The 72089-nt window shown below is 36.3% G+C and overlaps 1 protein-coding gene across 1 annotated transcript; it reads left to right on the forward strand.

Moving 5' to 3' along the window:
- The first annotated feature begins 13485 nt into the window (after positions 1-13485).
- LOC109101862 (bifunctional heparan sulfate N-deacetylase/N-sulfotransferase 3-like) lies at positions 13486-53592 on the forward strand. Its single transcript, XM_042716637.1, has 11 exons — positions 13486-13592; positions 16146-16300; positions 22232-22417; positions 30955-31083; positions 44760-44942; positions 45761-45857; positions 46469-46592; positions 47688-47862; positions 49217-49387; positions 49477-49586; positions 53522-53592. The coding sequence occupies exons 1-11, from the start codon at positions 13526-13528 to the stop codon at positions 53574-53576; spliced, it is 1452 nt and encodes a 483-aa protein (XP_042572571.1). The 5' UTR covers positions 13486-13525; the 3' UTR covers positions 53577-53592.
- The last annotated feature ends 18497 nt before the right edge of the window (positions 53593-72089 follow it).

Here is a 72089-nt window from a genome sequence, read left to right on the forward strand (position 1 = left end):
CCCCATAAAAGTAGTCTATACAACTTCTAAAAGTCTTCTCAAGCTATCTGATAGGCTTTTTGTGAGGAACAGTATTAAAATGCAAAGATTAAATGAATGAAATTTAATGAATATCCAGTTGGGGAAATTCAGTACAATGGCAGTTCCTTGTGTGACTCACTTTAACACGCTTAACAGAGCATTTAAAGAGTGTCACCAAAAAAAGTTTCTAGGTCTGAAAATGGCAAAGCTCAGAGCCCTAAACGCACACTAAATCTAAGCCTAAAGTGAGTCCATCATTTATGCTAAGGAACGTCACGCTTTGAAATAAAATTTTCCTTTTTGGGTGAAGCTTTGTTATCGCATTTGTTGTTAAGCAGTTTTAACACATTTAAATGGACCATGTTGGTAAGTACAATTGAGTATACGCATATTTCTGTGGCGCTCCCATAAATATTTAATAAGGGCAATTATAAATGAGGTACCTACCATTTACACATCTTTGTCACATTTTAAAATACTGAACACGCTGGACACAGGAATGACTACACAGTCCTTTATGCTTTCTTCTCCTTATCGGTCATTTCCTTGTTAACTGTCCCTCCGATTTCAAACAAAAAGACTCTATCAACATGTGATACCGTTATACCTAGCATGAGTACACATTTAATTTTCCAAATCTAATGGGTCCTCTGAGAACGGTTAGTGTCTAAACACGTTACACACCTCCCCAGATGTTGCTAGCTAAGAATGTGCACTGGTCAAATTCTTTACACCCCGATTGGTCTGAGCTAATTTAGACCTGGCAAATGAGCCAGTGGTAAGATGGAGGTTTTTCCTGGAGGGGGTGCTCCGGGCGAGAGAATTAGAGCTTAGTCGCTCTGGAGTACAACTGGAAATGTCAGCGCATAATTCCCGGAGGATTCTGAGGAAAAACAAGGCGTGTAGTGATGGGGAGAGAGAGTGTGGAAGGCTTTTGATCCACCAGCCATTGTTTTTTAGCCACTGTTTACTCGGACTGCGTGGCTATAGAGAAGCCTCTGACTGTTTATGGGCAGGCTGTTTCCAGAAATCCAGAACAGGTGCATGTGTTTTGTGCGTGTGTGAGTGAAAGGCCGATCCTAAGCCTGTGGAATGAATGGCAGATAACAGATAATCAATGGAAACCCATGGTTCAATAACTGGTGGGTCGGGAACCAAAAATGGGACACGAGTCTGTTCTGATAGGGTCAGGATGGAAAAAGCAATGCTAAATACCAAAAATATAATGCAACTAATCATATTATCACACACTGGTAGGGTAATGACCTTATAACGGGGAGGAGAAAACATTCCCTATTTTTGCTGTGTATTAGTAGAACTGCTTTTGGGAAAGTAGACAACATGTCTTCATCTCAAAACGCAGTAAAACAGCTTAAAACAAAACACACCCAGACCATGTCAAATATGTGTTCACTTAAAGCAAAACCAGTTGAGAACCACTGGTTTTGGTAAAATATCACAAAATACTTTTTTTTTTCTGTTAGACTACTGTAGCAATCATACGACAGATACTTCTCGACTTTTGTTGGAATAGGCTCATCTCATGTATTTTTAGAGAGTATAAAGATGAGATAGAGAAAACAAGAGCCAGAGTGTGAGAGTGAAAGTAACCCTGTGGTGCTCTAGATGTAGGTGTTGCAGATTAGAATGTCACGCTTTATGACTGGTTGCCATATCTCCCATCAGCCCATGGTGCAGGCTGAAAAACAGGGGACACCAGTGATAACTGACTTGATGCACACTTGCACACACTCCACAAACACAATGGGATTTACCCTCACTTTACAGTATGTGTGTGTGGATTCCCCAAGCAGAGATTCTGCTGCAAATTGCAGTTAAAACAGTGACCTTGGAATAGTTTGGTGAGTGTATAACCAAGGCATTTTCAGGGGTTGTGTGATGTAAGGCAGTTGTGTAAGTGACAGCATGTGTAGTACTGAAACTTAAACTATATGAGTATTTTATGAATTTTATTATGTACACTTGGGAAATATATAAATGCAATAATATTATTTTTAAATTCAAAATTACTGTTTTGTGGTTTAATATATTAAAATTTAATTCATTCCTGTGATGGCAAAGCCAAATTTTCAGCAGTCCTTACTTGAAATAGAAATCTTCTGTAACAATGCAAATGCGTAAATGCCTTTTAATGTGCCTTTAATTAACTTAATGCATCCTTGGTGAGAGGGATATTTGTCAAACGTCACCTGTTATGATACTCTTTGGTATCTACTTTAAAGGTATCTTGAGTAAAACAGCATTAAACAAAGCATACACAATGACCTGAACAGGAAGGGATGCAAGCTGTTTTACAGAATAAGGAAGTTTTTTGCGCATAACCCCTATAAAAGTATTACTTGCTTTAAAAAAAAAATAAATAAATATCTTGCTAGGCCCCCAAACATTTTAAAGATATTGTGAATTAGCCTACCACCTTATTTATGATTTTATTAGTTTCCAAAAACAGTTTGGAGAATGTCACTAACCATTATGGTTTTGGGATAGACAATTGTGTATGATTTAACATCAACATGGATATCTTGCATGAATTCCTAAATTGACGTAAAATGCTAGTTAAGGCGAAATACTGGTTTCTCTGAAACAAATCGCTCTTTTTCATTTCAAAGCAAATGTGCAGTAAATATCGAGACTGTTAGCTATATCTTGTGCCCTAGTACACCTTAAGCTGGTCATGTGTGTATGTGTGTTATGTGTGGGTGTCTGCATGGTATGATTCTTGGCTTTGAAGTAGCATATACTATAGATGAGGATTAAAGTCAAAGCTGCCACTAGACCTGGAACGGTTGAGTGATCTTCAGCTGCACACTGACTTCAAATCATGTACTGTAAGACAGAATCACAGCGACCAGAATCACAATATCAAAGCTAATACCTGCACACATTCAGACAAAGACAGAGAGCAGAATCAAAGTGACTCCTGAAGCCTTCCTTTCACACACCAGCTCAAACATACACACAAATATGGGTTAGAAAACAAGGGAATGAGAGAGAAGAACAGAACAGCCACTCATTTCCGTTACAGACACTTCTGAAGAGAGAAAAGTGATTTAAAGGGAGTTAAAGAAATGGTCCACCCAAAAATGAAAGAAAAAGAAAAAAAATCAAAAAAATATACTTACCCTCAGACCATTCATATATAGATGAATTTGTTTTTTTTTATATGGGGGCAGATTTGGAGAAATTTAGAAAAACATAATTTCCTCACCACCAATGGATCCTCTTCAGTGAATGGGAACCATCAGAATGGGAGTACAAAAAACTGATAAAACTTCACAATACTCCACATGCAATTCACACCACTCCAGTCCATATGTTAAGGTTGTGTGAAGTGAATAACTGTGTTTGCATAAGAAACAAATCCATCACAAAGGCATTTTAACTTTAAACCATTTAAAATTTTCAAATTCTATAATCCATAATAATGCTTCAGTTCCTTCAGTAAAAAAAGTAAATCCACTGTTGTCCTCTTCATACTAAAATCTACCAACATATTGTTTAGAACTGTTTTGGACTGTTTTCACTTCTATACAGTGTAAATCTATCTCCTGATTTAGATGAGATGACTTTTTCACTGGAGAATGCAATATAACAGATCGAGATGACTTTTTTTAGGATTATTGAGGAATAGTCTAGCCAGAACCATGGTGTGAAGTTTATACAGTTTATTGATGAATATGTTTATTACACACAGCTTTTTGCTTCACAAGATGTTAATTGATGGACTGAATGGAGTTGTGTGGATTTCTTGTGTACTTGGATTATTGTGATATTTTTATCAGCTGTTTGACTCTGCTTCTGATGGCACGCGTTCACTGCAGAGAAGCCATTGGTGAGCAAGAGATGTAATGCTACATTTCTACAAATCATCTACATCTTGGATGACGTAAGGGTGAGCAAATTGTCAGCAAACTTTCACTTTTGGTTTAACCATTCCTTCTGAGGCCCATAGGACTAGTAGAAATGGATTTCTAGAATGTTCCTTGTGGATTTATTCTGTTTTTGTGTTGTGAATAGCAACACCACTCATTGCATCACACCATCTCCTCCTGACTGCATTATTATTTGTAAAATAGGGGCTTTATGGAGTGTGTGTATACATGGTTATAAGTATAACAGTTTATATTTCATTAATTTAGGGAAATAAACAAGTTTCTTAGCCCTCAAGGGCCTATTTGGCTAACCAGCTTATTCCTGCTTGAAAAGCAAAATGTTATTGATTGTGTATAAAACATCAACTTTGAAGCATACAGTATGCTGATTGATGGACTAGCATTACTCAGCATTACTTACTACGTTCCAGCAAAACTACATTCAATGAAGGTAAAATAGTAAAAAAAAACATAATAGTTCATTTAAATGGAACCAGAATTGGAACCGGAAAATTTCTAACTATACCCAACCCTACTGAAGATCTGCATACTGTTATATATGTTGAACTTTGACTTTGCCAACCTTTAAATTAAGTTGATAGTAAGTAATAAACAGTATTGAGCATTGAGAAGTTGAGTATTGTGTATTTTTCCTTACCACTTTTTTTTTAATAGTTGTTTAATGATTTTAATGGAATCTGAACCGTTAGGCAGAACCGGAACCGGAACCATAACTGGAAAATTTCTAACGATCCCCAACCCTAATTGTGAATGCCAGATAAACATAGAACATTTACACTGAAATAAAAAAAAAAGTTTTTGTTAAAAAAAAAAAAAAAAAAAAAAAAAACCTTAGACTTATGAGGTCTAATCTATAGTACAGCAGCTGCATCTGACCAAGAATCGCCCACTTAGACTGGAAGAGACATTTTGTTCGACATGTAAAGCTATAAAGCTACCTTAACAAACTGCCATTTTAATGTTTTAACTTGCTGTTTAGCGCGACAGCTTTCTCTGATGTGCATCAGTCTCCACAAAAGTAGCGGAAAATATGTAGGATTTTTATATTCATCCCAAATTCTGCCCTGAAGTGCTTATTAGATCAACCAGTTCCTTGTTAACATGACTTCTCTTCCCTGTGGACTAATAAAAAAAAAAAAAAAAACTTACAAAAGAAGTGAGCCCTTACTCCCGGAAATTGTTGGATTAGAGTTTGCCAGATTGAGCGAGTGCTTTTCCAGTTTTCTTTCCACTGTGGGAGGTTCATGCCGTCTGTGACTGTAGAACAAACAGTTTTTAGTAATAGTTATGCTACAGATTTATTTGTATTTGTTCAGTGATTCATTCTGATATTTTGACACATTTCAAAATCCTAATGTTTGGTATTATTGGTGTAAAAACTTCTAGTGAGAAAAAATGTACAGAAATGTACTGTAGTAACAATGACCACAGCCAATGATGAGGCAGAAATTGAAGAATTGCTTTCTTTTTTCTAACAGAACGTGTGGCATATGTACTTTGAGTGACCTGGTTCGAGTACCAGATTATGTTTTTTTCCAGTCCCATCCCCCATTTTCCACTTTGCTTCCTGTCCAATCTAATTAGTCAAGTCTAAAGGCAAAAAAGGCAAAAATGAGTGCACACGCCAACTTGGACAGCCACCTGTTTCTAAGACTATATTTGTGGAAACGTCCCAATTTCAGTGGCAGTTTCTCATTTCTTTTGTATAAACAGACTCCGCTGAATGGGAAAACCTCTAGGTCAGAGATTTTGTAAATTGTGCTTGATTGTGTAGTGTGTGCTCCGTTATGCTAACAAGTCACAGACTGAATGTTGTAAAATGCGAACAGTGCAGTGATTTTGGTAGTTTGAAAGTCATGTGAACCTGACACTTTCAGATCAGATTGAAACTGAAGCATCAGTCTGATGTTAAATCTGAGCTTCAGGATTCAAATACAGACCAACCAGAGAAAAACTCACACACTAGACCTATTTTCAGAAATTATTGATCCAATGATATTTCTGCTTTGAGTAAGATGGAGCTGGTGTATGTGTGTTTCCGTTAAAGGGCTATGGAGGTTGCTAAGCAGCTGTCTTCATTTTCAGCCGCACACATTACGTCAGCAACACACTCACACATGTGTGTCCTCTCACACTTGACACATTATGAGCTGTGTTCGGGAAGCTATTTGCCACGCTACATAAAATTTAAAGTACAGAAAAGCTACCCTTTTTTACAAATAACAAAAATAGCTCCCTTTTCAAAGTAACTACATTGAAGATAGGGGATGTTATCTTTAAGTGATATATCATTCAGTTAAAAAAAAACAACAAGATCAATTAGGGCACCAACCTCAGTATATTAATACACATAGATTTACAATATAAAACTGAAAACAATGCAATATTGAAGAAAACATAATGATAAATAGCAGTTTAACAAAATGTATTTTTTTCATTTTACTATTTAAAAGAAGCCATACATTCCAATTGAATCAATGAATGTATTTCTGTACCAGTTCTTCAGAATGAACTCTCTGAAAGAAACTGTCTCACTAAAATGAATCATTTACATTTAGTCATTTAGCAGACGCTTTCATCCAAAGTGACTCAGAATCAGACTTCCAATTTATGTAATAAACAGATATTATAGTAGAGGGCATTGTGGGCTTTATATTCCATGACTATAAAAATCTTTCTTGCAGTTTCAGTCGGTTGACATATTTAATTCTGTAGAATTTGTAACAATGTTAAATTTATTGCAAAAAAAGAAAAAGAAAACATTTGAAGGCTCTGGACCAATATGGTAGGTTAGTTTTGTTAAATAAAGTTTTGCTAAGATAAGATGCCAGCATAAATATACATGGATGTATAAACAGAGATAGAAAGAGGGTGGTAAGAGGGAGGGGAAACAGAAAACTGTGTTGCTGAGAAAAGAGTGTTGCTGTGACAACAATATGTTTGGCATTTGTGTGGGATTATTTTCTTTTTGCCAGCCTTACTTCTCTTCCACCTTTATTTTTTGTCTTCTTATTCTTCATATCCCCATTTTTTATACTAATACAAATGTACAATTAAGCTTTAGCAATCGCCCCTGCTTAAAAAAAAGCATTGTTTATCTAGATGATACTCATCCTCTCTGCATCTGTATCAGGGTTCATGCCCCTTCTAATCCAGATCTTACCAAAAAGGAGCCTGGAAGTGCTTTGTACATTTAGAGCGGATGTGTTAAAGTCCTGTTGTAGAGATACCTCTGTCTAAGCAAGAAAAATATACATTATGCAAAGCTATCGTTTCCACTGCATCTCAGGTCAGATGGAGTGTATTCGGTTGCAGCTTTAACTCTCTAAAGGAAAGTTCTGTTAAAAACATTCAGCCACCTACATCTGTGAACACGATATAATCGTAACAGCATCAGAAGAATCATGTCCATTCAAACTGAGTGGGCACGTGCCTCCTCAGATTTCTGAGCCAAGTGAATTTTGAATGCAACTTCAGAGACAAAAAACAATATTTGGATCTTTGATAAGTAATTTGATTGTTTATTGGAGCTTGAAAAATGTTTGTCTAAAACATTGTAGTCAGTCCAGTTGAGTCCTTCTGCAGAGTATTTGATTCATCACCTAGCCACCCCATACTGTATGTCCCTAGTAAAAAAGTAATGTATTTACATTTATTTCATACTAAGTATGGTTCAAATCTATTAACATATTTACTGACATATCGCTCGAAACTTACTGTTAGAAAAATTATACTTAAACTTTATTTGAAGTACTACTAGTGCACAATGCACATTTCTTAATATTAAGCATACAATGTGTTTTAATGTTACTATTGATGAGGATTGTGTGATCGTTGAATAATATCTGTCTTTAAATGCAAGATATTTAAAGTATACCTGAAGAACATATAAGAACTGTACATATAACATTTAAAAAAAAAAGAAGAAGAATAAATAAATAAATATTTCTAATAACCGTTTATAAAATGATTGTCATCTTATGGTCGTGTTTATATATATATACTGTATATGTGTGTGTGTTTGTGTTTGTGTGTGTGTGTGTGTATGTGTGTGTGTATGTGTGTGTGTGTGTGTGTGTGTGTGTGTGTGTGTGTATTGGTACCAGTAATTGAAATTTAAATGCTTATACCTTTTAGTGTGCAGGGAAAAACCTGCAACTTACAAAACTATTCAGCTTTCTTGAGGAAGACCACTTTTGGTCCTACAGGAAGCACTCCAAAGTCACACACAACCCTACATCAATCAGATGGCTTCATCTTCCCACTGTATTCTTCTGCCCCTCATGACATCAGTAGGATTTAACATGCTTTGTATATATGCATAACGATAAAGAATGCACACATACACACACAGTCAAGCAGACATAAAGACAGACAGACATAAAAGTAGCAATTTTTCCTCCAGTAATCTGAGAATGAGGTTTCACTGAGGTAGATTAATAGGCATGTACTATACATGCGCATGCTCCTTTTTTCTCAAGGCCTCAGGAATAAGCAATGATTTCATGTCCATTAAATATTATATGTGGAGCCTTTCCCGGATCCCCTGGTGCATACACACACATGTATACATATGCACAAAGTCTGCCTTTGAAAAGCATATTTGATCCACAACAGACCATGCTGAGCTTTATGGCTTTAGAAAGTCATTAAACACAGACCTAACATGAACTGGCTGAGGTAAACTAGATATACTGTATAGATTGGATGGATGGATGGATGGATGGATGGATGGATGGATGGATGGATGGATAGATGGATGGATGGATGCATGGATGGATGGATGGATAGATAGATAGATATATAGATAGATAGATAGATAGATAGATAGATAGATAGATAAAGTTGGTTTGTCAGATTAGTATTTAAGAAACATGTTGTTAGCAAAACTCTAGAAATGGCTCTCTCTCTCTTTCTTTTTCCCTCTCTCTCTGTCATTCTCTGGGGGCATGTTCGTCTTCTTGCCTGCCCAGATGTCTTCAGCTATTTATCAGCATTTCAACAGGTCCCCTCCTCCTTCCCTTCACCACTTTTCACTCTTTTCTCCCTCCTTCCCTCTCCCTCTATCTCTCCCTTGTGAGGAATCGATCAGTGCTTTCAGGTCCTTAACATGCATCTCTGTCACGCTATCTTCTCCCTGATCAGGCCTCAATGTCAGCAGAGAGACGCGAGAAGAGAAGAGAGAAAAAAAAACGTTCAGATGAAAGAGTGAAGGATGAGATGAGACATTTGTGTGTGTCTACATATGTGTGTGAAATGAAATGAAGCACCGCTGTGTTAGCAATCTTTAAATATAATTTGCTCACTCTGCAGTCTAATAAAAGCCAGTCAATCTGATTAACTCTGGTTATCAGTTCCTTTGATGTGGGGGAAGCCGTGGCCTAACGGTTAAATATACAGACCCATAACCCAAATTTAATACCAAAGAGCCACCAACTACTCACCTTTAATACCACAGAACCCCCAACTGCTCCCCCGGTGCCGCAGCAAAAAATGGCTGCCCACTGCTTCATGTGTGTGTTCACTGCTGTGTGTGCACTTTGGATGGGATAAATGCAGAGCACTAATTCCGAGTACGGGTCGCCATACTTGGCCACATGTCACATCACTTTCACTTTCACTTTCTCCCCTCACTGTTCTTTTATGAGGATCTAAACACTATGAACTTACTGATAAACTTACACTGGTTTATATTTGATTGTAGTTTTGGGGAAATGTTTGGAATAATTTTATGCACTCAAAAGGAGCCTGTGAAATTTGTAAAAAAGCTCTCACATATCACTTTGACACACTGACTGTCTCTATTAACCTTCTGTTGAACAATATGTAACAAAAACTTCACAAAAAATCCACATCTCTTTAAAAAAAAAAAATTACAAAATACTCAACAAAAACTGTTTTTATGAAACACTCCAGCATTATATTAATGAAGTCTATTTTATGCAAGAATATTGAACTTTTATTTCAACATTGCCTTCAGTTAAAGACAATTCTGCAAAAAAAAAGTCTTATGAAACCTACATTGAGCAAGTGAATTATACATCTCTCCATTACGTCTTAAGGGCACTGATTAAATTTCTGTGGAGAAAAAAGTCAGTAGAATGCACTTTCCTTAAAGAAACCATATCATTGTATGCTCTGATTACTTTGTCTGATTACTAGCTCAGTGGATCGGAGCGTATCCAGTTACTTATTAGGCTGAGTCTGATTAATGAATTCAAATTAGTGATTCCACCACTTCAGTTCATCCAAGGCATTTTAGGTCAACCAAAGACAATAAGTTTACAAATGAGCTCAATTATGTGTGATCTCTGTTTGAAGCTGGCAAAGACAGCTTGTGAGTGTGGAAATTAGGCTTTTGTGTATGTGTGTTTTTCTGAAAGGATCTGGATTAGTGCAGGCCATATGTAGAAGTGATATCTTGTCGTAATCTTGGCAGAAACACCCATTCCTAGTGGCTGATGTTGGTATTTACAAGTTACAAATATTTGTTGATGTATATTTTATATATTTCACTTATTCAAGAAAACTGCCAATAAAAACATTAGTTTGAAACATTAGAGAGAATTTTTTTTTTTTTTAATTATATGTTTTTCTGATGTTTATAGAGCTTATCCAGAGTGTTGTGGAATAACAAACTATAAATATGTTAACCCTTTTATTTATTGAAGCAGTATATTTTAAAATGAATTATGCTAATAACGTTGCAAATATTTACTGTTTAGTTGTAGTTTAAATAAAATAAATTTTCAGGACACAGTCTGTGGAGGTTAGTCTTGTTCTTCTCAAGGTTTGAAACTTTTGTGGTTACTTTTTTAAACTAAATATGCCGCTTCAATAGATGATAGTATTTGCATATTTAAAAAAAAAAAAAAGAGTTTTAAATATTTTTAACAATACTTTTGGTAACCTTCATGGCCACATGTGCCAAATGCATTTTAAGAAACAATTCTACTCATTCAAATTTCATTGAGTGGTTTATTATCTAGATTTTTCCATGACATTTTGGTCTATGCATTTATGTATTAGACAGCTCAGGCAATGTCAATAGTATGACTCATAGGGGTGGATGAAATTATATTGTATTGTTATAATATATATTAATTATATTAAGCTGTTTAAACTTAATATGTCAAATTCAGGCTGCTAAGCATATATGTTTTTCAAATCATTCATTTTGACATCAATTGCATAAGGTTTCCTGTTTAATTAGATGATCTAGATCCCTCTAGTCCTCCCTAAACCTCCTTGTAATTCACACCCAGTGCAAAACTGTTGTGATAAATCCTGTACATGTGAACCATTTGCACAATGTGTTAAGTAGGTTCACAGACTTAACATTGTTTGTTTGTCCTGGAAGAACCTTCTCAACAAATAACCATAGGCTGAACCACATAAACACCCTTAACCATAAACTGTGCCTAGAGTGAGACCTAAAAGACTGGTTTATAAAAATGTAGTCCAAAATTTACAGTAACCCTCAAACCTCAAAACCAGAAATAATATCTGGGGTAAAGCATGTGAAGGTTTCGGTTATTATAAATGACAATAAAACATGGATTATTCAAAATTAAAATGTATTAAAATTTTGCATTAAAATTTCTGGCTCTTGTGACAGCGTGCACTGCATCTCCATACTGACGGGAAGCATTAGAACTGTGCCATTATGAAGCTGCTTCTTTGGCTTATTAATGCATTAATGATTCATGTGCACTCTTTTGAAGTGTACGCAGTAAATGTAAGGAATCGATTTAAGACAGAGCTGTTTAAAACCTAACCATTAAATAATTAATTTAGCTCAGTTTGTTGCATTTTAATCAAGAGGACCCTGACAGTGGATGTGAGTGCAGACTGTAGAAATGAGCGGAGGAAGTTTTATTAACTTTTCCGATATGTTTGTTGTTTGTGTTGCTATTTTAGAGTCACATTTTGGAAGAGTTTTGTAATTTATGCGTGTCTGCGCATGTCACAGCTTGCTTAGAGAACAGGAAACTCTAAAAATCTCCTAGAATAGCTATGTCTATCACTTTTTTCCTTCTGTCATCCATTTCAGGTTCACTATCTCCTCTCATCCTGTCATTCCCCTCCCATCTCTCCTGCACTTGGTGTTCTTATCTTATGATGTCAGATTCCCAACATCCCAGATTCCCACATCAATATTAAATGTGTTCTCTCTCTTTCTTTTATTTGAGCTCTTCCCTCTCGCTCCTGCAACAGAATACATCCCATCTACTTTTTGCAGGGTAAGATAAGGTCCCGTTTGTTGTCACTTTTTAAGGCGTCTAAATCATTGGATAAAACAAGACTCTCTTTGGATAAATGTAAAATTAAGTGTATGACACAATGCCACAAACATGGGCTTTTTTGATGAACTGATCAATTAAAATTTTCAAGTAGAGTAAAATTCCCCATACATTATTTCTTATCTTTTCATTTTTTAGCTGTAATCTATTTATTAATTATAATATAGTAATTGTCTTCCTTTTTTATTATTTAATTTATTGACTTTATATAAATTTTTATTTTACATGTATATTAATATAAAATAAACCACATAGAGTTTGACTCTGATGCTTTTTACTACTTATATACTTTTTTTATTATTATTATTACGTAAATATTCTTACAGCTTACTCACAGGTTTATCTTACTCACTCCCCTTTAACTTGCTTCCTGAGCCACGATCCATCGAACATCAGGCTGAACCTCCCAAAAGACACGTAACACATTCCGCTCAATATTCTAAAAGGCATCTCTCCAAAAACCTCCATTTTAGTAATATCACATTACGGCATGAACATTGAATTAGATGAGGCCAGATCATTTTAAATTAATGAGCGCTAGATCAAAATGCCACTCTATTAGGTTAAGATGCAAAGTGCACATAGACTGGCGCACTGTCACGTGGGCGAGCTGATTCGATTACCAGGATGTGAGTACCTGTGCTGATTTTGTTGCTGATGTTTAGTTGAATGTAAATGGAATTAATTAACAAAATGTCATCAGAGATAACTTTCACACTCTCACTGGAGGATAAAATCAAATATATTACACCTGTCTCCTGGGTCCCGTCCGTGTGTGTCTGCCTGTGTGCCAGAGTGTGTGTCAGCATATCTTCTCGAGCTCTGTGAGTAATGACTTGATGACACCGTCTAAGTCAGCCAACACGCCCCTTCCTTCCTTCCTTCTGCAATACTGCCATATATCCTACAAAACAGTGACACACACGCTCACACTCACTGTCAGTTGTCAGACAGATATTGATTGTATTTGCATGGTGTCTTAGGCTAGAAATATATGAGACTGTTTTATTGGAACTGCTGCAATGAGGCACCTGCCAAACCCAAATGCCATTACTCATCCCGGAAAGATCGATCACATCCTTATACGCATATACTCAGACTGTGAGCACATATACTACCGCATGATGTTAATTCAAAAAGTTCAATATTGTGGTGTATATTATGGTTGATTGATATATAATAGATAAATGGACATGTACTGAGCAGTGCATAGGCAGTCAACAGTGCAATCTTCAGCTTCTAATGTTTGATGTTTTTATCTTCCAGGCTCTTCTGGAAACACAGAACATGTTGAGGTCGTACATTTCTAACTTCACCTTTAACCTGGGATTTTCTGGGAAATTCTTCCATACAGGTAAATATGTGTGTGTTAAAAGATAAAATGTGTTAAAAGATCAAATGTAAATACTAATTGGTGACAACATACATGATCGCACTGCTATAAAAAGGCGTTTTGTAATATTCTGATTGGCATGGTAACAGAACTCTGCCATAGCAACTCTGAAGTTTCTCTGGTTCATCATGTTCTATTTTTGAAGTGTGTGTGTGTGTGTGTGTGTGTGTGTGTGTGGATAACTAAATTAAGTTTATATTAGTGTCACTGATTACTTTTGCAAATTGTAGCTTATTCTGGACAAGAACCACGTACGTAGACAGGAAGAGACCAGTGTTATTTTAGTTTAGTTTAGATGCTTTAGTTAAAGTGTTCGTAATTTTGTTGAGTTTTATATATATATATATATATATATATATATATTATATATATATATATATATATATATATATATATATATATATATATATGGATTTTAGTTTTAGTTTAGGTTTCATTATTTTGAATCAGCTTTATTTTTTTTTGTGTTGTCTTAGCAATACAATAAATTACAATTAAATAAGTATATAAAAAAATTTCTACGTTTAAGTGTATTTATATTTTATTGGTCATACTGTATTTTAAGGTCCAATTATCTCTATTAACATACCATTAACTGCATATTTTGCCTCAATAAACTCCTATTAATAGTAAGATAGTTGTTAAATTCAGGTATTGGGTAGGATTAGGGATGTAGCCTTTAGCGCGTACGATCACACCCTTTAACCCTTTAGCGCGTACGATCACACCGGTGTGATTAGTCTTGGCTGGTCCCTGAAGCGTACAATCACAACGGTATGATTAGAACTTTCAGTGCATCACGTCATCAACTGCTGAATTTAAATCCGCTTTCGCGCTTTGGCTGGCGCAGAGCCAGATCAGACGCGCTGAACGCTGGATATATTATCACAAATATTCAGTGTTTTCAACCATATAATGCTTATTTTAGGTTTCAGATATTTAAAAACACATAAGTTCTAGCAAACCCATACATTTACAGTTTGTAAAATACACGCTGATGTCTATGGAAACGGCAATAATGACCCTTACAAATATAATTTGACTACATGTTTTTATTGATATCATATACAGATTGTGTAGGTAACTATAAAGTTTACTCTGCCCTTCTCCGAGTTTACCGGAGACCTACTTTAATGTGTTTCCGGAGGAAAGGATGAATTTGCGTGTTATAAATCCCACAGCTCGGATTCAGCGCGAACTAACATGGCGGCGCCCATGACCCGGTATAGATCAACTAACACGGTCGATATAAAAGTGTTTACACTACCAAATATATTTACTTGCACATATTTCAGAATCGGAATATCAGATATACAATAATATAGTGAGCATGTTTGTGAATATTTTGAATAAAACAGGAAAAACGAAATAAAAGCGAGCCATGTGTCATACAGATCTATTTTGGCTTTGGTGTGTCACATGACAAGCATGACGCGTCGCCATGGAAACAGTAAGGCGGCACACTCTAAATAACGGTCGCCTGAAAAAGAACTCACGCCGGGGTCTCAGCTTGAATATTTTAAACTCACGTGCGAAAGGGTTAAATGAAAATGAGCTGGTGCTCCCGCCTCCATATTCAGAAGAGTGCGGAGCTTCAAGAGCTCATGCTCGCGAGCAAGAAAACAGTAATGATGGACCACTGCTTCTCACTCAGGGCTGTGTATATGCTAATAGGGCAGAGAGTGTCACAAATGGGCGGGACTTTCCCCTGAGTATGACGTCATAGAAGTGAGAAATCTAGAACTGCTAGTGTGGAGAGACTGTTTATGATCTATTGGGATTATAAAACAATGAGTGGGTGGATTTTTACCATTATAGGCTGGTTGTTTTCACACACTGTGGCCACATAACTGTGTTCAAACACCTTAAAAAAGTGATTTTTGCATTCTATGGCACCTTTAATTATAGGCATGTTAACAAGCTACTAGTTAATAGTGAGAAATATGAATTGGTGTTGATAAATTTTTGTTGATTTAGTACAATTTTATATTTAAAGTAATAAAATATGTATTTTTTTTGTTGGACTTTTTAATGCTTACAGTTTGCTGACCCAGACTTTAAATCTTTAAAATACTTTTATTATTTTGTCAAATTATTTTTTTTTTTCTTTGCGTGTGTGTGTGTGTGCATATAGCATAATATCCAATCAAATATTATTTTGTCAAATTATATAAAAAGTGAAAATATTTAATTGTATAAGAATATATAAAATGCTATGTATACCGTACATAAATACTATGAAACATTGAAATCTGTTTTAACAGTACAAAGGAGTCTGACATGATATTTCCCTCACCATCATTTCCACCACAGAATCCTATTAAACTAAAGAAATGTTTGAGCTGTGGTGGAAGTGATACTGCAACTGAAATCACATTCATTCTTCCATGATGAAGTTAGACATTGACTAAGAGTTTTAGGAATTTAAGATTTTTAGAATGTTTATTTTTTTTTAAATCCACAGGCCCAAAGAAAATGCCCAGTATGCTAATGAGCTAATGTTTGTTTGTGTAGGTACACAGGAGGAAGATGATGGAGATGATCTGTTGTTGAAATATGTTGATGAGTTCTGGTGGTTTCCTCATATGTGGAGTCATATGCAGCCTCATCTCTTCCACAATGAATCCTCTCTGATGGAACAAATGGTCCTGAACAAAGACTTCGCTTTGGTGAGTAAATCTACACCTCTAACTTGCCCATACACAATCAGTGAACAAAACCATCATCCAGGTATTATCACATCCGGCGAAATACCCATTCACTTAAGGAACCATTAGCCCTCCAGCGAGTCGTGTCATTTACTTTGAGAAAATGAACACTAATTATGCATGTTTTACAGGTGCTTTGAGACTTCAGTTGTTCCTCAAATAGAGAACTGCCTCTTATGATTTTGACAGAACCTTTGAAACCTACACAAGAACAGGGGAGAGTGTGTGTGTAAGCGTGTGTGCTCTCATTTAGTTATCTCTCGGTAACACTCCTGCATTTATTTGTCCCCCTTTTCTGTGAAGCAGCACTCTCCTATCACACTCAAAGACACTTTGCTAGCAGAATGTAAACTCTGACACATATATTTACCCTTCATATATTTCAGAGTGATACGCATACTCTAAATTGATGCAAGTGACCCGAGTGCAAATCTGGCTCATTCCATTTCCTGATCCCTTTCACTCATCTGCTCTTTTTCGTTCCATGTCTATAAAATGGACAAGCTATATCTCCTAAGTCATATATAAAAAATGAGGAATGCCCTACTAAGACGTGACCAAAACATTCCGATTTCCAAGAGAATTTTAAAGGAAAAGAATCCAGCTGTATTCTGGCACACAGTGGGGTGATCATTGGCATTCCTCATATTTACACAGCCTGTTTTATTTAGTTTTGAGCTGTTTGGAAGCCAAACACTATGGCTGAACTGTTAGAGAGGATATCTGCATGACCCACTGAACAAGTAAATTGTCACGCAAGTAAACTACCCATCCATTGTGTTGCACAGTGCCACTTGTGCACTTGTGGTATAGTTTGGCCTTTTGTTTCTTTTTGTAACACTTTGTAATAAAGGAATAGTTCACCCCAAAATAAGAATTTGCTAAAAATGTATTCACCCTTAGGCCATCCGAGATTGTTTCTTCATCAGAATAGATTTGGAGAAATGTACCATTACATCACTTGCTCACCAGTGGATCCTCTGCAGTAAATGGGTACAGTCAGAAAGAGTCTAAACAGCTCATATAATCTACAGTCAACAATATTCCAGTACATCAATTAATGGCTTGTGAAGCAAAAAGCCAAGTGCTTTGAGCATGTGATGTAATGCTACATTTCTCCAAACCTGTTCTGATAAAGAAACTCAACTACATGTTAGATTGGCCTGAGGGTGAGTACATTTTTAGCATATTTTCATTTTGGAGTGAACTACTTCTTTAATGGTGAGTTACAGAAAAGAAATATTCAAAATTCTGTTTATATATTGATATGTGTACAGCAAAGTATTGTAGATGGTTGTGTACTCACTAGCTGCCAATGTCTAGACTTCATCTTTACTGTTAGGTTGTGTATTAGCATCACTGTCACTTGGCTGTTTAGAAATATTATAATAATATAAAAATTATTTTCGAAATACAGCCGTGTGATGTGAATGGCGGAGTGAGTGATAAACTACAGAGCGTAAAGTGCCCCTGCTGAAAGTCACAAACAAGCACAGCCTCTGTCTGAAAACATAACCGCCAGCTAAATTATAATTTGAGTCATGCGCTACGGCTTGAGCAGTTTAGCTAATAGTTTTTTATGCAAATGCAGTTTGCATTAAAATGTGACTAAAATTAAGATTTAACAAAGTTCTTTTGAAAACAATAATCTGTTTCATAAATCTACTCATTGATTTATCCATATAATTATTATCTTTGTTGTTTATTTCCCCCCACATTATCATTTTCAATCATTTCATCTTTATCCATAAAGAGGCCTTCATATTACAGTGAACTTTAAATGGCTTTTAAGTGTGTTTAGCCATCTGAGTAATTGAAATATTAGAAATGAAATTAGCTTAATATGTTTTTTTTTTTTACTGTGGGTATGTTGTTTAACTGTTTTGCACAAAAACTAATTATATCTTAACTACATTTTTCAGCAGCAACGAGCTACTTTTTTTCTGTTAAACACATCTATAAATCACATTGTTTGCTTTGCATCTAAAACAGCATCTAAAGCAAACAATGGCTTCAAAACTAACACAATTTCTATAAATCACATTGTTTCCTTTAGATCTAAGACAATAATCATACACATTCTCTTATAAAAGCTGTCCCACAATTTCCTCTCTTTCATTTGTAGCTTAGGAGCCAGATTAACTTTAGTAATTCACTTTGTTCAAATGATTCATGAAATGAACTGAATAAAAAAAAAGATGTTTCACAGATGCAAACCTCTATTCGTGGCATCAAGTCTCTGGTGGTATTTTCTGTGTTTTTATAGCAAAATATTGCATTTAACAGTGCTTTTCATTACTATGTTTTTGACTCTAGTATTCTATTTTTTGTTGTATTTAATGTAAATGTAACTGTTTTTAATGAAGTTTATTCAGTTTAAACAAGAAAAGTCTATTTAAAAAACATTGTTTTTGTCGCAGACCCAGACTTTCCATCTTAAGATATACATCATAAAAATTATAATTAGTTTATAATTAATAAATAAAGTAGAATAATTATAAATCATTTAACTGTTTATTGTGTGAAAATGAACAGAAAATAGAAATACCTTTGACATTAAATTATTTAACTACTTTAAAATCATGCTCTTTTAAAGTAGTGCCCCCAACACTGGTGTTTATTGCTCTGTGTGTATGAGGGTCAGGTTTTGCCTACATTATGCAATCCAAATGTCCCCACAAGGATAGTAAATCCTGAAATCAACTTCATTTTGGAGAGCAGCCAACAGTGCCTGTAAGGAAAAAAGCACAATGAATATCCTAAATAATATCTTAATTAAGATTCATGTGATGGTTATCTCATTTGCAGGTTTCAGTGAAGGCTAGGAAATAGAAAATATAATTAGCTCAGTATAAAAAATAGATGCCAGTGGAAAGTCTACACGATTATAGAAAAACAAATATGTGTATGCATGTGAGTTGTATCTCTCTCTAGAAGTCTAGATATAAGTAGCAACGCATCCTTTTTTACAATATTGTGACGCACATCTGAGTAAAGCAGATTATTTAAAAGAAAAATGTAGGATGGGGTTTGGGTTCAGTTCATTGGTTGCTGACTGGATGTAAGTTAGCTTAATGTGATCTTAAAAAAATGGAAACATATGCATGGATGAATAATTCACCATGAGATTAACATGCATTTAGAAAATAGATTCCACTTCATGCTGACTTTAATACATTTTCCTCTCTCAGAGCTGCCATAAGAATCTGTTCATAGTCAATGACAATCAACAAACTGCACACTTCAAAAATTTCCCAGGAAAAATCTCCTACATGAGTGACCAAGGTCAAGCAGTTAGCATGCGCTTGACTCTGGGTGCAGAGTAAAACAGACTAGTGTCTGTCTGCTCAGGGGGCAGAGACTGTGAGAGTCGAACTGACAGAGAATTTTAATGGGACACAAGCAGAAGTTTGATAATCTAGAGAAGACAGCTTTGATTTGCCTTTATTGGTTTGGGGGTTTTTGATTAAATCAGAGACCTGTGCAGCTAAGCTAACAGATGAGTGTACATGAGAGGATGGAGAATGTGGGAGGCTGTGTGTGTGTGTGTGTGGTGTGTGTGTGTGTGTGTGTGTGTGTGTGTGTGTGTGTGTGTGTGTGTGTGTGTGTGTGTGTGTGTGTGTGTGTGTGTGTGTGTGTGTGTGTGTGTGTGTGTGTGTGTGTGCACATTCTCTTGAGGAAATTCTGTGGATTACTGGATCCTCATGATATGGAAGTTAAATCTGAGAATTCACCTCAAAACACAGTTATCGACTCAGCTGTTCTTTAGATGTCTGTTATCTCACCTATCTGATTTTAATTAGTTAGCCCAGAGAAATTTAAAAATGAAAATGGATTTTTCATAAAAATCATAAAGTCTCGAATCAATAGCTCTGAGGTAGCTCTGTGTAACTCTGAAGATAAGTGTGAATGAGCGCACCAGCTATAAAAATGTGTGTGTGTCTCTATCTGGGAAATGGGATTTTTTGGTAATTTTGTCTACTCAAGCACTCAGCGGATAAATTAATGCAGTACTAACAGTACTAAAATGTTTGTCTATATATATAGAGATATATATATATATATATATATATATATATATATATATATATATATATGCATCACAGTGTGTTCTAACCAATTATGACATATAACGAGCTTTCTCTTCAGTGTAATTCTGAGGTTTTTTGTCATATCCAGCCACATTCATGAAAAGCAACAATCAATAGGATGTATTACAATGATTTCTGATGTATCATGTGGCACTGAAGACTGGAGTACTGAAAATTCAGCTTTTCCCCCACAACTGCGTAGACGATGAATCTGTGTCCCGACTTAATCTCTTAAACCGAAAACAAAGAAAGAAATAGTTTAACAATGAATTATTAAAATGTTAAAGCAGCCTCCTCCTATTTTTTAATTTAAATTGTTTATTAATAAAAGTGCGTTTAGTCGACTAATGCTACAAATGAATGACTACTAGTCAACCAGACACATTTTTAGTGTAGGACAGCCCAAATATATATATATATATATATATATATATATATATATATACATACATACATACATACACACTACCGTTCAAAAAGTTTGGAATCAGTTAGACTTGTATTGTTTTTTAAAGAGAAATCTCTTATGCTCATCAAGACTGCATTTATTTGATCAAAAATAAAAAAACAGTAATCTTGCAAAATGTTATTACAATATAAAATAATGGTTTCTATTTTAATATCCTTTAAAATATAATTTATTTCTGTGATAAAAATCTGAATTGCCATCAGCCATTACTTCAGTATAAAGTGTCACATGATCCTTAATAAATCATTCTAATATTCTGATTTATTATTAAATTATCAATGTTGGCAACAGTTGTGCTGCAAAATATTTACACTAAAAATGTGTCTGGTTGACTAGTAGTTGTTCATTTGTAGCATTAGTCGACTAAACGCACTTTTATTAATAAACAATTTAAATCAAAATAGGAGGAGGCTGCTTTAACATTTTAATAATTAATTGTTAAACTAGTTCTTTCTTCTTTGTTTTCGGTTTAAGAGATTAAGTCGGGACACAGATTCATCAGCATAAATCAACATATTAGAATGATTTCTGAAAGATCATGTGACACTGAAAACGGGAGTAATGATGCTGAAATTCACCTTTGCATCACTGGAATAAATTAGATTTTAATGTATATTAAAATAGAACAACATTATTTTCCATCGTAATAATATTTCACAATATAATTTGTTTCCTATATTTTTGATCAAATAAATGCAGCCTTGATGAGCATAAGAAACTACTTTAAAATCATTAAAAAAGGTTCAGCGGAGGGTGGATGCCTCCGCTTCACATCTGGGTGGTTCTTGGCCTCCACGCCGTGCGTTTAAACTCTCTTTTAATGCACTGCAAACCATTGATTATCCCTTACACGTACATATATATATATATATATATATATATATATATTTTTTTTTTTTTTTTTTTTTTTTTTACATTATATGTGTGTGTGTGTGTGTGTGTGTGTGTGTGTGTGTGTGTGTGTGTGTGTGTGTGTGTGTGTGTGTGTGTGTGTGTGTGTGTGTGTATGAAAGAGCTCATATTAAAGAGCTGACTTTAAAGTCAAGGCCATAAACTGTGCATATTTTAAATACTTGAGGAAATGATCCTTGTCTTTTATCCCAAGTCTTAATTAAATTGAAAATTTGAAAATATCCTGGAAAATTCATCAAAGTCCTGGAAAATGATCATTCGAAAAAAGTGAGAGATTTTCTGATTTTTGAATTTTGATTTGTGTTCAATATTTTGAAGTTGTAAGTCATCCACTTCAGTACTCAATTACTTGTGTATATGTTTTTATAAAAGATTGTAATATGCTATAATATATTTATTTGTGTGTATTTCTCATTACAGGAGCATGGTATTCCAGTAGATCTGGGATATGCAGTGGCCCCTCATCATTCTGGTGTATATCCAGTCCATATTCAGCTGTATGAGGCTTGGAAGAAAGCATGGGGGATACGAGTGACCAGTACTGAGGAATACCCACACCTCAAACCTGCACGCCACCGCAAGGGATTTATTCATAATAACATCATGGTACGGCTCAACATACAGAGGACACATCATTGCACCACACAGAAATCTTGTGTATGCGTATGACAAAAAAGTTCATAATCGTTTTTTTGGATGGGGAATAAAATTAATTTTCCCTGGGATCAAAATTGCAGGGAACAATCGCACACTCAAAAGGTTAATATCACAGAATATTAATATTGGAAGGTGTAATAGTTTAATATTTGATTTCATCCGCAGGCAGTGTCGTACAAGATTCTTCCTCCTCAAATCCTGATTAAAAATGTAGCATGTTATAATATTTTGGTCTAGCTAACTAAAAGAATGTCTTGGTTACGTGGAGGGAACAGAGACGTTAAGTTGAATGACATATGAGGTCTAACTTGTGAGGCCAATCATCTCTGAGTTTAAGAGAAAACAGCAATGAAAATTGGCTAGTGGATTTTGCATGCTGAGCCACTGCCTATGCCTATGGGTATATAAGGCGACATTAGGTTTTACGCTGAGGAGCCGAGAACGTGTCCCACCAACAGCGAATGGTTCAAGGTTGTGGCATGGGAACATATGGGGTCCATGGAAAATGACATATGAGGTCCATGGAAAACACCACAACCTGATCACCCTCACAACCCTGTGGCACTGCAATTTTTGACAAGCCACAGTGTGTCACAAAAGCTACGCTAAGGTTGTAACCTTCCCAAAGCCACAGCGCCAATTCACTAAGCTTGGTACCAAATGGTGAGTACATCGCTGCTAGAGAAGGCCATGCTACTGTTCCATTCAAAAAAAGTTTTTTGGAAGGGATTTAAACCTTCAGTGAAAGATTGCTTCAAATCTTTCCTATTTGTTCTTTCAGCCTGGTAGAACAATGGGGAAGCGAGCCTTAAGGTCGCTACAGAGACCACATCCTACCTGTAGGGAGGTGACATGTGGAGATACTGATATTGACTGACCCAGGGGGCAGTACTACATATGGAATGGGTCTCTGAGGCAGGTCCTACCTTAGAGTAGGGATGGAATGTCTGCTAGAAGAGACTGACAGAGCGGGTCTGTAAAGGGAACACAAAAATTTAAAAATACGAATATTCAGGGCATGCTAACACCATTACTGGGCCTGGCGTCAGACTGCTTCGTCAAGTCTCACTATGGTGCTGGAGGATGCTCAACCAGGGTTCGCCAATCAGGGAACTCTACTGGGAGAAGAAAGGCGCTCATATCCCCGTGTGAGGGGGAATGGCGCAGCAAGCATGACACCGAGCCAGTCCTTTCTGCCACTTACCCAACACATGGGAAGAAACTGGCTCTACATGAAGGTGTGTGTAAGAAAAAAGTGATGAGGATGTTGAAGATCTTGATGAAGATGTTTATTGCAGCATAGCAATGACAAAGTACATTTAGTACTGTACCTTGGGTTTAACAGTCAGAATGAACCCAGAACATCCTAAGTTCAAACCTTTTATACATTTTCGGTTTACTAAACTCCATGCCCAGCCCGCGGCTTCACAGATGTCTGCCAGAGAGGTGCCGTGCAACAACGCCCAGGTGCTCTTTGTCTGCGGTTGTTCTCAGTGTCCCACACCATTCCCATTCTACAGTTGGTCACAAAAATTTTGCTCAGGATGTAATCGTCCCAAATGGACTACAAACCAACATAACTGTTGACTTCTTCTCTATAATAATCAAGCCATTTTGGGAAATGAGCATGATCAAAAATATTGTGGAGTGGAAGCTGGGTCGAGGCAGAATATAATATCTTACTAGACTCCTGACAACGAAGGTGTTGCCCAGCCCGCGGCTTCACAGATGTCTGCCAGAGAGGTGCCGTGCAACAACGCCCAGGTGGAGGCAACACACAGAGTGGAGTAGGCTCTCACCCCCAGGGGGCACAGCTTGCCTTGGGATTGGTCAATGCCATTGGAAACCTTGGGCACGTATCCAGGCTGGGGTCTCAGGACAATGTGAGATTAGGCTGGCCCAAACACAAGGAACTCTTCACTTACCGAAAATGCTTGGTCCCCAACCCTCTTGATGGAAGTGAGCGCGTGCAGGGGCGCTGTCTTAAGAGACAGGAACTTCAGCTCAACTGAATCAAGCAGCTCAAGTGGACCCCTTTGGAGTCCAGCCAGGACAACAGAAAGATTCCAGGAGGGTATTAAGGGTGTCCTAGGAGGATTCAACCCTCTGGCACCCCTCAGGAACCTAAAAATCAGGTCATGCCTTCCCATGGACCGGCCATCCACTGCATCATGATGTGCTGTGAAAGCAGCAACAAACACTTTCAAGGTGGAGGTTGACAGCCTACACTCCAACCTTTCTTGCAGGAAAGAAAGCACAACTCTGACCAAGCATCTCTGGGGATCTTCTCGGTGAGAAGAACACCAATTCGTGAACTGACTCCACTTCAAAGCATAGGCCTGCCTCATAGAGGGAGCTCTAACCTGAGTGATAGTGTCTAACAACTGTGGTAGGTCACTTAAGTCTGCCCCGTTCTGTGTCAACATCTTGAATGGGAGCTTGTGAAGGGGGGACTGGCTCAATTGCATCCTTCACCAACAGGACAGCAATCTCCTCGTGCAAGACGGCATCTCAGACTGCCACCAAAGTCTCGAAAATGCCATTGAACTTGGTAGATCGAGAGCTGCCGACAGCTTACAGGCTTTGGTTGGAGATGTGGATGATTCCTCCAAGTGGCAGTGTTTTGGGGGCACAAATGCACCACAACCGCTCCCTCCACCTGGGGAATGTCCATGTACCCCCTGGCTGCCCCGCCATCAAGGGTAGTGAGGACGGAAGAGGGAGACGAGCAGCTTCTGGCTCTAAAAGGGGCCGTCCATGTCACCTCTTCATGCACCTCCAGGAAGAAAGGAACCGGAGTAGAACATGGTTGTGAGCCGCGCTCCACGCCGAGAAACCAATCATCCAACCTTGAGCACTCAGGGCTGAGGGGTCTATTCACCTCCAGCCCGATGCTCACGGGTGCTCGGGCAAGCATGGCCGACAACTCTGGGTCCAATTCGGCAGTGGTGACAACACCCAAGGGGGGCAGCCCCGCCGAATCTTCATCCTCAGAGGACGATAGCCCATCCCCCAATGCTGCAATCGACATCTGATCCTCTTACCGCCCAACGAATGACACGCTGGGCTGCACATGCGCTGCGGGAAGAGAGAGAGGTCCGTGGAGTGTGGCCCAGCAGAGAAGCTCTCACAGTCACCCTCAGATCTCCCAGAGCATTAGCCGGCGGTCCTCTGTTCGTGGCAGAGAAACCGGGACTGGTAGTGAAAGAGGGGTCTGCTGCACTCCCCTTGAGGAGAGAGAGATGCGATCGCAACGCTGCCATGGTCATACGCCCACAATAGATGCATGACTCATTCATAAACGCCGCTTCAGCATGAAGGAGACCCAGACACTGAAGAAAGCGATCGTTTGCATCGACAGAGGACAGGAAACAACTGCATCCAGAAGGACATGGACGAAACGACATCTTGAAAAAGACACAAACCGTCCGTGATTTGCTCTTTTAGAGGAAACTGGTCTTTTAGCTGAAGCGCCCAGGGGAATCGCTGATGACAGGGACACCGCTGTAACGCACTGCAACACAAACCAGGAACAGCCTCCCAAACACAAAGATGAATGGCTTTGTAGTGAATATTGAACATCAACTACTCAGCTCCGAAGCAAAAATCCAATGAGATGCGCACTGTCACCTTATATACCCATAGGCATGGGGATTGGCTCAGCATACAAAATCCACTAGCCAATTTTCATTGGCATTTTCTCTTAAAACTCAGGGATGATTGGCCTCCCAAGTGAGGCCCCATATGTCATTCAACATGACTCGTAGTGACCGACAGATAGGGGAACTTTTCTTAACCCATTAGTACTATGCTTGCAAGCTAAGCTGTCAATAACAAACTTACTTAACATACATAACATCAGTGATTATGGACAAGACTCATCTCATACTTTGCAGGAAGCTGTATAGATTTGCAATCTGCCACTTGTTGCTACACAGGTAGTGTTGTGAAAAAGCAATGAGACTTGCCTGCAAGAGACTGATACAAGATACAAAATACAAGCAACAGCTAGCATAGCAAATCAATGAAACACATATACACTCCAAAATAATTAATGATGACACACTGGGACTCAGATGAAATACCTCATAGTACATTCACCACAGCCAAATCTATTAGTGGTACACACACACACAGATCTTGACTAGATGTCCCCAACCACAGCTTTGAATCAATTTTTTTAAATAGCTCTGCTGTCTCTGTCCCTCATTTTTGGTTAAAGGGCTCTATGGTTATCTGAAGATTTATTTTAAAGTGATAGCTCACCCTGAAATGAAAGTTCTGACATAATTTACTCAACTTCATGTAACATTCAAACTCAGATGACTTTCTTTCTTCTGTGGAACACAAACGGAAATGTTAAGCAGAATGTTGGGGGCTTTTTTTTTCTTTTTCTTTTCTTTTTTTTTTTTTTTCTTTTTTGCCATTCTGAGTAATATCTCCTTTTTGTGTACCACTAAATAAATAAGGTAATAAAGGTTTGGACAACATGAGGGACGATAAAGATTTTTTTCTTTGGTACAATCATTTATTTTTTATTATTATTATTATTTACGTTTTTTTTGTTGTTGTTGCTTGAATCAAGATAATGTAGAAGTAGGGCCTTTAATTTTGTAATAATACCCAATGGACCTTTATCACAGCGGAATTGATTACCGGAAGTACCCGTCGAAGCAGTGTATTGATTCTTCCGGTTATGTATATTTTTCAATATGCTGTAATCACCAAGTTGAATAAAAGCCTGTTAAAATGAGCATCTGCAGGATGATTTCAAAATTCTGATATTTTTCAGAGACACATGAAGAGATATTCTGATGATTACTGTGTACAGAATTGTCCAAACTCAATGGAACTGTAGTTTTAATCCAACGTAACGTTACCGATTTCACCACACTGTGTCAGTGCCCATTTAAATAGTGACTGAGATGCTGCATTGTGTGCGAGACCTGATGAATAAGATCAGAATTAACATATTTATTCATTTGTATTAAATTTTAGTAATTATTCTGTCATTTTTCATTGTCACTGTATGTAATTCACATATTTATGCCAAAATTCTTAATTAATATTGCATATTAATATTGCATATAATACAGCAATACTGTTAAACAATACTGTTTAAGATTAATTAGCCAAAATGTTTAACATTGTTAATTTCTTTAAGGCAACGCCCACATATTCATTCATCTATTTTAATACTGTTCTTATGAAATTTAACCATGGTATGTGTAGTAAAACTGGGGCAATTCAAATGGAAATCAGTATGTGGAAAAAAAAAACCATGGTTGCTACATATTTACTATAGTAAAACCATGGTAAATTTTTGTAAGGGTCTTTATCAGTCAAATTCATTTAAAAAATGCAAATAGGTATGAAATATGATCAGTAAGAGAAAAACATTGTTAATGAGAATACGAACTTGCTGCAGCAGGTTAGTTGGGAAATACATTTATTTATTCAGAATGCACATTTCAAAGGGAAATATATTAATATAAACATTTCAGCAGGTGATATGAGATGTAGCCCTAAAATGCATACTCTACGTGAACATGCTCCCGTATAATATTTTAGAAGGACCTTAATTCATCCCACCCCATCTCATCTGTGTTTTGTCAGGAAATCATGAAAACTGAGGCAGTGTGTTGTTGTTTTGAATGAAAGCAGCCAGGTACACTGCGGTAACACCAGCGAAAGAAAGGAAAGAGAAGATTTGGCCATTAGTTTTGACTGCGTTGCGATGGGACCGGAAGTGGTGATACACAGTGGCTTCACTTGCTGGATATAGGAAGTGTGATAAAGGTCCATTGCCAAATTGTTTTCATTGAAGACTACCTTTTGTTAGATTTATGCATGAAGCAGAAAAAGCAATTTGCCCCTTTTTAAAAAATAAAACAGTAAAAAAATTTAGTAAATTAGATTATTTTAAGCTCTTCAGATATTTTACAAAAAAAAAAAACTGTTACTGATTAAGAAAATGAGTTTTTGAAATAGTGCAATCAATTTCATAACTCTTATGAAACAGCAGTAATTTAATGCACCCTTTATTTGGTTCTTATGAATACTTGTGCCTTGTTTTTGTGAGAGCACTAGCCCACTACAACATGTCTTTCTTTCTTCTTTCTAGTGAATTAGAGATGTGTCAATTTTCCTCATTCATAATACAAAAGAACAAACGTTGGCAGGCCTAACTCGGATCAGATTTTTTTGCATGCAATTTAGCTGTCATCATCATCTCTTTTTATGAGCGTTCTGAATCTAGCCTAAGACATATGTTTTGCAGCAGGTGTTTGTGAGCCCAAATTTCTGGCTTTTTTTATTTAAACAGATGCACCAAAACAGGTTTTAGGTCAGCTGTTCAGACAACTGTGGCCTAACTACTGGCCTCCTCGGTGCAAGCATGACAGTTCTCAGATCAGAGATCCAGAACACTGAATACTGAGTGTGGATCCATGGGGCTATGAAGCATGTCAGAGTGTTACAGTCTGATCTGGCTCTGCAATACAGCAAGTCGACAGCGCACCATAGAACTAACTGCTTCTTTCACAAACCACCACAATAATATACTGACAGGGCAAGTTATATTCAATGAGAAGAAATGGCAGGGAAGGTGGGTGGCAGAAAAGCGAACAGGAAGGACAGAGCACATGAATAGAGTTTAATAAATTCTTCAGGCATGTTGGTGGGACAGACAGTTTAGTTTGTTAGCACTGAAATTGAATTTTAGAAGATGGAGTAGATTAAAATATTAAATCAAGACTACATGTGTGCAATACAATTGTTCTTTGCACGTCAAATGTGTGCGTCTAGTTTCAGCAACAGCACACGTATAGTGGAACATGCGTGCCACTCAATAATACACAGAGAGAGATGTTAAAGTGGGTAAAGCAATTAAGTTTAAGTTAGATGGAAAGATTGGAGAGAGTCCCAAAGATCTGTTCCAGCTCAATCAAGCAGTCCGAAAACAAGCATATGGGTGATGAAAGCTCTTATCAGTGCATTAGAGCCCAGTGTGTTTGTGAGTGTGTTAATGTAATAGATTTAGCTGTTTTAGCAGTTTGAGAGTCTAGCTGCCTCTCTGATATTTACACACTGTTACAGTGTTGAGAAATTGACTCTGTTGGTTCTTATAAATGTACCAGCATCTCTCAACTTGCCTGTCAGAGGAAGTACAAGTACAATATGTCAGACATACACTATACTGTTCAAAAGTCGGGAGTTTGTAGGATTAAAAAAAAAAAAGTTTTTGAAAGTCTCTTATCTAATGTAATTTCAATTAAAAATAAACATTTTTATTTGAACATATTTTAAAAATGTAAATTATTCATGTGATGGCAAAGCTGAATTTTTCAGCAGCTTATTACTCCAGTCTTCTGTCACATAATCAGTCTAATAATCTGGATCGCAAGAAAAAAATTCTTAATATTTTCAATGTTCAAAAATTTTGTGCTGCTTTAAATTAGCCAATATAAGATAATTTGTTCTTGGAAGAATCTGATGAGAAATGTTCAAGAAATGTGAAAATTCAAAGAAAAATATCCTTTGCATTTAATCTCATTGCTTCAAGGGGAAAAGTTAAAATAATAAAGTTAATAAAAAAATTAAAACCTTTATGTTAAGTGACCTTCATGCTGTTCCGAACCATATTATTTTCTTACTTCAATACTGTATGACAACTAGCAAATTTCAAGCCTCAAAATATATTTAAACCTGACAGCCTTAGTCACATTCTTTTTGTAATTATATCGCAATCTGTTCCTCACACAAAGCTATTTCAGAGCATTTAGAATGTACTGCACAAAGAATTTCATAGACTACTTTTATAATATGTAATTATATTTATATTTAAACCTGACAGCCTTAGTCACATTCTTTTTGTAATTATATCGAAAAGAGCAGTTGTTTTGTCAAAATACACATATGTAATATGCTTTACTGTACTTGGACGTGAGCTAGAAATGGAGACAGCAGTTTTTCTGTTGTTGCCAAGCAGTCATTTTGTCAAATTGAGTCACAGTAATATTTTTTTATGCTCTTTCTCTTTTCTTCTTTGTCAGTCTTTGCCTGTTTGCCACATATTTTATTGAAGCATTCAGCTTTTTCCCACTGAGAAATTATTCTGTTTTCTTTGACTGATCTAGACAGAAAGTGAATGGATGAATATATATGAAGTTGTTTCCTTGCAACACTTGAATACAGATACATTAACATGAGCCCTAATAAAATATCATGTGTAGAACTCAAACTGGCAGTATTAGATGATAAAGACAGAGAGGTTAATTAATACACCATTAAAAGATTCATAATTTGGTTTGCACTGTATTGACTGCAAATCTTTGAAGCCTTAAACTCTGTGTGTGTGTGTGTGTGTGTGTGTGTGTGTGTGTGTGTGTGTGTGTGTGTGTGTGTGTGTGTGTGGGTGTGTGTGTGTGTGTGTGTGTGTGTGTGTGTGTGTGTGTGTGTGTGTGTGTGTGTTTGTGTGAGAGCAGGTGCTGCCCCGTCAGACATGTGGTTTATTCACACACACCATCTTCTATAAAGAGTATCCGGGAGGCCCTAAAGAACTGGACAAAAGCATACGAGGAGGAGAGCTGTTTCTGACCGTCCTTCTCAACCCTGTGAGTGTAAAACATACAGACACACACACACCGTTACTCCGTCGTCTCTGTTCATTTCATTCTATCAGCTTGTTGTATTGTTTTTCTCTGTCTTATTCTGTCCTCATGCCCCCTCCTCTCTCGCTCTCTCTGGGCTTCCATGTTAGTGTTGCTTATAGATTTGTTCTCGCAGCATGAATCACTGTTCTTATGTTGAAAATCTGCTCTGCTTGAATCAGCAGTGAAATGAAAAACAAGACCGTGTGTGTGTACAGTCGTGTATGTGCGCTGTGTGTTTCTACATTAATTCAGTGCTTCGCAACTAGTGGGTTGTGACCCAAAATTTTCTATCCTAATAGGGTCATGGACTGCAGGAAAAAATTACAATGTATCTAACCATATAACAATACATCGTTTAGAAAGAAAAAAATAGGTAATAAAATTTTTAAAGGGAAAGAATGCTTCCCATGTATTTTTTGTGCATGTCAAAGGTCATGCATCCACTTTTGGCCCAAATCTGCTTGGTTTGTGTTTTGTTTAGTTTGCTGTGCTGTTCTATTACAAATCATTATTGGTAAGTGAAATAATATAGTAAGATTACTAAAACTGAAAATTCTACTAAAATAACACTGGTTGTCTGTTGTAAAATCCTGGAGAACCATTGTGGAGCATTAATGGATACTGTAAATGGGTTGACGAATAGATAAAGTACTGTATGTATTGTGAACTTCTTGCACTAACATCCTGTGCAGTCTTTATGTGTATAAGGTATGAAAATTTAATGTTTAAGAGTCAGTGTATTTGTTTGTGTGAAGAAAGCATCAGAGTGAATCTTCTCCTTTGGCTAAAGGCCATTAGTAAGGGTTGACTCATTCCCATGGTGCAGCACTGACCTGAAAAACAAGCTGAATGTAATCAGAGATTGTGAGTGTTCTCATGTTCGCACAGATCCTGATCATCTGCTTATACCAGCAATAATAAACAACCCACAGAGAGAGCGGGTGAAATGAACATAAGGAGATATGGAGGTGCGAAGATGTAGTATATTGTAGTCAGTGTGTGTGGAATGAGATTGTTCACTTCACACTTACATTGCCAAAGCCAACAGTGTGTGATAGTGTGTTAATAGTGTGTTAAGTGTTTGTGGTTGTCTGAATAAAAGAGGAATCGATGATATACATATTGAGAATATTTTTCCTTTTTCATAGTGTGGAACAGTATACTGCATTTATTAATTATATTTAATATATAATATCAATAAATAATAAATATAAATTATATTATAACAAACTTAAACTAATAATTTTACAAATACTATTTAATATTAGTTATTATTAGTAACAATAAAATAATTATACTTTTAGTTTTACCAATGATATGATATATCAAAATATTTAACTTTTAATCGTTACATTAAAATAACTATTTATTATTAGTTATTATTAGTATTAATTCATGATTATTCATGTAGTGTTATTGTGGGTGTGGCTTTAGAGTCTGGACTCCTCCCCTAGTGAATTAAACATGAGTCTTCCATGTCTAAGCAACAGTAATCCAATGTTCTAATTCAATCAGAACATCACACCGAATGAAAGATAAAGCAGACAATTAGATTCCTTTGTGGATTTAATTTGAATAACTTTCTACAATAGGCACCCAAACCAAACTATTATTGAGCTTAAAAGTGCTGTGAGAGCTCTGTAGAAGCACATTACTAGTAACATGATCACACATCTGTCTTTCTACATTAAACTCAAACCATCATCACATACATACATTAATCTGACTGTAGGCTCTCTGATTTATTCATCACAACCACATTCTTCTGTGTTAAAATGAATCACTGTTAAAATGAAGACAGAGCACTACTTATTAATGACATCGTCTCTTCGTTCTCGTCTCTTCTCTTCTCGTCTCTTCTCTTCTCTTCTCTTCTCTTCTCTTCTCTTCTCTTCTCTTCTCTTCTCTTCTCTTCTCTTCTCTTCTCTTCTCTTCTCTTCTCTTCTTATTCAGTATCAGCATTGATTAAACATTTTATGGCAGTGATAAAAATGTTATTACATTGAAAAAACATTGGTACAGCATTGATTGAAAAAGGAAAAAATTCCACCATGCCTTGTGCTCTCTTTGTCTTTCTGTCCAGAGGGCTTTAAGGGCAAAAACTCATTTATCTGCCCATTCATTATTGAGGTCCTCGGGGTGCATAAGATCAGTTACATGTGTGTGTGTGTGTGTGGTATGTGTTTGAGAGCATGAGGTTAACAGAGCATAAGATCAGTTACAAAGGGGAGAACACTGTGTTTTTGACACTCCATTTTACCCTCATTTATGCCCTTCCCAGAAAACAGGACAGTATGCATGGGGCGACCAAAACATAAATAATTATATACTCTTATTTCATATTATATTCCCCTCCCAATGAGAAAAGAACAGACCTAAATATATTTAATTATATACTCTTATTTCATATTATATTCCCCTTAGCCAAAGCTCTCAGATCATATATATATATATATATATATATATATATAGTATATATATATATATATATATATATATATATATATAAAACTATAATGGACCATATCAACTGTATAACAGCCCATGCATTTACAAACACTTCTCATTGGAAATCTAGTGAAATGTTGTAATCAACAGTTTACAATTACAATATTTCACATTAACAGCAAGTAAAAAGGGGTAAGCTTTCAACTGTATAATAGCCCATGCATTTTAGACGCTTATATATGCTCGTGCCCCGTCCATGCAATGAACGCACATTATTGAATTATGTTTTTTTGTTTGTTTGTTTTTTAGAACATTAAAACTGCTCAGGCAATTTCAGTGGTAGGCCATGATACATATTTGTGTATTCAACTCCTCATAACTCGCAAACTCGCCGTGATAGCACGCAAATATTTATGCCTGTTTTCACTTGTTGTCAATTCAGCACGCCTTACATTCAGCTAATAAAAAAAATATGCTGAAATTTTCTGGACTTATTTTATGATTGTTTGGACAGTCTCAAGCTATATCTAAAACTTCTCAAAATACAGTCACCTTCAGATTAGTTTTAATCTATGCACAAAAAAATGAACGTAATCTTTATCTAATTCTGATTGGGTGGGCAAGACAGTCATTTGGGTGGGCTCAGGCCACCCCTGCCCATGTCTGGAGCCGGCCCTGATGCATTGCATCAGGCTGGAACACACAGTGCAACAGTCTATATACTTAATTAAATTGCAGCCTTTTGTATTTCATATGCACACTAATCCATATCACAATTTTGATTTTAGTTTGATTGACATGCTTTGCCAAAACTATGATGCAAAATGCAATGTTATGTTATTATGAGAAGTGTAAATATAATTTGTGTAGCAGGACCGATCGATTAGACTGTGGCAGATCATTAGGTAAATTAATTGGAAATTATTCATAAGATATATTCTATTTTCCCAGGAAAAATACCAGAGTTTTGAACAAAAATATGGGTGATTAATTTCTTTTTTATTTTTTAGCTGATCCTTTAAGAGCAACACAACAAGTTCAGCTGAGATCATTATGTATGTTGATGTCAACTTTCAATTATCCTGATAATGGATGGTCATAGAACAGCAGCACTGAGAGAGCGACTATAAGCGGAACTAAGCAGTTTGCACAGTAAATGGAAGGGTGTCAAATCAGAGAAAAAGAGAGAAGGAATATGTGTTTGTTTGTGTCTAAGCAAGAGAGAGAAAGCATAAAGGACAGAAAGAGAGGAATGACGCTTGAGGACAAAATTTTCCAGCTGGACTCTCCTGTTAAATGAGCTGATGGTATGTGTGTGTGTGATTCTGAGTGTTAAGTTATGCTATCTTAGGGAAAGTTAGAGAATGATACAAACAACAAAGTGGTTGTTCAGCACCACTATTTTTTTAATCTATATTAAACTGTGTCAGTACATTTAGCTGTGAATGAAACAGCTGTAGAATAGCATCAGAATATACAAACATGAAAATTCTACCTGCATTGCTCAATTTTGTCCAACCTTGATGCATGAAATGCAAAATCACAATTTTTAAAGAACTATACTAGACTGCGAAGCTATTAATCATTAAAAAAATGATGGCAAATCATGATAAGAGTCCAAGTCTTTTGAACCCATGAAGTGAATGCCCGGTTTCCCGATAACGCTCACTCTTAGCGCGGTAAGAAGACTCGAAAGATACATCTTACCAAAGTTGTTTATGTTCCTAAGTGTGTTCCCCGAAGTGTCCCTTAGGAAGCTTCTTAACACGCTGCCCTCTTACGTCCGACGTTACAAAGGCGCTGTCCCAAGTGAAGGTGCTGAATAAGTTGGCATCGATTGCTCAGGAATCGATTTTCAACTTCACGCGAAGGTGCATTACGGCGTTAAGATAGACAACACGTTCTATGCAAATTAAGCATTCCTCAAATTTTTCCAGTAACATTTATTTTAACATAGTTATCCATAAAATATAGACTATTAATTAAATTATCAAATTGTCAGTAATATGTTCACACGATATGTTGTGACGGTTAGACGAACCGGGTATCCCTCGCTAATCATCCACCCTCCTTATCCCGTTGTGCCACTTGTGCCGCTTCTTGACATGGGTTTAACGACTTCTAAAAAATATGTAATACACTTTTATATTGATGGTAAGGTACTTTACAATCAGAATTCCCCTGCATGGCGCAGAAGGGCGTTGGTGACAATGTGGACGCACCTCCACACCGAGGTCTTGCTTAGGCCGTAGCCCTCTCCCATGACCTCGATGAAGCTCCCTGTAGCAAAAAACCTTAGCGCTGCAAGCAGCTGGACTTCAGGGCTCAAAGCAAAATTCCTCCGCGTTAGCCTGGCAAGCGCAGGTCTGAGAAGGTCCAGCAGCTCCATAATGAGTTGTCTTGGGAGGCGATGTTTTTTTAATACGTCAGGCAAAATGTCAAAAGGGCTTAAGTTTTGCCGAATAAAAAAATTGACATGGACTAAACAGCTCCGCTGCCGGCGCCGTCTTTGATTCAATACAAGGATACGTTGGATCGCTGCCATAGTTGGTCGCTTACTGGACACCACCATGCTTACCCATTTATAGATCTTAGCCATTTAGAGCCAAATGGTTTGCCAGATTTTAATTATCAAAAGTGACTGCCAATTTAAACGCTTTAATGACATTACGAAATAGCCTAGGCTAATTACCACCATATTAGTTCTGATACCAAATAAAGTCAACTTCATAAATAGGCCTGCCTGTATTCATTGCGAACATATTTTGATTATTAGTCTTAAAATGTCCATAACATAAAATCATTTTTGAGCCACAACATTGTCAACATACCATAGTTGGACTTGTACTGCGCTGCGCTGATTTCTAAAGACTGCTGCAAAGTTGGCGGCGACTAGCGTCTTGAGCTCAAACAACGCTAAGAGAAAGCTTACGAATGGTCCAGACCAACCTTACGAAAGTGTGACTTACAGAAGATATACTTAGCGTACGAACGTGTCGGGAATCGTGCCATAACATTAAGAGAGAGGTTAAGGAATAGGTTAAGAACTACTTAGCGATAAGAACGTTTTGGGGAAACCTACCCAAGTCTTTTGAACCCATGAAGTGAATGTCATTTTTTTTAAATGAAACTGGTTGATCTACTTCACAAAGTCTCAATCACTGTTTCATGAATCAGACTGACTTCTGGAAAATTCTCCAGTTCAGCTCACTGACTCGATCTTGTTGCAGCAGCAGTTAACAGTTTTGGGTGAACTGTTCCTTTAATATAATATGCTGGCAGAGGAAGTGTGTGTGTGTGTGTGTGTGTGTGTGTGTGTGTGTGTGTGTGTGTGTGTGTGTGTGTGTGTGTGTGTGTGTGTGTGTGTGTGTGTGTGTGTGTGTGTAAATGCCATGGTCAGGCCAAGTCATTATAAGTACATGTGATAATCTTGTAGCACCAATCTGAACAAGTAGGTCAAGATTAATACTACAAAGAACAGAAAATCAAGTTGGATTTTGCAGGTGTACTGTATATGGAGAATAGAATAGAATAGAATAGAATAGAATAGAATAGAATAGAATAGAATAGAATAGAATAGAATAGAATAGATATTTATACTGACAAAACTGCAGTATGATACAACATTAAAACTGGTTAATTAATATCAAGATGGAAAAAGCAACTTATAGTATAAGAATTGTAGTTTTTCTAGTCAAATTGATTGTTGCCTATAGACGAATGGAGAAAAGTATGACTTTTCCTGCTCTTAGCTGTGTCTGGGTTTGTGTTTGTTTGTTAGTTTGATTGTCCAAGGGCACAAGCTGTATGTTACAACTTAGCCTGGTTACTGAGTATTTGTGTGTTCCATGATTAAACTTACATTTATTGCATGCAATTAACCAGCTGTTGGTGGATCAAAATTTGTCTCAGACAGATAAAATTGTGGCCAGAATTGTATAGCATGAATCTGGCTTTAACTGAAACGTAATCCCAAATATAAAGTAATTATCGCAGAAGTAACGGTATGAATAAAATTATCAATATAATAATTATACAGTTACAATTATAACTATATAATATAATAATATAATTATTAATAATATGTGATAGTAATAAATTAATAAATACATTAAATAAATTAGTAAAATACTGTTTATTTTATTAGGGTTTTTTTTACTTATTGCCACTTACTAATTTGAGATGTGGTTGTTTAATATTTGTTATATGCATAAATAAATATACTATTTTTTTGTACATTTTTATTGCTTATTTTTTTTTACTTATTGCCACTTACTAATTTTAGATTAAGTTGTTTTAAATGTATTAATAGTTTATTTATTGTATGTCCTGTTCTTCTGTTTAAACTCTATTGAAATGTAGTTTTGCTGCCATTTAAGTGACTTCTCATTACAGAAAGCTTAAGTCTAAGTCGAACAAATGATGCAAGCAAATTGTAGTTACAGTAACTAGTAGATATTATGCCCCTTGTGTTAACTTCACATTCCAATTTAAGTAACCTTTCTGAAACACTAGCCTTTAATGCCCATAGTCACAGTGAAAGGTGAGAAGTGGTAATTGGAGGCTCTCATGCTTGTGTGTGTGTGTGTGTGTGTGTGTGTGTGTGTGTGTGTGTGTGTGTGTGTGTGTGTGTGTGTGTGTGTGTGTGTGTGTGTGTGTGTGTGTGTGTGTGTGTGTTTGTGATTGCATATGTGTTTGCTGGTTAAATTTTCATGTCTTTTCCAGGCTAGTGATTTATAATTCTGTCAGGTCCTGAACCTCTTCCAGAAGGAACATCTGTTTGGAACCCTTAAGATCCTTTCGCTGTGTGTGTGTGCATGTTCAATAGGTAGTCCAAATTTAGCTGTTAAAATGGTGGCTTGTGCTGCCATTCTCAAGTGTGTGTTGTACAAGCAGGATAGATGCCTTTGGACCTGAGATCCTTTAAGGACGCTTTTTTTTTTCTCACTCACTCTCTTATCCTCTTTTTGCTTGCTCTCTTTCTTTACCCTGCCTGCTAGCACAAGGTAAAATGAATCATACAACCTATGGCTGTGTGTATGTGTAGGGGTTGTTGGTTTCTGGTGTCTATCTTACAAAGCTTATGTGTGTGTTTGTTATTGATTGATGAAAGCACAGCATAAATCATATCTTGATCAGTCTGTTTGTGGTACAGCAGAACTTGTTCAGTGGTCAGATTGATGTTGTACATATGGGAAAAGCCTGTGTTCTTATGTGTGTGGAGCGAAGGCGAACATTCACCACAATCCCACCAAAATACTTTATAATGCTTGACATCTTTTTAATATCAGGGGTCCCATTCGTTTTCCCGTGAGGGTTAAATTGAATTTGGCGGCTGCGTGTGTGTACGCTAGAGTGTGTGTGTTACACCGGCCCAGCATAAAGCATGCCAGTGTGACAGAAGCTGCTAAACTTGTCTCATTATCCCATAAATATTCCCCACCCTGCTCACGGTCACCTAGCATCCCATCCATCAATCAGAGCCTGCTGCCATTGCCGTGCCTCCAACACATCCACAGCAGCCTTCTGAGGGAGCGGCACTTAGGCCCTGATACAGAGTCCATTACACGCTCCAACCAGATCCTGGCTGATTATAAAACACTTTTAGTCTAGAGGAGACAGTGTGCTCTAATGGATCATTGTCTTCTCTTTTACCTTCAAATAATTAACAGTTAAATAATATAGCAGTTCTTATTTCTAGATAGATTTAAGAGTTATATGGAAAATGGATTGATGTCAGTGGTAAAGTTCTGCTAAAACGTGTGGATGCTTAGTTGGCTGTACAGCTTGTGCAGCTTCTGATTGACTTCTGCTGCCTTTTGCTGGTTCATGGTATTTTTTGTTTAACAACCATTATTAATATTGCTTTTCTGCTTGTAATAAAAATACAGAACCATTTTTTCATTTCTATTTCTCCTTTTTGACAAAATAAAAAGAAAATGATCATTGCAAAGATAAAAACATAATATCTTTATTACTATATTTTATTTATATACAGTATATAATAATATGGTAATAGTAATTGTTTACATTATTTCATTTCATATTGCACTTTACTTTTATGTAATTGTTGTGCTATCTGTTATTATTATTATTATTATATACTGTATTCATTACCATTAAAAGGTTTGGGGATGATAAGATTTTCTCTTACGCTCACCAAGGTTGCATTGTTTTGTTTTTGTTTTTTAATCAAAAGAGTAAAATTGTGAAATATTATTACAATTTCCAATAATTGTTTATTTCAGTATATTTTAAAATGTAATTTATTTCTGTGATGGCAAAGCTGAATTTTCAGCAGACATTACTCCGGTCTTCAGTGCCATGTGATCCTTCAGAAATCATTCTAATATGATGATAGGGTGCTAAATAAGCATTTATTATTGTTTTCCTTTATTAACATTATTTTATCTATTGTTTAGTGTTGAAAGCAGTTGTGCTGAATATTTTTGTGGAAACTGTGATAAAAAAAATTCAGGATTCCATGTTGAATAGAAAGATCTTAATTGTCCCTTTGATCAATTGAATGCATAATTTCTTAAGAACCCCAGACTTTTGAACAGGAGTGTATACATTATTATTGTAATTATTAATGGCATTATGCAGCATTGTTTTGCTTGTGAGCACTATTGTTTCTTGTTTAATTCACAATGTTTTATGGCATTATCAGGTACCATTCTTTATAGGCCGATATGGGAGAATCTGATATAAAAGTACAGATATAAAAGTAAAAACATATAAATCAATTATTAGTCTAGCTTTAAGGTTTATATAAGATTTTATTGTAAAAGTGAAGGATGCCTAGCTTCAAGGCCGTCATTGAGGAGGGACATCTGGGAATGCTGTCCCAGACCCTGTGACGAGGGGAGGCCCCTAAGGGCCCCTATCTCATAGCACTACTCATTGCACCTGGATGAATGTGTGAAATATGGGTGATAAAAACTTTGTCCTGGGTCAGGTGAATTTTAGCGTCAGCCCTGCCTGGCATTACCGGGAGTGTCTGTTTTAAACTAGGCCACGTATTCCCTCTCCTCTCCTCTCCTCTCCTCTCCTCTCGCAATGCAACCTACTAAACCAGTCAAGCATAGAGACCCAATAAAACTTCGTCGCTCTTCTTTTTTTCCTGTCTTTCCCTCCTCACTCCTCTCATCTTTTCTCTTCTCTCCGCAGACCCTTGTTAATTGTATTGATCCTAATCTCCACAGACACTGTCCGCGAGTGACCTTACTTTAGTGTATTACATCAGAATTACAGCTCCACTCCACATGAAGTGGACGCATCCACTGGGCTTACCTCACATGAAAGACCGCTGATCAGCCTGCTGTAATTGAATGTGCCCCAGGGGTGCTCTGAACCACCCCATAAAGGGCCAGACACAGGAAATCAGCACACCCCAGTGCAGAGTATAGGGTTGCTAAGCGACATTTAGCCTTTATCAAAGACTGCCACCAAACCAAATGATCAACATCACCTCAACATCTGCATATTTCATTATACAACCCTCTACAGACAGCTTTGCAATTGAATCACTATTGGCTAGTAAATTTCTTAGTTTACTCGCCAGACATAATATGTTTGTAAAATGGCACAGTTTTTTTATATTTGAAAGAACACTCTTAACATCAGTCAGTCAAGTATTGTAATATGATAATCAAGTCTTATTTAATGATAGAATTTTAGTATTTAGAATTAAAACTTGATAACCATGTATGCATATTAGTCATTTTAACTGAATTTAGCACTGGTGGTGGTGCTTTTTTGGTCATTCAGTGTTTCTGTAAAAAAATAAATTGGGGAAAAAAGAAATACTGATAATAATGATACGAATTCTACTAATAAGAACAATATGAAATGCACTAAGGATTAACAAGCTGCTGGATTTATGGATATTAATCAGGTTGTGTGCATTTGCTGAAATCAAAACAGGGACTATAATAGTTGAGCGCCAGCCAATGAGCTTGCCGTTTGCGCATTAGTCCCGCAAACTACAAGAAAACCCGGCAGTTCTTAAAAGCTGAAAAATTCCAAAGGAACTATTGTTTACATGTAGTGCATCAATTCTCTCTCTCTGTCTCTCTCTCTCTCTCTCTCTCTCTCTCTCTCTCTCTCTGTCTCTCGCTCTGCGTGTGTGAGAGAAATCGACGGTGAGTCGTGCACCTTCACACTAGAGTTTACGATACGTCAAATACAGGCGCATCCATTCAGATGGACTGAAAAATAGCACAGATTACTTGACGGAGAGTGAAACTCTGAAGTACTAGAGAGTGTTCGCGAGTGAAAATATATCTGTCCTAAACTTATACTTAGCCTCCCCCATAGGAAAGAAAAATCAAAAGTGAGATATCTTTAACATCTCAAATATTTCTCCTAGACAGAAATGAGGTTACTTTATCGAATGGAGATTTTTGCTTGGGTCTCCTGCTTCTCAAACCTGAGACAAAAACTCTAACATTCTCACAGTGGTCTCCTTTAAAACTTTAAAAGAGATCTCAACAACATCATACACTGTGCTCAGATATTTCTCCTAGTCTAAAAACTCTGGTGGTCTCGCATTTTTCTCCTCCAAAGTTTCAAACAAGATCTCAAAAGCATCACACACTGTGCTCAGATATTTCTCCCTACCTAGAGACTCTGGATCTCTCACATTTATCTCTTTTATAGCTTTAAAAGAGATCTTAACAACATCACACACTGTGCTCAGATATTTCTCCTTAGCTAGAGACTCTGGATCTCTCACATTTGTCTCCTTTAAAGCTTTAGAATAGATCTCAACAACATCACACACTGTGCTCAGATTTGACTCTTTAGCTAAATAATCTGGGGGTCTCATATTTGTCTCCTGTAAAGCTTTAGAAGAGATCTAAGCAACTTTACAAAGTGTGCGTCAAGCCAAGGCACTAAATAAAAGGGGGGGGGGATCAATAATTCCGAGTTAAAGGCTACATTGAGAGAGAAATTATGCAGAAATAAGGGTAATGTTACTTTTTATAGGACAATGTTTATGTATGTAGGCACATAATTTGTTGTCGGAAATAGTAATGTACCGGATGCCTTAATCAAAACTGATCTACAGAAAATGTAACCCTGGAGCTTTCTTTGCTGAAGGGCACAAAAATGCCTTGATTATTAATTGACTAATTTGATTATTAATACATGGAAGAATTGTTTGAGCTAATATTGAGGCATTAGACTTGGTGCACATTGTAAAATTATTGAGATCACTTCTGAAATTTAGAGGAGACAAATGTGAGCACTCTCGAGTTTAGTGTATCTGAGCACAGTGTGTGATGTTGTTGAGACCTTTTCTAGACTTTTGAGGAGACAAATGTGAGAGAACCAGAGTCTCTAGCTAAGGAGAAATATCAGACCACAGTGTGTGATGTTGTTGAGATCTCTTCTAAAGCTTTAAAGGAGACAAATGTGAGAGATCCAGAGTCTCTAGCTAAGGAGAAACATCAGAGCACAGTGTGTAAAGTTGTTGAGCTCTAATATAAATCTGAAAATAAGACAAATCTGAGACCACCAGAGTCTTTAGACTAGAAGAAATATCTGAGCATATCGTGTGATGCTGTTGAGATCTAACTTGAAACTTTGGAGAAGACAAATGTGAGACCACCAGAGTCTTTAGCTAAGGAGAAATATCTGAGCACAGTGTGATGTTGTTGATTTCTCTTCTAAAGCTTGAAAGGAGACAAATGTGAGAGATCCAGAGTCTCTAGCTAAGGAGAAATATTTGAAACGGTAAAGAGATCTCTTTTTTGTTTTATTTTTCTTCCCTCTGGTTAGCTTCAATGTCATTTATCCACATTTCAATCAAAGACAATAGATGAATTGTCATATTTGAAGTTGTTTTATGTAGACAGTGTTTTATTGCACAGTGATTTAACATGCAAAAATGGGCTGTACAAGACAAAATTTTAATACTAAATAAAAAAAGAAACTAGGACACTAGTTTTACATTTGTTAAAAAAAGGTATTGCTCTTATACTAAACATCTTGTACATCTAAGTCCTTTCTAGTGTGTTTGTAAAATGTGGTGTATACAATGCTGGACATTGAAGATAAATTTAAACATTTAAACTAGTAACCCTTGATATTCTGAAATGTTTAATGCTATATAAACAATAGTTATTATTTACAATATTAGTAAAAGTTTAATGTTTCTCCTAAAATAAAACTGAAGACATCTTAAGACAAAGCTGATATCTCAATGAGACATATAAGAGAATCACACTTAGTATCCTGAGCGTAGAGTAACATCTGTCAGAGCCATAGCCTTGTGGGGAGCGCATCTACATGATGCACAACTGTGCCTCAAACAACACGGGTTCGAATCCCAGCTAAAGGTACTTACCAAGTCCAATTGTTTCCTGTCTCTACTCCTACTGTCCTGACCATTAAAGGTGAAAACCCCCATTGCAATAAAAAAGCAACAGCAACCTCTGAGCAGTAAAATGTTTTTATAATGGGGTCTAGCAATATAATAAAAAAAAACAAAAAATAAATATAACAATTATACATATATGAGAATCACAACACTCCCTCCTTTCAGAACCTTCTCATGTCTCAGTTGTGTCTATTTTTATTTATCCTAAGAATTTTTAGGAGAAACATCTGAGACACTGTTGAGACTAAAATGAGAAATACATGAGAATCACAACTAAGTTTCCTGAGGTTAGAAAGAGCAACCATTGATCAATAAAATATTCCTATAATGGAGTCTTGATAGAGATTGCAGCAAGACAATAAAGAGATATTCTGTTTCTTCCAACACATTCTCTGTTTTGACTCTTATTTTCTCAAATATTTCTCATGTCTCATTTGTGTCTACTTCCATTTCTCCTAAGGAATTTTAGGAGAAACATCTGAAATGCTGTTGATACTAAAATAAGAGATATATGAGAATCTCATCTAAGTCTCCTGAGCTTAGAAAAAGCAACCACTGAGCAATAATTTTTTTCCTATGGGCCAACTCACACACTGGCGAGTAAAATCTGAGAATGTATTAGCCATTGGCTAATATATGACATCATTTAGTCACCAGAATGAAAATTTAGTCGCATATGCAAGTGATTTACTCGCAGTGTAGAGGATTGTTATATTAGCGGAAATGTTATAATAGCAGAGGCTGCTGTTTACTGATGATGAATGAATGAAAACTCAATTTCTCTTTTTCTTCCTCTCTGTAGATCAGTATATTTATGACTCATCTTTCCAACTATGGGAACGACCGCTTGAGCTTGTATACGTTCACTAACCTGGCTAACTTCCTGAAATGCTGGACCAACCTGAGGCTACACACACTTCCTCCCCTGCAGCTCGCAAACAAGTACTTCACACTCTTCCCAGAACAGAGACCTCCGCTATGGCAGGTCAGTCATATGAACCATATCCTCAAACTATTTTCATTAACATTTAATCGATATGAAATAAATGCATTCATGGTGAGCATAAGTCACTTCTTTTCAAAACAGTTCCCAACCTATTTTTTATTTTATTTTATTTCTATGGATACCAGTCAATAATTTGAGGCTTATTTTATGATTGCTTTTAAGAATACAGCCTCTTTTACCTTACATAAAATGTCCTCAAGAAATTATCACAGGTAAAAGCAATTTTGTGCAAACTGACATAAAAAGCCCACTCTCTGTGACCTGTAGGCCTTGTAACTGTTGTACATCAAGCACTCCATGTGTCTCAAGTGAATGTTGACCCATGAAAAGCCACCAGAAAATGAAAAGATGCACTTTACAACTTCTCACAGGGACAACGCTTAAATTTATGGGGGTTTTGCACAATTTTAGCTTATTTTTGTTTGGTTGCTCCAACTATGTTTTATACTGAAAAGATGCAGCATATAGGTGTTAAAGCGTTGCTAGTACAGTTTACATAATAGTTACTGAACTAAAAAATGTTTTAGGTGATTTGTTCATGTGTAAATTGATGACACATCTGCGGTAAAAAATTACTTTAAACAGATACTGTACGCCCTGAAAACAAATACCATCTAAATAGGGCTCTAGAATATCTATTAAAATCTGTCGTATGAAATCTGAAGATGATCTCCATATACTGTAGGCGTCAAGTTGCAGACCTTGTCTCGTCCACTGTCTCTGTGCTTCTGTTAATAGATCCTGTATTTATTTGATAGAACTTTACACCTGATCTCATTTATGATATTGTTCTTCAGAACCCATGCGATGATAAACGGCATAAGGACATCTGGTCCAAAGAGAAGACCTGCGACAGGCTGCCCAAGTTTATGGTGGTCGGGCCTCAGAAAACAGGTAATTCTGTTCTTCCGTTACGAGAGCATGTTTCTTCCGTCTTTCCTTTTGTAGGGCTTCAAAGCCGCGTGTGTGTGCGTGCGTGGGTATCTCCTCGCTTCACTGTTCCCCTTGATCCTGCTTCATATCTCACCTTGTGCCGCTGGAAATGATGAAAGTGCAACCACCGGCGTTCAGCTGTAGAGGAGAACAATACAGACACATCCCCAGAGGGCTGGGGAGGTAGAACAAGGGAAAAGACAGAGCGCTGTTTTGGGGCTGTAAGATTTTGATTGGTGTCAAGACACTGTCTTGTTAAACACTTCTCCTCTCTGCACTCATCTTCTTTCCTGCTGTATCACAAACTTGCAACACACACAGAAAAAAAAATCCATAAGGTAAATGGTGTATTGATCCCATGTCTCTTAGTTTCTCGGTCTGTGGGCTGAATCTCCAGACCTAAAATGTTTCTCTTCAGCGCTATCAGCTGCACATATAATTTCATCATTAGCAGGGGAAGGGCTCGTTGATTTACTTCTCCTCCTTCTTCCTTTCTCTCCTGCCCTCCTCCTTTCTCTCTTCACCTCTCCCTCTCTCTCTCTCTCTCTCTCTCTCTCTCTCTCTCTCATCAGGGACGACAGCACTCTACCTCTTCCTGATCATGCATCCCTTTATCTCCAGCAACTTTCCCAGTGTGAAAACATTCGAGGAAGTTCAGTTTTTCAACACCAACAACTACCACAAAGGCATCGACTGGTGGGTGTGAAGTGTGTTCCTGTGCACCAGACACATTTGTGCGTGGGTTTCACTTGTTAAAATGTTTTTGGAGGAATATATGGTTATGACATCACGTAAGTGGTTAAGGCGTAGCTCATTAATATTAAGTAGGTCAAAGCACAAATAATTAAACCTGATCTTCCACTGTTTTGGTAAATACTTTATGTAATGTATTGATCTGGAAGACAGATCTGGAGTATTGTTTCTTTTCAAAGTCAAACGTTTAATATAAACAATATTATTACAAATTGAAATGTTTAAAAATCATTTAAATATCTCTTTCTGTTTGAATTGCTATTCTTAAGTTCTTATTACACAGTCATTTGTAGGAGCAGTTATTCTCAGATTTAAGTGTTTAAATATGTTTGTAGCATATTTTTTGTCGGGAAAATTTAATTTCTTCATCTGCTACTGTCAATTTTAGGGTTTTATAGGTCAGTTGATAAAATATTATTATATTATAAATTGTTTGTCTAGTCTTAATGTCTTGTGGCAACCAATTAATTACAAGATGTTTATTAATTATTAATATTTAGAATTTTTAATAAACCAAATTAACAAAATTTTTTAAATAATAAAAGTGTACACTAACATGTACAGAGCCACACACATGGCATGCCATGAATTACAAATTCACTTCCATGACTTATTAATTCATGGACACATTTAATTAATTTGTTCCTTCATTTTAGGTGAAATGTGGCCACACTTTACTAATTTGTTCCCTTGAGGAACAAATTAGTACAACATGGCCATGATTTATGTAAAACTAGGGAATAAATTAATAAGTTGTAGGAACAAATTCTTAATTTGTGGACACAATATGTTGTGCAGGGCTCCATACAAAAGGTGTAAGGGATATGTTTTACTTGTTTTAAAGATTTTGCCTTTTTTTATCTTGGATAGTCTTATTTGTCATTGACCTAGATATATTCCTGCCGCAAGCACTTTTCATAAAGGGGTGAGGACAGAATCTTCTGTAGCAAAATGTCCCACTGTAAATGACACGTATGCTTGTGTTTGAATTTGTCTTTTGTGAGTTTTCTCTAACTTAATACACCTCTCTTTTCAAAGGTACATGGAGTTCTTTCCTGTACCCTCTAATGTCAGCACAGATTTCCTGTTTGAGAAGAGCGCAAATTACTTTCCTTCTGAGGAGACGCCCAAACGAGCTGCTGCTCTATTGCCTAAAGCCAAAATCCTTACTCTGCTGATTAACCCTTCAGACAGGGCATACAGCTGGTACCAGGTATGACACTGACCAATCACAAAGCAAAGACTAGTAGAATTGACCAATCAGAGTTGTGTGGATGGCTGAAAGAGACCGCTGTACAAAAAAAAAAAAAAGTTAATGCCTTTGACCATGTTGACATGCACAAGAGTTTTCCATTATTAATTAGGATTAATTCATATTTTGATTATGTACACTACTCTTCAATATTATTATTTTTTTTTAAGAAAAAAAGTAGCTATACTAGGAAAAAATATATACTTGCAAATTTTAATTGAGCACCAAATCAGCTTGCTAGTATATGAATAAAAGATTAAAATAGAAAATAGCTATTTTGAGTGGAGTAGTCTTTTATATCATACATATCCAGACAAAGATAATTCTGATTGCTTTGCAAAGCTACTCCAGTGGCAGCTGTGAAAAGTCAAGCTATCAAACCAATACATCAGAATACATCAAACTTTAATGTAATAGGTACATGAGAATGAGAATGAATATGCTGTGCAGAATTACTCAAATGCAGCTTAATAAATGCCAAAAAATAAACAGGAGGCATTTATTATTATATTAAGGAACAAAAAACACACTCATGTCTTATATTCATATTGTTATATTTGTGTTATTATAAATATATTATTTCCATAATTATATTCAAAAATATGAAGCTAAATCAGAAAGTATTGTGCATGTTTACTTTAGGAGACTTTACTTTAGGAGAGCTGGCTAGTTTGAATTTTAAATAAAAAGGCAATATAAATTCATCCATAGAGCCAAAAAAAAAAACATTTAGCATCTGAAGGGAGCTCAAAAAATATATGTACAGATACACATTACTCTTTCTGACCTATAGATGGCACTGTGTTTGATATTTTCTTACACCTTTATTACACATTTTCACTGATTTAGTGCAAAGTAATATATACACAGCTTAAATACATGAAATCATGTATTTTGTGTATGCGTGTCGGTGTGCTTGGTGGATTTCCGTAGGAAGCAAGCGTGCACATGTTCATGTGTGATACTGTGGAGAGACTGAATATGTGCAAGTGTGAGTGAGAACATCACTGGGTGTAAACGCAAGTTTGTGTGAGGCAGAAATCTCATCAACAACATGCACAGGAGGGCACCGCATGAAGCTGCTACCGCTCACCACAAGAACCTGAAAAGAAAGATTTTTTGATCTCATCTAATGGATTAAAAGAATATTCCAGATTAAATACAATTGAAGCCCTGTACATTATCTTGCTTATTACATGACTACTTAACAAATAATACATGTGGAGTTGAGATTGTTTTATAATCATTTTGAATAATATTGAAATCACTGTGCAGTTGGTTTTGGTTTGTAAAAAGGTTTTAATTTCACTGGCAGCATCAGAGGGCTCATGAGGACCTAGCAGCATTGCAGTTTAGTTTCTACGAAGTAATTTCAGCAGACCAGCTTGCTCCACCTGAGCTGCGCTCTCTCCAGAACCGCTGTCTCGTACCTGGACTCTATGCCACACACCTGGAGAGATGGCTCACATACTACCCTCCAAACCAGGTAACCAATCTGGACCAACTCTTGCTGATTTCAGTATTTTTACCGCACATTTTTTGAATTGTGTACTTCCTGTCTGTCTTTTCCTGCAGCTGATAATTATTGATGGACAGCAGCTGAGGAATGACCCAGCTAAAGTGATGGACGAGCTTCAGAAATTTCTGGGTGTCACTCCCTATTACAACTACTCCCAGGCACTCACGTAAGGGTCACACACACATAAACATTTTATATCAAGTTGGGACCTCCCAAATTTGCATAATTGCAGTTATTCTATAATATCCCAAAACATGAATTTCTTTGCTGTTTTCATAAGTTTAATAAGTACACTACCATTCAAAAGTTTGGGGTTGTTAAAATGTTATGTTTCTTGTGCCCACCATGACTGTGTTTATTTCATCAAGAATACAACAAAAACGGTCAAATAGTGAAATATTATTACAATATCAAATAATTTTCTATTTTCATTTATTTAAACATTTATTTTATTATTTTTCAGCAACCATTACTGCAGTCTTCAGTGTCACAGAAATCATTATTATTATCATTATTATTATTATTATTATTATTATTATTATTATTATTATTATAAAAAGTCCTCCTCTGGTGTTTGCATTAACATTTTAAGTGAATAATGTTGTTTCACTAATTGGTGACATTTTGCTGGTGACTTTGTTGAAAATTAATGAACAGTTATAATATCAAATTCAATAAGTGTTAAGCACAAAACCTATTTATTAAATTGCATGCATTAACTTTGACAGCTCTACAAATAATAAGTTTCTCCAATGCAGCTATGTGATGTACAGTCAAACCAAAATTCAAACAAAAAACTACAACATTAACCAAAAATAAAATAACATTTAAATAAATATAGTTTAGAAAATTGTAATAAAATATGACAAGAACTCAGAATTAAACTGTGTCAGAACAAATTCAAATTGACAACGTCAGATAACTCTTATAGAAAGGTATGTAAGGGATTACAATCAACCAAAAATTATTCAGCTGTTAACTTTAAGTACACAATTAGATCAAACCAGTTTAGGGCAACCGATTTCCAAGCAGTGCTTAATTTTGTTCAGTCTGTGATGTCAAAAATTTGCATTAGCAATTAAAGAAAAACACTTAAGCAAAACATGGTCAGGTCAAAGTGTCTGAATAATTTTTGATCCCAAGTTTCACTGGTAGTCCACTGTATGAAGAATTTGGGGGTATAATATGTCATACTTCACTTTATGTTGCTATCCTCACTTACATTCATGAACTATAGTGTCCTGCACCCACTAGTAAAAAAAAATATATTAAAAATTATGTCTGGTGTCTGAATAATTTTTGCTTTGACTGTAGGTCCAGAGATGGTAGTTTTTTAGGTTTTACCATCACTGAGAAAACATTTGGTCCATACTTGGATACACAAACGAAACCATACACACACACAGATGGATACAGGCTCATCCAGAGATATGAAACAGGAGCGAGCCTGTCATCCATGCTGTCCCTGGTCCCATGTGTTTGAGAATCAGCTGATAAAATGAGTTGATAGATCCATGTTCCCAGCAGTTGATGCCTGTATAATCTGTACAGATCCTAAATGAGATTAATTGTTATAATCTGGCTGTAGCCATTAACACAGCATGAGAGCAAGAAGATTAACTTCATCTGGCCTCTCCAATTAAAAACAGCTTGTTAGGCATCTGACACTTTCTCTCTTTGTGTTAGATTGCTCTTAAAGTGTCATGTACATTCTTACAATTTGCATGTGTGCAAGACAACAATTTTATGTGTGGTTCATTGCCAAACAATGCTTCTTAGTGGCTGAAAAACCACCTGTCAGAGGATGAGGCCATGCCTTCTACTAATTAATATTTCAGAATGAACACTCAGCATGTTCAGTCATGTTTGAACTGACTCTTGCTGTTATAACTTGCGACTCAAATCAATTTCATACAGATTGCCAAAAAGAAAACATCTGTCACAACTCATGACTTAAAACAACTTTTACCGGAGAAGTTTATCTGATACCAGAAGTTTTTTTTTCTTCTTTCTCCCAGAACACCATGTGGCAACACGTGGAATATTCCTCACATGAAACCACAAAAATGAAGAAAATAATATATTTTTTATTAAAAATGTGAAATTCATGGCTATAAAAATAGCCGAACATACCAAAAAATAAATATATATATATATAGGACTTTGCCTTCTTTTTAAATAATAAATGGCAAGAAATGTTTGTGGCAGGTACTTTTTCTCCTATTTTTCACCCATCTTTAGCAAGTATGACAAAATGTTGTTTTGGACCATATGTACGAATCCTATTGTAATACATTTAATATATTTCATGAAATACAATCAAGTGTAAATGACATTCGCTCATCTCAACTTTGGGACAGAAAATTATCAAAATTAAAATTAATTAGAATTTTTAATCATAAAAATAAATATTTTCTTTAAAATAATGCACACTATGATTAATGAAAAATGAATAAATATAAGATATTTTTAGTGGGTCCTAAACAACCTAAAATTCATTGTGGCAAAAAAAGAAGAAAGAAACTGTGGTATTTTGAAATGAAGCAATGGTTGTGTCACATTTTTCATTCTACAGCCATTGATATAAGAGACCAAAACATTCAACTCAGTATTAACTGTGTCAGATGTAGTCTATTTCAGTGTCTCTCTCTCTCTCTCTCTCTCTCTCTGTTTATCTCTCTCTCTCGCTCTCTCTCTCTCTCTCTTTCTCTCTGGTCTCTCTCTTTCTCGTTTGAACATTCTGTGAGTCTCTGCATGTGTTCTCTACCGCAGACAGCTCCATCAATCTTTGGCTTTTTATTAATAAAACCTCCCTCTGTTTTGAGTCTTTTCCTCAGTTCATCTCTCCACACATCTCTTCTGTTTCTCTCTCTCAGTCTCCCAACATGCCTGTTTCTACTTTTTCTTGTTTTCTGTCAGTTTCAGTTACTATCACTTCTTTTTGTGGCTTCACTTGCAATCAAGAAAGAAAAATACAAATTTGCAGTAATTCGGTAGTAAAAAAACCATTTCAGCCACTGGCCTGCATCCTCAGCTGGTGCTTGTTGATTGTATCACACAAATAATCCAAAGATGTTTGTTAAACATTCTGTCTGGCTTTGATTTATAAATAAAGAATCTACATTTACTGAGCAGATCAGCTTGAATGCATATTTTGACAAAATTACAGATGGATTAAATATTATTGTTTTTGATAAAGATTTTTATAAACTTTTAAATGTATATAAATTATTGTACACTAACCTATTAATTTTTTTATTAGATTATCACCTATGAAATAATAAATACTTAAGGGTGCAACCAAGGCAATTGTTTTTTACACTTGCTAAAAAAAACATAGAGCGTATAAGTTTCAAAGCAATTTATATGACACTCATAAAGTAACAAATAAAATAAATAAAGTCTTGTTTTTAAAATAAATCACCTGGGGATATAAAAGTGCCCAGAGTTAGAAAAAAAGGCCTAGGATGTTCTTTTATTCTCTCTGTATTTTTCTGGACTGAGACTAAACACAGAATTCTAAGAAAAACTGTAGAGGCAGGAAGAAGAAAGAAGGAGATTAAGTGAGACCAAAAAAAGAAGACGGTGAGAATTCTGTCACAAATGTGTCGTAGTTCATTCTTCAAAAAACCCCCCGCATACCACTTTTCAAAGAAACAAACACAAACACACACACACACTCTTTCTATCACATTTTGCTGAGAGCACACACACACACACACAAACCCACACACTTTCTATCACATTTTGCTTGAGAGCTGTTTGGAGATTGCCGATGTGTTTCGAATGCTATCAAACCAGGCCATGTCTCATCTGACAGACAGACAAGGTTACAGCAGACATCTGTCAGTCAGATCTATATGTGTGTGTGTGTGTGTGTGTGTGTGTGTGTGTGTGTGTGTGGTGTGTGTGTGTGGTGTGTGCAACGTTCTTCAGTTTTTCCGGATTTCCTCCATTGCTGAGTGTAGAAATCAGAAAGGTATCGAGAGACTTAATATAGATTGATGAACAATATATACAGTAGGCTATATATTACAATGAATATGCAAATTGGAAAGATGTTTTTGTTGTACATGGTAATAGTTCTCTCTTTATTCACAGGTTTGATCCTCAGAAGGGGCTTTTGGTGTCAGCTGTTGGAAGGGGGCAGGACTAAATGTTTGGGGGAAGAGGGCCGCAAATACCCACCCATGGACTCTGAGGTCAGGTACCACCTAACAACAGTAAAAACTTGAGCAAAATGGAGTCTTTAATCTTTAATGATTACAGCTGCATTATAGAGGTCTGCCATCATTGAGTAATATGGGTCACAGAGAGAGAGAGAACTCATTCTGACCTCTGACTGTTCAATTTTGCAACAGCTAACATGTCTGTAGCTCATGTTCTGAATAACTGATACCTACAGAACATCTCTGACTCTCACCTCTTATTTCTCTATTTCTTCTTCTAAGTTTTTTTTTTTTCACCTAAAAAAAAAATCTTAAAATTTATTCACTCACTTGTGTCATTCCAAACTACACTCACAAAAGCTAGGAAGGTACTTTTTCAAAGCTACACCTTTCGTACTTAAAGGTCCTATACCTTACATGTACACCCTTTTGTACCTTTTTTCTGAGTGTATGAACACAAAAGAAGATATTCTGAAGAATGTTTCAACTGTTTTTGTCCACACTGTAAAAGTCAGTGGAGTTCAAAACACTGTATGGCCAAAAAAAAACACTGACATTTCCAAAAAACCTCTTCTTTTGTGTTCCACAGAGGAAGAAATTCATACAGGTTTGGAATGGAATGAGGAGGAATAAATTATGACAGAATGTTCTTGTTTTTTTATGGTGACCTATCCTTTAATAACATTGTACATATACTATTAGGGTTGTAATGGTACACAAAAATGATGGTTTAGTAATGTGCTAAGTAGTATGTCAATAGTCTTGGTATGTTTTGGTACAGCAAAACAACAACACAAAAATTCCTTTGTTTCCTGTTTTATTAAACAGTGCTCTTACTAAAAAAGATGCTTAAGTGATCCGGTGATTTTTGGATGCAAAAATTTTTATCAAAATGTGTTTTTTTAGCCTGAATTATTGCACTCTTTTTTAACAACTTTAACAGACACAGGCCAATCTTTATGCAAAATGGAAATGCTCACGTACTTTCTAACATATACAGTAACAAATAAGAAGACCCCCGCTACCTTTTTTCCCCCCCCTAAGGATCGCAAGCCATGTGCTGAGGAAAACACCTTTAGGAAAAGCATTTACATATCATGCATCTGACATAAGGGTCAAGAAAGATTTAAAACGGTATGCTTGTGAGTTTAGTTTTTGAAGCACTTGATTTAGGCACGTTTGTTTAGGACAACTTGGACTGTGTGCTTTTCCTGAAGCAGTTCAGTCTGTGTCCTCTGTTTTTTTTCCACTCGCAACATCAAAGTATATTGATATAAATGCTCTTTTCCCATCTTTCTTGAAAATAATTGATACCTTACAAAGTCTACTATATATACCGTCCAGCCCTTGCTAGCTGAACCAACAATACCCAGTCCTTTGTGAAAGTTGCTAGGGGGAAAAGGAGTTTCAAATGGAGTTAGTCAAAAACATTTGTTAGGTACAGGTGCATGCCAAACCAAAAAAAAGACCTATACCGAAAATTGAAAATGTGTCCCATTTCACCCCTATATTTTATACAAAAGTCTGTAGGCGTTCATGCACAGTAAAAAATGTGTTCTTTTACTCTTTCCTTTTCTAGTCACGAGAGATTTCTCTCCAGATTATACAGGGAGACAGAACATTGAATTATCTAAGCTGCTGTCACAGACTGGGTCAGCCGGCTACCGGCCTGGCTCAGAGAGGAACTACAGAAGGTCAGGTAGCCCTAAACCAAACCAACGCTCCCCTGGTTCAAAGATCCCAGATTCAGCCTCAATGGAAACTAGACACTTGAATGGTACTCAATGCCACCTACCTGCAAGCTTGCAAGAGCAAAGGTCAGAAATTCAAACTCACCAAATCATTGGTGCCTCTGGAAATCCAAACCAAACATATTGTACGTGTCCATGGCAACATGACAGTGTTTGCAAAAGGTCAGTTTCTTTTTTTCAGTGAGGGTACGGTGATGTAACTGTGACCCTTGAACTTCAGATGCAGCTAAACAAAGACTGCATAAAGACTGAAACTGAAAAATGAAAATGTCTCTAGACTTCCTCCTATATATACTTTGCCCCACAGTCACACGTCACTGTATATAAAGGTACGGCTTTAGATTTTATACGTCTTTCATCGAGAGAGATTTAGAACTGCACAACCACTGTTCATAACCTCCACTCGTGCAATATATATCGAGTCAGTCAATCTATCAGCCAATCAAAGTGAAGATTGCAGAATGTTAAGAATCATTATGAAGAAATAAAGAGCACACTCAAGTTTTCTGCAATCAGCTTTAAACTGGTTAAGTGGAGTGATGTCATTGTGATGCCAATGTCTCAGTCCACGTCCCAGTTTACTGTGTTCTAGACACAGTGGCCTGAAGAGTGGCAATGAATTTTCAGTTTGTGGGGTGTGTGTGTGTGGTGTGTGGTGTGTGGTGTGTGTTGTGTGGGTAAGGTAAATACATAAGCCTTGTGTGTGTGTGAGTGTGTGTGGTCCTAGGCATACATCTGTAGCCAGGTAGCCTTAGCCCTGCCCACTGGACTGCAACTGAATTGGCTGATGAATTGAAATGTGACTTTTATTTTTGAAAACTATTGCCTCAATAAGGTGAGAAAGTGCTTTGAGAAATATGTAAAGAACTAGATATATTCATAAACACGGAGATATTCATTGTTCCGTAAAACACCTTCTTGCAAGTTCGGTCTCTGTTTGATTATACCTACTGTACCCTGGTGACCGTAATGAATGGGACAGAGTGGAAGTAGAATTACGAAACTCGGATATTATCTTATATTTACTTTATAAGCACAGTATGAATGAAGAATAGAATCACAAGCTATTAAGGTAGGTGCACGGGTTTTATTTATATAAACATTATTGCCTAGGCTGTGGTGAATTATATTTTCAATTAATACTTCTCTCTAGTGGTCACAGGCGCAATGACATTAAAATGGCTTTTAAAGAAATGTACAAGTAATGAATCACCAGGGTGGTAAGATCTAGATTGATTCTACAATATTTTCTCAGTGTGTCATATAAAACGCATCGCTGTATTTATACAGGCAGCATGGACATGTGCTATCTGTACCAAATGAAAACGTACAGGTTTGTTGTGTCTCTGGGATAAAACAAAAAGAAACGTAGGCTGCAAATATTTTCTTCGCTAACCTTAAGTACAGTTTTTAAAAATTTCAACTTGAGTTTCACTTTTACTTAGAGAAAAATTGTTTGTACGGAAGTAGAGTCGAGTGGAAACCGGGTGCCAGGCATCAAATTCCAAAATGAACAGTTAATCAACTACAAAACTGCCGGTATTCAGCAGCATTTAGCTGACGGGAAAGATAGAGGAGGGTAACACACCTTTCACCAACAGAAGATTCAAATTTAATACATTAATGCATAAAGTACACAAAATGGAAACTGTCTTAATGATTACTCTGAAGAAAATAAAAACTGTGCTCATCTGCATGGATAAGATTTCCTGTGACGGCAAATCAAATTTGTGTAGCGACAATTCCATCACTGGAAAGACATTGGAGATTAGATTTTTATCCAGAGACCCACTACCCTCAACTATTTTTTAATGGTGCGTATGAGCTTTAATAGACACACACATTACACATTAGTATTGTAGCAGGGCTGTATGTTTTATATTAATGTGTCGCTGGTGATGAAATCTGAAAAGCTTTTGTGGCTCATGTTTACAACACCAGTCCGGTTCCAGAATCAATTCACTTATTCCAGTTTCACTGCTGAAGCATAAAAAAAAAACTTTTATTCAAATTCGGATGGAGTGCACTCCCTTATAACCACTTCTGCACAAATTTCTCTTTATAATCAATGAAAGTTGTCTACACTCAGAGCTAGTTACTTACAATGTGGAGTCCATAGGCTACTGATTCCAAATTACATAGTAACATAATTCATTACATTACACATTGTAGATAATATAAATCAGACTTTTAGATTGCTTTTCGATAACTTTTGGCCTAACTTGTTTATCACATTGATTTTAAATAAGATATCTATTGAAAGAGTAAGAGGTAAGAAAATACTATTCCATTGTTGGAAATATAGTGCATTAACATTACATGGGTTTGTAGATTAATTGCAGGGGGTTGTGAAGTTTAATTAAAAGAGCTAAGGTAAATTAATCATAAAAAGTCCAATTAAAATAAGTAATTGTAAAATTAATTAAAATTAACTAAGCAAAGAAAAAAAAACATTTGCATTGTGCATACACAATTTTTAATTTGATTCATCAAATTGTTGTAGGCTACATTGAATTTGTTTTGGTGTTCTGTTTTAATAAGGAAGCTTGGTCTGTTTCTGTGATGATACTGTCTTCGTTTGGTTGAAAGTCTGTTTCTCAGATCCTGCTTTGTACCATTTATGTGATACGACATCACTACCTTTTGGTGAGTAGTACATCTCCCTTAATTATATAGTTTCATTTATATTAGCTACAGTTCATAAAGTAACCGAAGTAAGTGATCACTGTGATTTCTGTCATAGTCTATGATCCTAATTGAAATACTTAGCTGCGAAAAAATGCTTTGAGTTTAAACTGGATAGTTCCACAGTTCGTCCATAAATAAGCTATTGAATTTCAACAGTATCCTCAAGATGGCGCTGTAACACTGCGCTCAATCTCAAGTCACTGTCCACATCTCTCCCCTCGTCTGTGAGCATCAGGATTGATCATTTTTTCACTATAGTAAAGCAGTCTTTGAGAAACGTCTCACCCTCACTGCGTTGGTAACTGCGAGTTATCTCATGCATCAAATATACATTTACTTTCACGTTCAGATTTACTTTAAGTAGATCAGATAATGTTTTGCTTTCAGGAAGTAGTGAATGAATACAAAAACACAATCTTACATGCATTTCTGAAAATTCATTTAGGTCAAATTCTCTCCATAGAGATGAGCTCAAAGGAGACGTGTATTTAAAATGCATTGTCAACACAACATATACACACAATGGACCGTGTAAACAAAGGGCTTTTATGAAAAGACGACACTAACATGGCATTGTCAGGTCTGTACACACTGACCACTGTGCGAACAAAACAAAGCTAGCTGTACTCAGAAAAGCTAAGCTAACCATTAGCTCTCAGAAACTTTCTCAAATCAAAATAGATAAAATACTGTTTTTCACTCTCGATTTTCTATATCAAATCTTCCAATTTAAGAAACAGTACTTTATTCCAACTACAAATTTATACCAATTGTGAAATGTTCAAAAAACTGAAGTGTAAGACAAACTGTATATAGCTTTTTGTAGATTTTAAGTTCCTCTAAATATTATTACCCATAATGGCAGCCATTATGAAAAGCGTCACATAAACACCATGACTTGACATACAAGTTTTAGGCAATAATAAAAGCACCCTGCCATGTCAGAAATATTTAAGGGACATATATAAAGGCAATACTAAACACAGAAGTATGACCATGTGTGAACAAATTAACACTTTTTTACAGTTTTTCATAGTACAGTTAATTAACAGAAGATTTACAATAGGACTGAATGATGCATTGAGAAAAAAAACAAATTTACAAAAGTCTAATAAGGCTGCAACACCTTAGTTGTGCAAAATAAGAGTTTGGTGGTTGCGTCAGCTTTTTTAATCACACAGACCAGTGTTTGTTGTTTTAAAAAAAGGTGTCGTTTTTTTAACAAAGTGACTACTTTCATAAAAACATACTCACAGATGTGAATATAGACATAACAGAACAATAAAACACAAGTTAATTAATGCTGAAATAAATGCATTTACCACAAACATTAAAACACGGAGGTAGAAACAGTTTTGCATTGCACATAACTCCCAATAAGCAAAGATATGATGTGCTTTTTGTCCTGATGTTTGACGATATAGAAAACCTCAGTCCAATTATCCTTACGAACATCTGTGCTATAATAAATGATGTCATGGTTCCTGTGGAGCATTTATGATGTCATTTAATGTGTCGATGAGGTGAGGTATGTGGTCCAGTTATTAGCAAAGGCATGGGTAACCATATCCCAGGAGGTTAGAATTACCATACATTTCTTAGCAGGAAATCCAGAATCTTCTCATTTCAGCATTAAACTCTGATGTGATTTCAAGCCACTAGGAACGTTCTTCAGTATCAAAGTGTGGAACATTACTCTTCCCATTTGACAGGTCAAATAGTTTCTGTCTCTTAATGGCATAAAGTACTAGTCACACAGATATCCTTTCATTAGTTGTTTTCGTAATTTGTAATTGAAAAATCAATACTCTACACACTCACCAGTTGTGGTCTCTTCAACCTAGAAGTGCTTTCTTATAAAAAAAAAAAAAAAGAAGAAAACCTGCAAAATTTCACCTGCCGATTTAAGACCAAGCCACACGTCGCTATATAGGCCTGTGTGTGTGTGTGTGTGTGTGTGTTGTGTGTGTGTTGTGTTGTGTGTGTGTGAGAGAGAGAGAGAGAGAGAGAAACGAGAAAAAGAGAGAGAAGCGAGTGAGTGTGTTTTCCAGTAAAATATCTAACCATTGTTTTAAAACAGAATAAAGTTTACTGAAGCAACTTGTATTGTTTTGGCAAGCATAACCTTTTTCACTGTAACTTTTACAGCAAAGGTTAAAATTTTGTGATGATCTTACTGTATTTAAAGCCAGGCTCTACATAATTCTCTCCGACCATTTAAGACATATGTGTAGTTGATTTCAGCTAGTTTTCTGAAACTATAATCTATTTTAAAACTGTAATCTAAAACATATTTAGCTTGGAAAGCTTCTACTCTAAAAGTGTGCTTCATTTTTCTGCCCGCCAACAGTCAGACTGTTCTGTTCTTGGTTGATTTTTCTGGGCCCTACTTGCCAATGAGCCTTCTTAATCCATGGTACGAAGGCAGAGACTTTGGTGTAGACTCGCAGGTGCGCCTTGAAGTCGACACGCGTGGACCCCATGGATTTGAACCCCATATACAAGCCAAAATTCCACTCGGACCTCTCACACACCAGCCGGACTCGCCTGCTAGCTCCACGGCAATGGCCGACACTGGTGGGTCATCGTTGGGAGGAGGCCGGCCGCACAGCATGCGACTGGTTGAAACTGATCAGAATAGCGCTTGCTCCAACTGACGCTTGCGCAACACGGAAAGCGAAGCCTGCTGGAGAGTTTTTGAAATACTGCACGACCTGCGACACCAGAATAATAAATCCAACCAGTGTTTTTCTTGAAGGCTAAAAGAGATCACTTAAACTGTTCACATATTGCCAGTGGCAGCATGTAGTCGCTTTTTATATTCAGGTTCATTACATGGCTTCATTCAATCCCCTGTTAAGAAGTCGGGTTAAAGAATACTGACGTCCACTGACTAAGAGAAGACACAGGGTGTGATTTACAACATAACGTGACCGTTAGAATGAAACCCCACTATCAGCATGTCACATGATAATCTGTAACTGCTTAAAACTGCCCATTCTAATTACACTCTGTGTAAGTTCCTGTGCTCCATTTCCTCATGTTCTCTGATTTTACAGCTCTGTATGGATGTTACTATGGTCATGTATGTCCTTTTTGATGATACACTATACAGTGGACAATTGATGTGGCCTTTCGGTATCTTCTGTGATTTGTATATCCTTGTGATAAATCAATCTGTAAGCTAAAATAAGTTTAGCCAGTAAACGTTTTTGTAAAAAACTATAGGTTTACACTTTATTTTTTTTAAGGTTGTCCTTTGTTATCGTATAATTAATACATTTAAGTACTGTGTAATATTAATAAACTGTATGTACTTACTACGTAAAAGGTTAGGGTTAGGATTAGGGTTACTTGCATGTAATTGTGCATGATTAAGTGTTACTATAATAGTAAGTACATGGACACCTTAAAATAAAGTGTTACCAAAATATATAATGTGTTACTGAATATGTAACTGATGCAAGCTGTTAATATTTCACTGGATATTTAGTTAGAAAAATGTACAAATGCTATCACAGCCATAATTCCCACAGAACATAATAAACACTCTTTTTGATTGCTGAAATGTTTAAAATGGCCCTCACGCATGTGCCATACATAAACACGCAGTTACAAATATCCTTAAGCCAAACATAACTTTGTTGCAAATACGGCAACAATAAAATAATGACCTAAATTTCTGAGTAGATGTGCCTATTGTGTAGAAAAAAACAGATGTTTACAGATAAAATGATGAACTACTTTCAGGCAAACAACACTATTTTTGTGTTAAACAGTTTGCTACAAATGTGACAATTGTTTAATTGTTTAAAATTCATACTCTTGCTAAATACAGATGTGTATGTTCCATTCAAGTGAAGCAAGGGTTTCCCCTTCAAAACAGCTGACACTTTGCCCTCTAAAGCTTATAAGAACAGAACATCATGTGATTTTAAATTAATGGTTCACCCAAAAATGAAAATTCCGGTGTTTCAATCGCAATAATTTCCTTTTCATGGCACGCAACGTTCAAACAATTTCAAAATACAGTATCTTCTTGTGTGCCACAGAATATAGAAAAGCACACAAGTTTGGACAGCATGTATATAATTACAGAAATTTCAAATGCATTTGACCTTTGGACCAAATATTCCTTTAAGTAAGTGCCATATACGTCATGGGAACAAAAATGGGCAAACTTTCAAGCTGTTTTCAATTTTACTGAAAGTGGCCATTGTAGGCATACTTCCAACATTAGTTATATGTGAAAGTGGAATGTATTTTTAAAAATACACGAAATTTAAACTAAATTACATCATTACAAAATATGTTAAAAATAATACTTGCAAAATGGGAAATTACATTATTTCAAACTACATTAATACGCAATAAAGACTTGTCAGTACATTTGCCAGTACACTTAACCACTAAACCAGATATGCCAATTATAAACATTGTATTCTAATTTTAAGAGCTGTACTGGAGTCTATCAAACATCTCTATCAAGTTCAGTTAAATGCCTTTAATATAAATTTAAATTAGAATACCTCTACAGGGTTGGATTCTCCAAATAATATTAGAATGGTTGTGGAAAAGTTAATTTATTTCAGTTAGTCAAACTAAATAATTGTGAACCTCGTGTATTAAATAAAATGCAATGCACCCACAGACTTAAGTAGTTTAAGCTCTTTGGATTTGATTTGATTTTGGCTCCACATGTAACAAAAAAGCCGAAGGACAATCATTGACACCCTTCACAAGGAGGGGTGTAAGCCACAAACACTCATTGCCAAAGAAGCTGGCTGTTCACAGAATGCTGTATACAAGCATGTTAACAGAAAGTTGAGTTGCAAGGAAAAAGTGTGCGAAGAAAAAATATGCACAACCAACTAGAGAGAACTGCAGCATTATGAGGATTGTCCAAAGCAAAATTGATTCAAGAATTTTAAGTGAACTTCACAAGGAAAGGATCTGAGGCTGGGGTCAAGGCATCAAGAGCCACACAGATATGTCAAGGAATTTGGCTACAGTTGTCATATTCCTCTTGTTTTTTATTGGTCTTATGAAGTATTCTAATTTGTTGAGATAGTGAATTAGTGGGGTTTTGTTAAATGTGAGCCAAAAATCATCAACAATTAAAAAGAACCGAAAAGACTTAATACTACTTCAGTCTGTGTCGCATTGAATTTTATTTTTAGTACACGAGTTTCACAATTTGAGTTGAATTACTCAAAATAAATGACAAACAACTTTTCCACAACATTCAAATTTATTGAGAGTTTTTGCACCTGTAATAGACGCAATTTAATTGAAATTAACATGCAATTAAATGTTCCAAAAAGAAGTTCGCAATTACTTAAAGTATATCTTTTTTTAAACGATATATTCAGCATATATTAAAGTGTCCTATTTGAAAGTATGCTAGTTCTTGATATATGTACAGTAGGTAAATTTGCAAAATATCTTCATGGCACATGATAGTTAATAGTATCATAATGATTTTTGCCATTAAAGAAAAATCAATAATTTTCACCAACAGTCTCTTGTTGGCTATTGCCTACAAATCACGGTGCACTCGATGACGGTGTTGTGGTACCAGGGGCACAAATAAGGGCCACTCACCATGATTTGATTTCCTTTAATTACTTCGCTTGGGTACAACTTTAAAATTCAGTACTGCTGAATTTTGCTGTGTGCTTTTCCTATTTGTACATCTTTCGGGAGGAAAAATACGCATCTGTTAGGAATATTAAATTGAAAATGTCAGCACACCCAATTTACCAAAAACTGGTAGTGTCCTATTGCCTGTCTGTGCATGAAGAGTGTTGGCACAGCGACGGAGAGTGATTGTTTTCCAGTGACAGGACTACAGAGAACAGCCCACAACGATTCTGATATCTTACGGTGGTGTGATTAGACGCGTGTCAGCTTCTGCTTTCACCACTGTTCTGACTCACATCTGGATGCGCTGTCAGCCTGACCTGCCATATTCAGTAGAGCCAACAGCACCTCTATATTTACACACACAGCCGTCATGTTCTTGCCTCTGATTGTGCCTCAAAGCACCCCTATCATTTCCAAGAATGACCAGCTTGAGAGCCGCTACATGCAGGTGCTGTTTATTAATTGCTTTCTGGTAATCAGCATCTGCATTTCCTTTAACTTTCAAAGACAGATGTGTATGCGTACCCGGTTTGTGAATTTTTCGATACAGTTTGTGAAGCCCGATGAAATGGTATGTGATGTGTTTCATGGCTTTTTACTCAAGACTGTGTCTCCCCAGCCTAGTGATGTAGCAAGTTGGCACAGCCCTTTGCGCACACTTTGCTCTCTCCGCCATTATGGCAGCAGGCGGGCAGCACAAAAGCGGCATCTCAGTTGATGAGCAGCGTCCCCCTCCCTGTGACACCCTGTGTGCTCTGTGGCCGCAGAAACACGGAGCCAGTGCCAGGTCGTAGTCATGCTGCCGCGCGGTATATAGCACGTGGCGTGAAGTGACGATATTCTCACGGCGATACTCTTGGTCCTCATATCCTCAGGTACACGACGGAGAGGTTGGACATCACCCCATCACGAACTTTGCTAAGCCCCCCAGGGGTGCCTGTTACCGTAGACCTAGGAAAGAGCACCTAACAGAAACTGTAACTAAAACTCAGACTAGTTGGTGCAGATTATATTTGTCCGATCTCACTAAATTGCAACAAGAAATAATCATGACTTGTTGTTGGTGATTAACAGAACTGTTTCTATGCATAATATGTGACCAAGGACCACAAAACTAGTCTTAAGTGTCATGAGATTTATACATCTGAAAATTTAATAAATAAGCTTTCCATTGATGTACAGTTTGTAAGGATAGGACAGTATTTGGCTGAGATAGAGCTACTTGAAAAATCTAGAATCTGAGGGTGCAAAAAAAAAAAAATCTGAATATTGAGAAAATTGCCTTTAAAGTTGTCCAAATGAAGTTCTTAACAAGTGCATATTAGTGATCAAAAGTTACGTTCCTGATATATTTACGAGAGGGAAATTTACATAAAATATCTTCATGGAACATGATCTTTTACTTAATATCCTGATTTTTGGCATATAAGAGAAAAATCGATAATTTTTGACCTATACAATGTATTGTTGGCTACTGCTGCAAATATACTCATGCTACTTATGACTGGTTTTTGTGGTCCAGGCTTACATATATTAGTTACCATGTTAGTTAGTGGCTGATATTAGGAGTGCTTTTTTTTTGTTTGTTTTTTTGTTTTGTTTTTTAAGTTAATATACACACTAGAGAGATTGGGGCCTGCAAGATTTTTTAAAAGAAATTAATACTATTATTCAGCAAGAATATTCTTGATTTTTACATTTAGATTACCTCTGCCACCGTCTTATGATTTGAATTAAAAAGTATATCTTCAAAAACAAATAATACCACTTGGGTTAAACATTTCCCCAGTTTTGTGATGCCTAAATTCACTTGTAGCATTTAAAATGACTGAATTTGGGTATTAGTGTTTTATTTCTCATTTATTTAAACAAAATAGTATAGGCCATTAACATTGCTATATGGTTGTAATTAAGGCAAAAAGCAGAAGAAAAACAATAAAAAAGAAAGAGGCCATACAAACGGACTCATTCAGAAAGGCTAAATGCAATTGAATCAGCACAGCAGTGTAATACATTATCAGAGGATGATTTATGACTTCTCTATGTGCCACTCACAAAGCCCCCACATGACAAATCAGGTCCCTTCCTCCAGGGAAGTTGATGTCAACCGATCTTATGGACCCAAAGCCAAACCATGTGCACTCACCCACACAAACACACACTTACCAAAACCACACTCACGGTCAGTTGGTGAAAACAGAGATATACAGGAAGTTTTCTTTTTCCATAAACCCAAACACCATGACATCACACTCACAGCAGTCTCTGCAGGAAATGCAAAGTCTCCTGTGCTTGCCAGTCTTTAATATAGGTTACTATAAGGTTTCTCTACTGGTGAGACTGACATATTTCTTCAAAGAAAGTTTTCAAAGTGGGGTCGAGGAACCCAAAGGGGGTCAAAATTGAAAAATGCATTTTCAATAAGGTCAGGAGCAAAAAATAACTGCCTAACTGCCGCTAATTCTTGACTGCGTGTCTTTAGTTAATCCTTTTTTGGTGTATAAATGCTTCTTTATATACATGATATATGTACAAATATACTGTAGATGACAATATTTTATATATACTGTATACATAAAACTATAACAAGTAAAACCTTAAAGCATTGGTCTCAAACTCAATTCCTGGAGGGCCACAACTCTGCACAGTTTAGCTCCAACCCTAATCAAACACACCTGATCCAGCTAATCAAAGTCTTCACGATTACTAGAAGGTTCCAAGCAGGTGTGATTTGGAGCTGGTTGGAGCTAAACTCTGCAGAGCAGTGGCCCTCCAGGAATTGAGTTTGAGACTGCCTTAAAGATAAATATGAATCTTAACTGACTTAAAGGGGTAAACAGAAGAAAAAAGAGTGACTATGTGTGTGTGTGTATGTGCCCTCCTGTCTGCTTGTTAGTGATTGAAACCATTGCTGCGTAACGGAAATATGTAAGTGGTGCCAGAGAGAGAGACAGCAGTGTCCCCAAGTTACGGTCAGGTCTTTTTCTGGAAAAAGGATCTGCCCTGTCCGGAATGACACTCTTAGTCTGGCAGTAGTCAAGCAGCAGGATCAGCACCACATTCCCAAAGTCTTGTTCTGGAAAGGGCAGTTCTGAGCCTGACACTGTATATATTAAGCTTCTAAGACTCACAATCAACATTAATCCTTACTGTAGTACTGATCTCAATGAGGGTTGTATTAAAAGTTATTCTTGCTGAGACATGGCCAAGTGGGCAGTGTGGCTCCGGCATGCTGCAACTTGAACCTAACTTTGAATCGGCGATCATTTTTTCCAGTAACAACCACCACCCATTCTCACGTATAGTTTGCGGGTTGCCTCTCTCCACCATCCTACTCTATTAACCAGCAGTCTTATATAAAATCTATTTTATTTCAATAATACTAAATATCCAGGTATTAATTACAGTTATGGGTTTCTTTGATTAATATAATACACAGTAAAATCTGTAACACTGGTCGAAAGGATTGTTACAATTTAAATATAGCTGTTTTATGTCTTCAAAAGTAATTTTCCTGTGATGGCAAAGCTGAATTTGTCAGCACCCATTACTCCAGTCTTCAGTGTCACATGATCATCCAGAAATCATTCCAATACTCTGATTTGCTGCTCAGGAAACATTTCTTTTTATTTGTGCTGCTTAATATTTTTATGGACATGTGACACATAGTTTTTCAGAATTCTTTGATGGGAAGTTCAAAACAACAGCATTTATTTTAAATAAAAGTTTTTGTAAAAGCATTACTCAAAAAAAACTTACTGACCCCAAAGTGGTGACCTGCAATTAAAAGCTATTTCAATTTAACAAAATGTAGTTTTATTGGTATACATTTATATATTTAGGTTTAATTATGCAGTGTTATTAAAGAATATTTTGATTTGAATAAAACCAATTAACTGAGATGTACAGTACATATATATGACTATATGACTTTGCTTTTTCTTTAAGTTATTTATTTTTTAAAGATTAACTTTAAATTAGCATTGTTAATCTGTTATCAAATGTAATTTGAATGTAGAAATAGGGGAAATGAGCATTAACAAGTAAATATCTAATAAAATCTCTGATGAAGTAGTTCAGTACTCTATGGACTGGTAACTCACCACATATTTGCTCACTAGTCTAACCAAGTTCCAGAAGCTGGATCTGTTGACAGCTCTCAAGCTCTTAGGTTGTACATTATAGCAGCAGTTCTGTCATTAGGGCTGACTTTAGCATATTGCTTCCTCAATCTTTAATTCCATGCCGGCTGTAACCCCAGAGTTTAATAAACGTTGGCCATCAACCGGGCACGCACCATAAAAAATAGTTTAGTGCTAATGTGAGTGTGTGTTTGTACATGCTATTTTTGCACAAATGTCATGCTACCCTCCGTAAACTCGGAAGTGAGAGACTAACTTTAGTCCTCTCCAGCTAAATGATCTGAAATGATTATGCTGTTCTGCACACTATTAATTGCATTCTTGAAAAAGTGAGTATACGTGTCTGAGGAAAAAGAGGGTGGGGGCCACAAAGGTATATAGATTTATAGCTTTGTGTGTGTGTGAAGGAGAGCATGTAACTAGAGGAAACTTTAGCAGTAGTCTGATGTCATGGATCATATTTTGAAGGCTCAGTGCTTGGACTGGTTGATAAAAAACAGATCCAATATTACTTAGACCTCTCACGCTGCCATAGTATTTCTACCGAGACCCTTTTTTAAAAATGAAACCCTAAATGGCTCAGGAAACTACCACTAATGTACATTATTCAGAGTAATGTGGAAATGGAGCACAGGTCTGAACTGAAGGCAGATCATTTACAAGACTGATCCTTGAGGGAAGTGGGAAGTGTTTGTGTGAACATGTTTTTATTGATTTTCCTCTGGCCTACTATTATTATTCTATTAACATTTTATCCCTGTGGTGAAAACTCATCAAATGATGCATGAAGGCTATGTGGCTAATTGCATGTAGTGTAATTTTGGGACGGATGGAATGTATCATTGCCTAGCAACAAGCAGTCTAAATTTTCATTTTTAAAATATCAGCCCTGCAACCCTGTTTGAGCTAGAGACTTTTTCACATTTCACATGAGAGTTTGTCCTTATGAGGAACAAATTTGCCTTAAAGACTCATCCAAAATATATATTATCTTTATTATTATTAATTTATTTTAAACTCTTATTTTGGGCATTTAGTTTTTGTGGATCTACAAATGTAACATTTCAATGAAACTCCATAGACAGTCAAATGTGGGTTATTCTTTTTCTACAAATACTGCAAGCAAATAACTTTCTTTTGCCCAGAGTGCTTCAGAGGCAAAAAGATGATTGCTGAAGAAAGGTACTCCACATTTGTGTAGTAGTTTTCAGGAAAATGTTGGAATAAAGAAATATTTGGCACAGCAGTGGCCACCACACAAATTCCATTACTTGAGCTACATATTTACTAAACTGCAATAAATATGAACACATTGGAAAGAAAAATCAAACATTCAGCTGAACTTAGCTCCTTACCTGTAATTTAGGCTTCTGTTGAAATTATTAATAGTACATATTGCATAGTTATTCTTCTCTGAAGTTAAAGAGTTAACTAATAAATTGTTCAATAGAGAGTCATCAGAGGAAATTACATTGATTTTTTAAACCATTTTTGTTAATTACCCCTCACTTGTATATTGTATTACAGATTTTGACATTTTTATTTTGAAAAAGAGGAAAAGGATATTATTGGTTGGAAATTAGCTTACAGGAAAACATGCGATGTTTATGCTTTTTAAACAATTTACCAATAGTCATCTAATTACATAATTGTGCATAATTTAAATGTATTGCTTTTATGGATGCTTAGACAGTTTCTACTAGAAAACCAAAGCAAAGATTTAAGTGATATAGAAACGTTTTTTTTGCAGTGGTAACAGAATGAATAATGTCAGGGCAAATATGCAATAATCAGTGCTGTACAAATCTCTGACAATGCATTTTATTACAAACCTGATCTTCTGTATTTTAAAAAAGAAAGATGATTTCTTATATAGATCTAATTTCATCATACCTTTACTGATTAAAGAATACTTTTGGTTTGCTTGCTTTTGCCTTGCTCACTGGATTTTGAATTGATAATTTTAACCTATGTTTGGTTTTGCAGTTGGAATGGCGAAGAGTGTTTATTTGTCAAGTCACAAAAATAATGATTACTAATACTAGAACACAGGATACAGAGGAAGTGTGGGAAGAAGGTATATTGTCTAAAATGGACAATTAGAAATGTTTTGTTTGTATTTCAGACTTTTTTGTGTCATCTAGCTATGTGAGTCACAGTGGAAAATTGGAAACGCAACAAAGAAGTGTGTGTGTATATATTTGTGTGTGAGCGGGTAGACTTTATTTATGCCTAGCAGATGTGCGAAAGAATGAAGATGTACCTGTCCATATTTATGTGTGAGTACCTCTTAAAGCAGTGAGCATAGGTGAGGATCCAGCAGCTGCTGATCAAAGTGGGCTCCACATACCCAACCGTCCCGTCCTGCCTGAGATCCCCGTAAGCGCACAGCTGCCTGCCACGGCCAGCCCCCACTACACCCAAACACAACATCACTATCAATTTGCATTTAAAACCAACACAGTGCACATTCATTTTTCTCATTGTGGCCACAGAAACAATTATTCTGAAATGTGTCATTTGTTATGTCAAAGATGTTTATATACATTTTGACCCTTTCTGCTTACCGTAGTGAGTTTTTCTCCTCCTATTATTCTCTTCTGACACACATGAAACCCACTTACACCACACATTAACACAAACACATATTCATATAAACAAAAAATGGGTGAATCTCACGAAATCTGTTAGGAACATCTGCCTTGGGGTCTTATTTCACATCAAATAATAGATATTTATTAGATAGAATCAGAAATCATATTTTTTATTAGATATTTATTAGATTGATTAGTATTTAAATTATGTATATAAAGTAACAATATTATTTAGCATTACAGCATTTTTACTGTAAAATGAATATAACAAAAATTACTTTTCTATATGCAGTGCAAAACAAATATTTTAGATTTGTGAAATAAGACGTTCATCTGTATGGATGTGTGAGAGTTCAGAGACTGTTCATCTGTGTTTGTGTGTACTGTATATACAGATGTGCTTGAAGGACCTAAGAATGTAGGCTGGTATTACATAAATGTTTGTATGTGTAGCTTATCTGACCTTATGGTTTAACGGAGAAAGCAGGCCGGATTAGCTTGCATAAGAGCGGTAGTGATTGATAAGATAACAAAAACATAAGTAAAGCCTACAGTGTCGGTGATCATGTAGATGGCGAGCCAAACCACATCCTCTAGAGCAGACATAACACACACTACATTTCCCATATACACAAAGTAGTGAGCACATACTACTTCAGGTGATCGTTTCCATCTTTCACAAGGGCCACTTCTTTTAGGTGGTTTCCAAGTATTTTTGCATAAAGGGAGGATCCCTAAATCTAATCCTCTTTCAAAACCACCGTCCCAGGGCCTCATCTATAAAAACACGCGTATTACCACATTTGTCTTAGAGTGTGCATATGCTAAAATCCACGCCAGTGTTCTGATTTATAAAATGATCTTTGACATTGAAACTGCTTTTCCAGGTTCTAAGCAGACATTCACAAAGTTTCTCGTGGCAGTGTTCGGAGTAATGCTTGTATTTGGAAATCTGGCTACTCCCGCTTGCCACTTGGCCGCATTCTCAAGGTAAGGATTTGGATGTTGACTGGTGCCCTTCATATGCTCATGACATTACTTAGGGGCGTTTTCTTCAAGCTTTCGAGATCTGGAAACCATTTAGCTGGGAAAAGTTTCCAAGACCATTTGCGATTTCACATCTGGAAAGAAAAAGGCGATATGCATGGTTTTTGGGTGGTTTCTCTGAATCACACATAAGAATATTTTATAAATGATCTTAGATCAAATGTACAACGGTTTCCACACATTTTATAAAATGAGGCTCCAGGACTATTTATATTTATATATTTCAATGTTGCTGCAAAATACACATTTTCTCAGCATCTTACAGAACATCAATTACAATGAAGTCAGGGTGATTTATATGTAAGTCTTGTAAAGTCCAATAAGGGTCATTTAATTGCAGTTCTTTTTTAATGTGCCTTAAAGAAACATATAATCCTAGCATGAAAAATTCTGTCATCATTTCATCCCTATGTCTGTTCAAAACCATATGAATTTCTTTCTTGTAAAAAACACAAAGGGAGTTGTTAGACAGGGGTGTTGACGCTGCATGAATCCTACTTTTCTTATGCTAATAAGTAATATTATTAAAGCAATAATATCTGAATGCTGTAGCTATGAGAAGATGAAGGACCTCACCTTTGACCTCAGGAGAATCCTTCTGTAACCCATAAAGTTAGCAAATAACACCCTGC

This window comes from Cyprinus carpio, chromosome B1 (assembly GCF_018340385.1).
Source record: "Cyprinus carpio isolate SPL01 chromosome B1, ASM1834038v1, whole genome shotgun sequence".
Taxonomy (NCBI): domain Eukaryota; kingdom Metazoa; phylum Chordata; class Actinopteri; order Cypriniformes; family Cyprinidae; genus Cyprinus; species Cyprinus carpio.

What these genes read in the sequence shown, in the direction of transcription:
- LOC109101862 (XM_042716637.1), top strand. Translation starts at nt 13,526, where the DNA reads ATGTTGAGGTCGTACATTTCTAACTTCACCTTTAACCTGGGATTTTCT. An exon ending in TGAACAAAGACTTCGCTTTG is followed by an intron (nt 16,301 to 22,231) that starts GTGAGTAAATCT and finishes TTCTCATTACAG; the next exon opens with GAGCATGGTATTCCAGTAGA. An exon ending in AGAGACCTCCGCTATGGCAG is followed by an intron (nt 44,943 to 45,760) that starts GTCAGTCATATG and finishes ATTGTTCTTCAG; the next exon opens with AACCCATGCGATGATAAACG.